Raw genomic sequence first — 72,089 nt, forward strand, 5'->3', positions numbered from 1 at the left:
ACCAGCTACTGCATCTCACCCATTGTCCTTTCCTCCAGCTTCTGTGGTGTAGTGCTCCTCAAACTTTATGTACACTTCAGTTATCAAAATTCAGAATTCTAATTCTGACTCAAATTCTATTCAAAATTCAGATTCTGATTCTGTAGAGACACCCAAGTGAAGTCTCCATTTCATATAACTTCCCGAGAAGCCATGGACCACCATGAAGAGTAAAGCACTAGAGGAGATTTTTCTGCCATTACCTAATCTACTATAATCCTAATTCTCCTGTTCTGCTTTGGAACTCATTCTTCCCTGCCCTTACTATTTTTAATATCTATTGTTCCTTCACTGCTCCTTTTCTTTCACAATCTCAATCTCCTCTCTGTCTCAACTGCTTAAGTAGCACCCATTAAAGCGTGCACGCTCACACACACACACACACACACACCTACCTCAATTTAACCCTTTACTCCCCACTAGCTACCATCGCAGGTCCCTCCCTTTCACAGCCAAACTTTTTTAAAAAAGAAATTGTTAGAAAGAAAGAACTGTGTTTGCTTATGCCATTTCTTCACCCCCAATACAGAAGTGGATTGGATTCTGTATGCATCAATCTTACTTGCAGGTCATTAGTCCATCAACATACTGTTCACTAAAGTCACCAATGGTTGCATGTTGAGAAGCCAACAAAGACATTTTCAGTTCTCATCTTATTTGAACCTATCAACAGCATTCATTTCTGTGAACCACACCTGATATTTTTCCACATTGTTCTCTATGACATGATGGTCTTATTTTCCTGTTATCCTGTTATTTTCCTGTTTCTAGTGACTTTTTCCTTGGTTTTATAGGACCACAATCTTCTATCCAGCTATTAGATATTATATATTGAAGTTCTTTGGGACATAGTCCTTCTTTTCCAGTATATATTTTCCAGTATATATTTGTACCGTATAAACTCCATGCTCTGTCAACCAAACACTTTTTTTTTTTTTGAGAGAGAGAGAGAGAGAGAGAGAATGTGTACATGCATGAGCAGGGGAGAGGGGCAGAGGGAGAGAGAGAAGAGAATTGCTCTTCTCCATGCTGAGCATGGAGCCTGATGCTGGGCTGGATCCTGGGATCCTAGGACCCTGGCATCATGACCTGAGCTAAAATCAAGAGTCAGACACTCAACTAAATGAGCCACCTAGGTGCCCTTAAATGCAAATGACTTCTAAATTTATGTCTCCAGCTTACACATCTTCTTTGAATTACAAAGTTGTATGTCTTATCACCTACTTGACATCTTCTCTTAGATGTATCAAAGGCACTTCAAACATAAGAGATCCGAGCTATATTAGTGATTTCCCAAAAGTACATGCTAGTATCACACAGCCAGGTACACAGTCCAGAAAATTATTAAGTTTTTGATACATCCTCTTCTCTGTCATATATCCACTCTATCTTCTGAGGCCTCCCAAATGTCTATAGAATGTAGTCTACTTACTTCATCTCCATCATCATCTCCATCCTAGTATCAATGATTGTCATCTCTGGGCTGGGCTACTACAAATGATTTCCTAAGGAGTATTACTTCCATCCATTCTATTCTGCTCCTCCTTCTTTAATCTATTCTACACCCTGCAGATACGGTATTATTTTTGAAACACAAATTTCACCATTTATGCCCTGAACTTGTTTTGATCCCTTGTATCAGTCAAGCTTTTTCCCACTAAAGCGATGTTGCTTGTACTATTTCAATGGCTTGGAATGTTCTTCCCTCCTTTCTCCTAGGTAACCCTGCTTATCCTTCAGACCTCAACTCAATTACCATTTTTTTTTTGTTTTTGTTTTTATTTTTTTATTTTTTATTTTTTTTGGAAAGCCTATCTTTGCCTGCATGACTTGGTCAAATTCATTTACTAGATCACCATATTCCCATATTCCTTGACAGGCTGTTATATTTCTGGTTTTGTTCACCATTATCTTCCCAGTACTAGAACAATTCCTGACACATAGGTGTTACTCTCAAAATATCTCTTGATGAATTAATGTATGGAGAGGATAATATCAGTTGAAGAATACCAAATGGTATGGGATTTGAGCTGGGCACTCTGTAATTATTGAAGAATAAGGTAGAGGGAGATGAATAGGGATATTGCAAAGAACAAAATGTAATAGCACTTTCTTTAATAATTAGGAAGGAAGTCGAAGAGGAGTTGAAGATATTTCATAGGTTGATCTAGAGAATGGTAAAGCCAATGATAAAGCAGTTTCAGCTAAATAAAATGATAAGCTCAATTTATCCATCAATGGCACTTGAGGTAAGAAACTTACCAGTTTGGAAAGGGCTTGAAGACATGTTAAAATGTAGGATAGAATATGGTGTGAGATGTCATCTAGGCATCCTGGTCTAGATGCACTTTGTTGCTGACAAGCAAATAAACTTCTCTGTGTTCACTATCTTGGTTACCAGCACAGGGTAAGAAATCATGGGCCATTTGAGTGCGCTCTCTTCTATTTTCTTATCCTTTTTTATCATCATCTATTTGTTCTTTTCTGTCCCACTGCTACTTCCTTGGACTTTCACCTGAACTATTTCAACAACTCTCTTACTACTCCCCTTGCATCCAGCCTTGCTCTCCTGTAATACAGTTTGCACTTTCCTCCCAGAGTGACTTTTCTAGGACACCACAATGTCACTTTCATGCTGCGTATCTTTAAAAGGTTTCCACTGACTACAAAATAAAATCTAGACTCTTCATCAAGGCTTTCTGATTTGATCCTAGAAGTCCTGAAGTTCTCTTCCAGTGCCTCTCTCCAATCATACCAGACCACTTCTTATCTCTAAGTGCCTCCTTTCCTTCTTCGTTGTTTCCTTTCCGTCCTATCGAAATCTGGCTGGAGAGTAACAAAGTTATTCTGACTGGTAAGGAAACAACAACAACAAAAGACCAAGGAAACTCTTAGCCTTCTAGTTCAACTCAGATGTGGCCTCCTGAATGAAGCTTTCCCCTCTAGGAAAATATTTAGAGTCCCATTGGTTATCTGCCAGCTCACTGTAACTCTTAGCCAAAAGTTAGCTGAGTCACTGTCTCTCACATAGGTGAAGTTAAGCTCACTATTTGGCATGTCTCCTTGAGCTAGTCTAGCTACAGAGTTTGGCTCTACGTAATCTGTTGTCACACCTCCCTTCTAGAGGTGTGGAAATGTTTTCACAGAATCCTCCCCTTGACCTAAAGAAGACGGCTACGCGGAGGGGGGAGGGCGTCGTTACGTTTTACGTCATCACGCGCAGGGAGGGTGGGGCCCTCAAGGGAATGTAATGAGGGGCGTGGCCAAGTGGCATAGGGCGGGGCTACAACGAGCTGGGCGGGGCCGCAGTGGAGTCGGGGCGCTTCTGCTCTTCAGCCGCTGTGCACTGAGTCCAGAGGCAACGCTGGGAGAGTCCCCTCGACGCTCGGTCCCGAAAACGTGATCAGGACCACCGGCTCAAAGCAGAGGCAGCTGCGTAGTCTAGCGGAAGCTGGTGGTAGGGGAGTGCGGCCGAAGTCTGAGCTCTGCAGGCGGGAAGCACCCGGGATAGGGGAAGCCCCAGGAGCAGCGGAGCTGCGCCTCCCTTACCCGAGGGGCCGCGGCGACGGTCACGGGGCGCGGCGCCACAGCGCGCGACCCAGGCCGGTATTGCAAACAGGCTGCCCAGGCTCCTCCTCCACCCGGGCCGCCTACCTGCGGACAGCGCTACGCCGCCTCTGCCGGTGTTGAAGGCACCTGCGCCGCCTTGCTCTTCGGTCTCCGCCCCTCGCCCCTCAGCGCCAGGCCCGGGCGGCGCACCTGGACGCGCGGGGCTGCGGGAGCCAGGGTTCGGGGCGCGCGGCGTCCTCGCGAGGACGCAGGTGGAGCGGGCGCGACTTCGTGGAATCCGGCGCCGGCCGCTGCAGTCGTCCGGGTCGCTCCGGGTCCCGGGAACCTGGCCGTCTGCGCCCGCTCCTGGGGAGGAGCCGCCGCCGGCTGGGCACCATGAACAGCAGCAGCTCTCACATCACCTACGCCAGTCGCAAGCGGCGGAAGCCGGTGCAGAAAACGTGAGTGTGCAGAGCTAGTCTTCCGCGCGGAGTGTGCGCCACTGCACCCCGGTGCGGGAGGCGGCCCCACCCCACCTCCAAATCCCCGCCGTGCAGAGATTAGGTTCATTCGCGATACAGTCCGTGAAATCGAGATTTAGAGGCCGGTCGACAGACCCAGGCCTTGGGTTTTTAGTTTTTAATGATCGCATTTAAAAAAAATGCACCCCCTCCCACTTCGCGGTGCACACGCACCCTCCCGCACCCCCACTCATCTGCACCTCTCTTTTCTGTGGTCTTAATTTGTTGACTGGTCTAGCCTGCCCAGTGGGACTGGTGGATTAATTAACACAAAACCGCCTTGAAATCCTCTTCGATTTTTAATATTTTCATTGGTTGGGTTAGAGGACGGTTATTATTTTCATCCTGGTAGGGCCAGATGTTTTAAAGAGCTAAACACGTGCCGTCTGCAAAAAAGGGTCTGAGTTCCTCTGAAGGTATTTTTTGGTCTCTGCAACCGGCTCTTATTTACTTATTTGGCAGTAATTTTGTAGCGCTCAACGTGATCATATCGGTTAAATGTATATACAGGGGAGCAGGGATGAATTGAGTGTAGTGGACAGGATACAGCGGGGGATTTGTATTTTCAGCCACCCTTTTGGGGACTTTTCTTACCACTTTTGAAGTGATTTTAGGGTCTGTAAAGTGAAAGATTTAAAGCTGGAATTACTGAAACACGTTTGCATTCTTAGCATTTTTCTCTTTTTCCCTTCCTTCAAAGTTTTATCGATTCTAATAGATTAATTAGAAACTTAGATATTTGTTTTGGTGATATATATTTGTGTGAGATGGTAAATACATTAAAATAATGTTCAGGAAAAAAATTAATGCTTGACACAGATTGCTGAGATCGTTATATTCACGTGTTTATTACTAATTTGATCTTTGAGCTACTTAACATTTTTTTCAAGTCTTCATAAACCATTTTAAGAACAGAAACGTTTACTCAGAACAAGTCAGAAGTGTACACTTTGCTTAAAACTCAGTTTAGATCACTAATCCAGATCAGAAAAATCACAATTCAGAATATGTGTTTGGAACCAGTAACAGGTTTAAAAGTTTCATTATTCTGAAGTTTTAATTTCCTTTTAGAATTTCAATTATAGTTCTTCAGGTCTAGACTTGGCCTTAAGAGGAGATACTAACCTATAAGTAGACTGATTAAAATTTGGAAGTCTTATCCTGCAGTGTGGCTGGCATTAGGAATACTGCCTAGTCAGCAATTTTCTGTGGCATTGGCTTAAAATACTTATATTTTATAAAGGAGTTCCTTATATAAAAATGTATTTGTCTAACTCGGCCTTGTGTTTGGTGGTTATTTAAAATAACCAGAGGCATCCCAAATGCCTCTTCTATGTATTTGTTAATACAGTAGTATACTTAGCCTAATATAAAGGCAGTATCATGGGTTTTCTGTGTATGGTCAGAAAACTTGAAGATCTCTGTGCTGAATTTTTAGGTTTTAATCATTGTCGTAACAAAGCATCTAGATGACTTTTTTTTTTTTTTAATCAAAAGCCTTAATGTTGTATTCATTATAAAGTTTAACATCTTTGGCTTTTAGTTAGCATTTTATTTATGTAAGATCTATCTTTCGTTGTTTTATTTTAGCGTTTTAATATACTTCAGAAAACTTGTAAATACATTTGTATTTAACAATCTCTTGTAACACAGTATAACTAAAACATTATCCACGTTCACGTTCATTTTATTTTAGTATAGATTTTATCTGATCTTTATTGAGTACTTTGTGTTGCTTGTAGTCATATAAATGCCTTAACATGTCACCATATTGCTCCCTTAAGGAAAGCCTAGTGCTGGCATTTGCAGAATCACGTGAAATTGATTATAAGTTGTTTTTACCTGAATGAAAAACGGATTACTTTATAATGCAGTTAGTCAAGGTTTATTTTAGGAATGTGGCCATTAAACCTAATGCTACGTTTAACATGCATTTAAATTACTAGTTTTTAGCTAATGAGGTCTAAAATATGCCAGCATTATCAGAAAAACACGACTAGTCTGAGCTGAAAATGGTATTTAACTTTGATCCCTTAAGTGAGAGTCATTTTATTTTACTTAAAGAAAAAAAAGATATGTTGTATCATAATTATAGGACTGTTAACAATACAGTCAATTTAATATCCAGTTTCATAAAATTTTATAATCAAGTATGTGACAACTTTAATCTGAAGCTCTTCCAGTCCCTCTTCAATTGACTGTATTAAACAAGATAATCTCCCCCTAGTGGCAAGTCTAACATTGAAAATTATCTAATTGGCACCAAATACAACTTAAATGTGTTAAATTTAATCCCACTAAAGTATCTTGTACATAGTAGATGCTCAGTAAATGTTTCCCTTCTTTTTGCAATAATTAAGTTAGGAAATTAAAGGATCCTAACCAACCTTGCACCAGACCCATGTTCCTAAAGGAAATTTCCAAAGATACCCTTAGGAATGGATTCTACCGTTGCTTTCCTTAAGGTGTTGCTCTATATGTAATCACTCTGCTTAGAACACAAACAAATGAAATTCTTCTTTTTAATTTAAATTATGTTCCTGTTTTGTTTTCTTTGGAGATGAAAGTATTGTTCATTTGTTTAGTTACTTTGTCTCATGAAGGTAGGTGAAAAGGATACCATTGAATTAAATAGAATCTTTTTTTCCTGTTGATAATAACTTTGTATATATTTTTACATTTTTTAAAGTTTTGTTACTACTGGAAAAGTCGAGCAGTACTTCAATTTAGTGTTTTTCTACAAAGTTATTACTGATTGTTGGTAAATAATAGGTGTTGAGTAAATGACATCTACACTTAAAAATGATAGTCACAGCAGTGGTGATCAAGACAGCCATCATGAAATGCCTGTATGGGTAATAACTTCTCAGTATTAGATGATCCTGGTTACCTTAATATACTAGTTATATAATATAAAAGTATGGTCTTTGTTGCTATATTTGCTAAGTTACTGTTTATTTAAGCTTCATAAGCCTCATTTATATATAGTAGTGGAATAAAATTATATATTGTTTTACTGAAAGTATTTCATATAAATATACTATGGTATCATTTCCCAAATAGCTTTTAAAATAAAGGGATAGGTCTTTTCACTTCCATAATTATTGTTTTATCATATTTTTCAGATAGCTTTCCTTAGTTTATGCATAATGACTACAGAGATCCTTACATATTGGAACTATGAAATGAATAAGTGAAAGTGTTTAGTTATCAGCATTTATGAAAAATAACTGGCAAAAAGAGGGAAAAATGAGAAATAAATGGAAAGAGCATTAGGTCTAAACTAAAGGATGAAGTCTAGTTTCCTTGCTCTTGTAGATCCAAGCAAGTGATTGACCAGCAAAGGAGCACAGTCAATACCTACACAGTCAGTCTCACAACTAAAATGAGAAGAACAAAACTTTTATAAACTGTAAAGACTGTAAGTCATTGTTTAATGATATAAATGAAATGGAAAATTCTATTCTATAAATAATTGTAGCTTACATTATCACAGAACAATCAGTTCTCCTGTAAGAGGCAGTATATGATTATGTTCTCAATTATGATTATGGCTGAAATGTGGTACTTCACTGACATCTAAACTTATATAGTGCGTGCTTAGCATTGTATATAATTAGGACAGTTACTTAGAAATAAATACCATGCAAATCTCTAACAACAGTACCTTTCTACTTCCGCAGTTTTTTTTTAAATGGATTTTTTTTTGCCCAAAAGTTTATCAAAAAGTTACTGTTCATTAGTACTTATTGTGATATATATGTGCACAGTGTTTTACATTTTATTTTATTTTTATGATGGTAGTGTGAAAAGGTATTACTATTTATTTTATAGATAGGGATCTGGGATTCAGATTCAGAATTGTTAGGTAGCAAATGAGAAAGCTGAGTTTGAATATCTGATTTCAGGTCTTATGGCTACAAAGCTTATGTTATTACCAACTTCACAATAGTGCTCAGGTAAGTAAGTTTAGTGATTTTTATGGCACACCCATATACTAGGGATTTCCTTAATGCCCCCTGTTTCTCCTTAAATAATTAGTGTTATTTGCAATAATAACATTAATTAGTGTTATATGAAATAAATGATTTACTGTTTGCCAGACTTGTGCTTACCTCCGTACTTGCATTCATGGTCTTTCCTCTTGGTCTTTCTTATGATTTACTACCTGCCTCCCTTTCTTTATAATTCCTATATGGTTTTCAGTGGCTGCATAGTACTCCATTCTATAAATGTTCCATGATTTATTTAACTATTTTTGTTTTGGGGGGAAATTCTGTTACTTCCAACTTCTTAATATTTTATCTGGTATTTCAGAGAATATCCTTGAGATACATGAGTTTCTATGCAGATTCTTAGTTGTTTCCTTAGGAAAAATTCCTTTACGTGGAATTTGGAGGTACAAAGGTGTGTATGCATACTTTCAAGGTTGAGCCAAATGTCCTTTGAAATAGTATCAAATTACTCTACAAAAAAAAATTATTCCTGTGCATAGTATGGGAGAGTGCCTGTGTCCTTGCATTTTTGCTTTAAAATGTGAATTGTCAATTTCATAGGCAAAAAAGAGAGGAGAGGTAGGTAATTCAACTTAAATGTTGGGTTTGTGAGCGTGTGTGTGTGTGTGTGTGTGTGTGCGCGCGTGTGTGCGCGCGCGCATGCGTGTATGAAGTTGTAATACTAGTAGTAATAGTTTATTTGCAGATTTTTCTACTTGAAGTGTATTGTTTGCTTTGTCTTATATTTTTCATTTTGCTCTTTTCCCTTTGATTGAAATACTTTTTTGGGACAGTATGCCTATTAAATAACACATGCATGGTTAAATAAGTCAAGGGTATGTGTATCATGCTATCTTTTCAGCATATTAGGTATTTTCTGTTGATGTTTTATTGTCATAGTTAAAGTGATTGTTACTTCATATCTCCTCCCCCCCTCACCTTCTTCACTCTCCCAATATAACTTTTTCACTGTTACGGATTAAATTAACTTTGGGTGTTTCCGTATTTTTTAACTGTAAATATTGTTTACTGCTGAGCTAAGTAATATACTGTGAGTACATTTTCCTTCCTGTTCTTTGTTATCATTGATTTTGTTTGTACCCGTTTTTCATCTCCGTATTATTTATATCTGGGTTTAGCTATCTTTTAGGTTTATTGGATACAGATTGTTTCTGTCTCTTGTTTTCCTTTCTAGCATGAATTATCTGAAGAGAAGGATCTTTTTAGAGAGCTATGTACTTGGCTGTCACAAAACCAGAAGTGACTTACCTGTCTTTTTAGACCTGGTTTAGATGCCAGATCTTCATGAACCTTCCCCTATTGCTCTACCTGCTCTTACTTTCCTGAACTCCTGAGCATCACTTTTATGGCAACTGTATGACACATTTGTTTGATATTGCCTTCTTATAATGCATCTCCTCCTAGTAAGAAAGATAAGTTCTTCAAGGTTAGCTCAGGCTTTTATTTGCGTTTGTAGCCACCAGAGCTTCTTAATACCATGCACACGGTCAGTATTTACAATTATTTACTAAACAATTGACCACCACTTAAAATTGTCATGCTTTAGTGATTTTAGTATAGTAGATACTTTTTATATGGGTTCCAAAGGACATACCGAAAAAAACATATACATTCATATAAGAAAGGAAAAAGGAAACACTTTCAATGACTTTTTTCAGGATTTTGGAAGTAACCGTGATTTCTAGGGCATCTTTCATGTTCCAGGTTTTCACTGTTAAAGTCTTGTGCTAGAGATTATGTGCTGTTTGAACCTTATTGCCTATCCTTAGGTATAGCAAAAAGGGGGAAAGGGAAGGACTCATCACAACTATACAGTGGCAGCAGCAGGTGATTGAAGAATTCTGGCTCATTAAAAGTGACTTTCAGCTAGAATTCTCAGAAGTTTCTGTAGATTTTTTCCCCCTTCATCTGGGAAAGTAAAATATCCAGCTGTATTCACCCTGCCAATGAAATATGACTTTATTTGTGTCACAGATCACCTGTCCAATGTTACATTAATCATATAATTTATGACTTGAAACATTTAACATTTACTTTCAGAGATAAATAAGTACACACTGAAGCCATTGAGGTGGAAATGGTGAATGAATGGCTTGAGTAAAGTCAGTATGGGGCAGAGATTTATTGAGGATTATTTCAGTTTCATAGCCATTGGCTAAAGTGAAGAGTAGTACCGTATCACATGCTAAGAAGGGGGTGCCTAAATTCTGGAAAATGTAAATGAGAAGACACCCAGGTACAGGAGCTGGAAATAAAGATTAGCAATTTATTGGTAAATTGACAGAAGCAGTGGGAATAGATTAAATCACTGAGAGGAAAAAGCTGACAGAGCAGACTCAGTACTGCGATAGGTAATCTGTTAGAAACCGTTGCTTTAATCTCATAGGATTACTGAAACTGTATTTTTGCGTGAGATTTGAGGTTTTATGATAAATGTCATATGAAAACATAAACATTTACAGTTGTGGTAACTTATAGTAACCCAGATTAAACTGGGTTAGACATTTAACTTGTTTTCAACACTGGGCGCAAGTGAGGAGTCTAATAGACACTCTACACTGGGATATTGAAAAGGCCTTAAAGATGGCACTCATATTAGCATTGGATGTGGCGTTGGGCTTCTCAATAGCAGTACTTACAGCATGCAGGGCTTTGAAAACAGAAGCATGGCACACAGTCAGCTAGAGTCTTGATTTCACAACAGTTTTGATTTGCAGGTTGGGACAAGGTTTTGAGGTAAGGCTTTAAGAAAATAATAAATTGCTTCTTCTCTTTATCAACATCAGTGGTCTCTCTATGTCAAGAGATATCTTAACTTCAGATCTCCCAAGTCTAAGGTTACAGGGATGTTTGTTTATATTTCAAATATAGCCTCTCATTTAAATAGGTAGTTGGCAGTATATATTTTGGCATAGATTTAAAGGCGATACGAAAGTAAAAGTACTAGCATAACCCAAGTCAGGTGTAACCGATGTAAGTTTACTTTTTCTATCGAATTATTATGCGCATCTTTAAGATGTGTAGATAAGAATGAAATACTTTCACAAAATAGTTGTAAACATTTCTCACAAAATCAGTGACAGAGTATGCCACGTCGGTTGCTTTACTTTTAGCAGTAGTGCATTTGAAATGCCACATCCGGTGGGTACTTCTTATTTAATTTTTCTGTGTATTTGATTTTGTTTTGTAATATCCAGAATATTCCAACCTGGTTCTTTTCCTGTCTTCTTGTAATTCCTCCTCTGTTGTCTTTGCCTGTGCCTCTTCCCCAATGTTATGCCTAAATGTCTGTATCATCAAGCTCTGTCCTCTCGTCTCGTTCTCTTTGTTTGGTGTACCTTCCATTAGGAAGTATAGTCCTTACCCCAACCTGCTTCTTCCTCACTCCATGTTTTCCTCTTCCGTATTTCCTGTGCCCCATCAGCAAACATTGGAGTCTTGCTATATAGCAAGCTTTATGATGGGCATAAAGTGCTGTGTTGAAGTATCTCATACCAGGCCTTACTTTCTTTCCTATCACTGCCTTTGGTCAGGTCCTGATAACTCTTTTTCCAGATACTTTTGATCAGCAAACATTAATTGAAGGTCCACTCTGTGGATAGTACTATGTTGAGCACTGGGGATACAAAAACGATCAAGTTTACAGGCATAAGAGCAATAAACAAGTCTAAGTATTACCAGTTACATAACACTTAAGAAATTTGATCTCATGCTAAATATTCCATAATGTGTATGATAGATAACACATTAGAGCTGTGGAAAGTTTTATGTTGTGCAAAGAAGTAGGTTCATCTAGCTCATGGTTGAGCACTGCAGAGAGACAGCACAAGATGGACAGCAGGACTTCATGGAGCAATATCTTGAATGATTTTTTTTTTCTTTTTTTGTATCGTGATTGTTATTTCTCTGTGTCCTCTTAGTTTGTCTTGGTTCATTGTGTTACTGTCTTGTCCCCGATGTTTTATAATCATTACTGGAAAGCTACCAAGAGTGCGAGACGAAATGCGTTTTCAGTTTATTGGAAATACTATCTGCACAGGGTATTCCTTAATGGAATGGTTGTATAAGACATTTGCTTAAGATGCATAAGGTACAGAAGTAGTACAAGAGGGATCCATTGTGAGTAGGTCAGGGAGGACTTTACAGAAGTCATCTAATTGAGCACGGCTTTGTAGCGGATGAGACAGAACAAGAGGATTCCGGAGAGTAACATGTATGAAAGCACCAAAGTATATATTGATAACTAAGTACTTTCTTCTGTCTGGAGTATAATGGACAAGAAAGGCTTTGGCTGCAGGAAATGAGGCCAGAGGAATAGTTAGGGGGCTATAAAAGATCAAGAGGTGTTTTGCTTCTAGGCTAAGGAACATGGACTGTCCAGAGCGACTGAAATTTTTAAATCCGAGGAGTGTTGTAGATTTGTATTTTAGAAACAAGTGCTAGCTTCACTGAGAGTTGCCCTACATTTCATGCTCGTCATCGCCAGAGTCAGCTTAGTAAAACACAAGACTGGTCATGTAAATCCCAGCTCAGAGCTTAAGATGACTCCCAGATACCAGAGTCTAATTTTACACCATTTCGGTGAGGAAATTGTCTGTTTGCTCTATCTTGAACATTTTTTTTTCATCAGATACCCACATAGCTCACTCCTTCGTTGTATTTATGTCTGTGCTGAAATGTAACATCAGAGACCCTTCCTGGCTATCAAAACCAGCATGCTTGTCACTCTTTAGTTCCTTATCTTGCTTTATTTTTCTTTTTAACACTTAGCAGCTCTGAAAGTTATATGTTTATTTATTCACTCAACTAGTTATTTATGTTTCCTGCCACTGGAATGTAAGCTTCATGAGAACAGGAACATTAGTACATGTAGTATAGTTCACTGCTGAGTCTTCTGTGCCTTGCCCATGGTAGGTGGTTACTATTTGTTGCATGAATGTGGCCACAACCACTTTCCCCTTTCTCCTCTCTCTTGTACTCTATGCTTCACACTACGGACAGGGGACTTTTCACAGGCCACCATTTCTCAGCCCTGCCTCCTCCTGAAATCCCGTTCATCTTTAAAGGTCTATCTCAGATACTACCTTGTCTATAAAGATCTTAATTCAAGTAGTTAGTTGCTCACATACTTTGCTCCCATAACACTTTTTGAATATGTAGGAGAGGAATGTTTTCCTAGATTACCCAGGACATGATAACTGCAAGTAAATATTTGTGTCAACAAGAGATTAATCAGAGAATTATTCAGGGAGGTAGACATGCATTATAGGTAACTTTTGAAAATCATTTGATTAATTGAAGAAATCTAGAGATGACTTGAATTTGATTACAAATGCAGTATGATTAAGGAAAAATAGAGAAAGAATCATCTGTTTCTGCTAAGTATGCAATTACACAGTCTGGAGAAAGTACCTGATTTATTTTGTATGTATGCCATATACTTTATCAATTTATTAATTCTTACTTTTGTAGAAATAACATGAACTGGGGGCGCCTGGGTGGCTCAGTTGGTTAAGCGTCCGACTTCGGCTCAGGTCATGATCTCAGTTCGTGAGTTCAAGCCCCGCATCAGGCTCTGTGCTAACAGCTCAGAGCTTGGAGCCTGCTTCGGATTCTGTGTCTCCCTCTGTCTCTGCCGTATCCCCACTTATGCTCTGTCTCTCTCTGTCTTAAAAAGTAAAACATTAAAAAAAAAAAAAGAAAGAAAGAAAGAACATGAACTGTAATAAAAACAGAAATAGATAAGTTCTGAAGAAATTACTTGTTGGGGACAATATATAACAAACATTAAAATTTTTATTGACTTTAAAAAAGATTTTTTTTTTAATATTTATTAATTTCTGAGAGAGAGAGAGAGAGAGAGAGAGAGAGAGAAAGAGAGAGAAAGAGGGGTGGGGAGAGGCAGAGGGAGAGGGAGACACAGAATCCGAAGCAGGCTCCAGGCTCCCAGCTGTCAGCACAGAGCCCAACACGGGGCTTGAACATGTGAACCGTGAGATTGTGACCTGAGCCGAAGTCAGATGCTTAACTGACTGAGCCACCCAGGTGCCCCTTTATTGACTTTTTATTAATTTTTAAATAAAGTATTACTTCTCCACATACAACATTGAAAACATAAAGTATCTAGAAATATTTTGATTAAATCAGCACTATATTCAGGCCAATTTCTACTTTTGAAGATTCCATCATTTGAATTGCTTTTGTCTTCTCAATAAAACTGGAGGGAAATGTCTTTGTTGTAAGAATGCCCTGCATAAGATTTTATTTTTCTGGTAAATGGAAAGGTGAAGAGGCATGATCTTTGTTGTTTTTTTTTTTTTTTTTTTTTTTAATATCTTGTCTATATTTCATTGTGTGTGTGATGATCTGTCAGTTCATTTTAAATAATGAATTTCTGCTGTGAAATCCTGGCTAAGACCTTTCTGTGAAGTTATGCAGTTTCTCATATCTGAACTCAGGTTCTACTCCTAACTATAAATATCTTTTCTCTCAGATGAAAATCATGCTACATGTTGGGGATTCATTGAATTTTCTAAGACATAAGCTATGAAAGCTAATAATTAAGTAGAATTATTGACCAGCCCTAAAAGCAAAATTTGCAAGGAATCACAGTTAACCTCTAATATCTGTCACTCAACAAATATAAATAACCAAAGCCAATTTTTTTTTTAAATATTGGAGGACCCCATTAAATGCCTAGATGACCATATAGAGGTGCCAGAATGACTTTGAATAGTTGTCACTGACAGGATGAAAGTGTTAAATATAGGAAGCTGGGGTGATTAGGGTAGCTCCTATTTATCTACATCATAAATGATGCCAAGATGCTTCTTGAGGAAGATAGCAAAGGAAGCGTAATCTTCACATAATTAATTGCAGATTTCTTTTTCATTTCTTTCTGGAACAGTGTCTGGGTTTGAAAAAATAATCCTACTGGATTTGTTACTGGGAATCACTGTACCACAAATGTATGAAGTGAAGGAAGTATGAAGTATATAAGATGCACTCAGCATTTTCTTAAGATGAGTTCATAAGCTTTTAATAAAACATTATGAGGAATTTTACCAATTTTTTTTGTTTGTTTTTCTTAATTACGATACAAAGGAGCCTTTTGAAGGGATTTACGTAAACTTGAGTAGACTTTTTGGTGTTTGTTTAATTAGAGAAATACCTGAAGAGCTATAATGCAATAGAAATTTTTACTTCATCTATCTTATTTCGTGGTATTTTGTTTGTTTTTCAGTGTCAAGCCAATCCCACCTGAAGGAATCAAGTCAAATCCTTCCAAGCGACATAGAGACCGACTTAATACAGAGTTGGACCGTTTGGCTAGCCTGCTGCCTTTTCCACAAGATGTTATTAATAAGCTGGACAAACTTTCAGTTCTCAGGCTCAGTGTCAGTTACCTAAGAGCCAAGAGCTTCTTTGATGGTAAGAAGAAGTTTTGTTTATTGCTATATATTAAAATTTAAGTAGCAGAGCCAAACTTGTAGTATTTCTAAAAATACGTGTTCCAGGTTCATTCATCAGAAAGATGCTTCCACTTGCCTGATTTGTAGTGTCATTCTGTGAAAATCATAGGTTTGAAAGTTATGTCCATATAGTTTCCAGTTCCACTACTCCTTCCAATGCAATTTTTTAAAGTCTCTGTCCCTCCCTCTCTCTCTCTCTCTCTCTCTCTCTCTCTCTCTCTCTCAATCTCTCGATGAAGGGAATAAAACACATATACTATGACATATTTTTGCTCATTTCCTTCAATATGTTTGGGTAGATATTTATTCTTTAAAAAAATTATGTACACTTCTACTACTATATATTAACCGTGTGTTTACTCCAGGAAAATGTAAATAATTTTTTTTCCACCAGAAGGAGTATTATATTACAGGAGTCAGAATTGGATTTCAATCTCATTGTGCCATGATAAACTATTTGATTTTAACCAAACCATTTAGCATCCCTGTACCTCAGTTTACTCAGCCATGAAGTTACTTTCTAATCATATATGATTTCATAGCAATTAAGTATTTTATTGGAAATTTTTGTTAGAAAATAAAGTTTCATTGCATATTCTTATGTAAAATAATTCCTCAGTTTCTCTTTTTATCTGTTTATATGTCAGAAATAGATTTTTTTTTTTTTGGAAATGTTGATTCTTTTAAATATATCATGCAATTTTACAAATAGAGTAAAGAATTAGTGATAAAATCTGAGTGCCCTAGTCAGTGCTTCTCAAACTTTGAGTATCTACAAATCACATAGGGATCTTACTAAGATGGGAGTTCTTATTTAGTAGGTTTAGGTGGTAGTCAGAGATTTTGCATTTTTTTTTAACAGTTATTTCATTTTGAGAGACAGAAGTGAGACAGAACACGAGTGGGGGAGGGCAGAGAGAGATAAGGCACACAGCATCTGAAGCAGGCTCCAGGCTCTGAGCTGTGAGCATAGAGCCCGATGTGGGGCTCGAACTCATAAGCTGTGAGATCATGACCTGAGCCGAAGTCAGACCCTTAACCGACTGAGCCACCCAAGTGGGCCAACATTTTGCATTTCTAACAGGGTCTCAGATGCTGCTGCTGCTGCTGCCCTAGACCCATCTACAGATACTTGAATTTATAATATGTGTTTAGAATATTGGAAAACAGCTATTTCCCTGCAGGTTTATATTTAAATGGTTTGCTGTGTTTAGGCTGGGCATTTTTTTATTTGCTTGCTGTGTATGATCTTTATTTTGGATAAAAACTATGTAGTTTAACAGTTGTGATTTGGGCAATACACACTGATTATGAGGATAATCATTTCAGGTCAGATTATATGTTTAAAGGTTCATAGTAGACACTTAAAATTGTTTCTTATCTATAAAGTCTTTGAATTTTCCTTTACACCAGATTCTTCATCTCTAGGATGGGTTATGTGGGATTCAGTGGTGTGTGTGTGTGTGTGTGTGTGTGTGTGTGTGTGTGTGTGTTTGTGTGTGTGTGTGAGAGTGAGAGAGTGTGAGTGTGTGTTTATCAACTAAACAGTAATTCTTTGATAGAGTTGGAACTAGAACCCTGGTTTCTGGATGCCCTGTGTTGTTTTTCCTAACCATCTTCCAATTACTTCTCTTTTCTGGGAACCATTTATATAGCACAGTCCTGAGGACTTTCCCCTGATCTGTGGTTCTCAAAGTGTAGTCCCCAGATAAGCAGCAGTAGTGTCACCTGGGAACTTGTTACAAATGCCAGATCTTGGGCCCACCCTAGACCTGCAGAATAAAACTCTGGTAGAATGGTGGGGCTGGATGTATGTGGAAGTTTGGGAGCCCCTATCATAGACTGTAACCACTCCCAGCTTTGTGGAATGCTGTCCTAATCCTCGGCATTAGTTCACATGCAGTGCTTACTGCTTGACCTTGTGGCAAGGGGTTCTATGACAAACAGGATCTGGTTTCTGCCCTTAGAAAGTTGACTGACTAGAAGCCAGAGAGATGTTATTCCTTGACTTTGGTAAAGATGCATTGATGTTAGTCATTTTTGCCTTTTCGTTTCTTGCTCCTATATGATAGGAAATCAAACTATAAATGTTAAAAAGAGAAAAGGGGCACCTGGGTGACTCAGTTAAGCATCTGCCTCTAGATTACGGCTAAGGTTATGATCTCACCGTTCCTGGGATTAAGCCCCATGTAGGACTCTGCCCTTTAAGCATAGAGCCTGCTTGGGATTCTCTCTCTCTCTCTCTCTGTCTCTGTCTCTCTCTCTTTCTCTCTCTCTGTGTCTCTCTGTCTCTCTCTCTCTCTCTCTCTCTCTCTCTCTCTCTCTCTCTCTCTCTGTGTGTGTCTCTCTCTCTCCCTTTCTCCCTCTCCCCCACTCATTTGTGCATGTGTGAGCACAAGTGCCTCTCTCTCTCTCTCTCTCAAAATAAATAAATACACTTAAAAAAAAATGTATAGATTGTGCCCTGTTTAGAAGTAGTGGGTAAGGGGCTCTTGGGTGGCTCAGTCAGTTAAGCATTGGACCAATCTCAGCTCAGGTCATGATCTCACGGTTCGTCAGTTTGAGCTCTGAATCGGGGTCTGCACTGAAGGTGCAGAGCCTGCTTGGGATTCTCTCTCTTTCTCTCTCTCTCCCTCTCTCTCCCTCTCTCCCTTTCTCTGCCCCTTCAACACACTAATTCTCCCTTTCTCTGTCAAAAAAAAAAAATTAAAAGAAAAGAAATAGTCGGTTAGCACTGAAGCTACTTAGCAAGTAGCCAGGTACCATTTAAGCGCTAACATAATTACCATTTTCTAGGCAGTGTGTGTGTTTATATCTATGCACACACACATATGCTAATTAAAGTAATATATGTATGTTTAATGTATAAGTTTATATAGATAGATAGATAGATTTTTTTCATGAGACACATGTGTCCTGTTGAATACCCCAAGTAAGGTAGATTTCAAACCTACTTACAAAGAATGTTATTATAGCATAGCTGGGCTCCTTTTGGAGGTCTTACGTATTAACAGTTATTTTCTTAGCTCTTCATTAATGAGTTAATTTTTCATTCTGGTTCAATGTATTTAACAATAGGATCTTATTATCCTTCATCATTCCTTCATCAGTTACATTACGTTTAATTTTAGGTCATTTGCATTACAGTTTTTAAACTTCAGTGTGTATCAGAATAACCTGGAAAGGTTATTAAAAGGCACATTCTAGGGCATGCCCCTCTTATTGCTGATTCTGAGTGGCTTCAGTGTAGAACCAAGGAGTCTGTATTTTTATTACGGATCCTAGATGAGTCTGAGGCATTGGTTTAACTTGGTTTTGATTACACCTGAATTACTTAAAAAATTGTCTCTTTGCCTTCAGAAAAACAAATCCAAATGTACAAAATTTTAAGAAGAATATAAATGTGTTTGCTTAGGTTTTAGTGGAATGTATACCCTAAGTAGTTTCTTAAGTTGTTCACAGAATTAGATGGAAACTGAGAGATACAATCAGTAGAAAAGATTCCAGTCTTTTCCAGGCCTCCAGTGATGTAGGATGGCAATTCAATATTTTGAAAGGACGCAGACAATTCATTTTTCAAGGTAATGTTTAAGATCTGAACAGATGCTAAATGCTACAAACCAGGAGACTTGGAGCATGCGGACAGTTTAGGATTCTAATGTGCAGTAAAACCACTCTCCTACTAGGGAAAACAGTATAGCGAAGTGAAGGGAAGCTCTAAGTGAATAACAGGATGCAAACAGGGGGTGTGTGATTCCTGCGGAAAGAACAATATAAACGAGTAATCATACAATCTTGTTAAAAAGGAAACTCAAGTTTTACAGTAACAATAGATATTTTTCCAAGAAAATACATCTATTTATTGCAAGTTTAAATAATCCAGCTTGGGTGGATCTTCTTAAACTTTTGAGCCATGTCTCTAATACTGCTCTGACTGTCTGAAAAGCAGCACTTAGGATTTAAGTACACTACTATTTATCCATTTCTAATTGATCAAAACATTCTGAAATACAACTTTGAACAAAATATTTATTTTTCAGGTATGATCAAGTTAGCACTTTCTTTGACACTATTAGATTAAAATTATTATATAATAAATTTGTAATTCAGGATTGCACTTTATTCTAAACCCTGTGCAGGTGCTGAATTCACAAAAAAGAAAAAGAGGTAGAAAAAGATTTCCGCTCTCTAATAGCTCAAGGTCTAGTGTTTCAGCAACTGTGATAAATATAGTATGTGAAATCCTTTAAAAATGTACCTATTCAGTATTTATAATGCACTACTTAGGGAATATTTCAAAGGAAGTAAGAAGATTAGAAGTTCTGTTAGTTATTTTGGTTTGAACTGAAGAAATAATTGAGGGAATCTTTGAATACTGAATCCTTGAAAACTTGTAAACTATATTCTAGAAAATAAAGCTCAGACAATTATTTTTCAGTTTGTATTCTGTTTATGTCACAAATGAAGTAATCATTACAAACATTTTCATTTCTATGTTATAGTGCTTTGGTTTTTCTGGTGCACTTAAAATTCCTATATATCGCCTGTTTCACTAACTAGAATGGAAACTCCTTGAGGGTATTATGTGTACTATTGTACCTTAACACACTTAGAACAATGTCCGTCCCATAGTAGGCATTCAGTAAATATTTATTAACTCAGTTTCACTAACTTATATCTGAAAAACAATGTAAAATTCATGTTGAAATTTTAGATTATGGATTTAAATGTACAGTTGTGGGACTTAGTTTCAGATGTTAATATTTTGCTTTTGCCAGATACTCTCTCTGCTAGTAGCCAATTACAGTTTTTGGTTCTATCGGTTATTTTATTTTCTATATATAAATATGCAAATATGAGAAATATTTTATGGAATTGTAGCAGTAAATTTTTTTACATGGTCTCTGATTGGCTGGGTCATACAGTGAAGTGTGTACAAGAATTTAAAGATGCAAATGTGAAAGCTACATCTTTTTAGGATGAACTAGTATCACCTGTATCCTTCTCCAATCAGTACTTCCCTTTGCATTCCTTGCTTGTCTCTCTGTTCCTTTGCCTTCTCTTTATGAGTATTGTTCCTGATTCGCTGGTTCTTTGCTTCTTTGTTGGATGCTCCTTTTGTACCTGCCAGCAGTCTGGCAGTCTTGGGACTTAAAAAAATTTTTATTAGTGTAGATGGAATGTGCAAATAGAGCTATGTATTTAAAAAAAAATCATTCTCTTTTGTAAATTTGATAAGAATAAGGTGATACTTTATTTTTAATTTATGCACAATGGACACACGTAGACATATTTTAAGGATTAATAACAATATATTAATAATGATAGATTAAAATAGTAAAAGCTGTTGAAGTTCTATTCAATTTCCTCAGTAACATTGCTCTTCTGGGTTCTCTTTTATTTTTCCATGCCCATTTCTTTTTATAAAGACTCCTCTAAATTATGTATCTTTGAAGTTTCTTTGTAGAGTCTTTTCTGTCTTTAGAAAATTAATACCCAGGGGCACCTGGGTGGCTCAGTTGGTTAAGCATCTGACTTTTGATTTTGGCTCAAGTCATGATCTTGTAGTTCCTGGGATCGAAACCTGCATTGGGCATCTGCTAACAGCAGATTCTCTCTCTCCCTCTCTCTCTCCTCCTCCTCCCCACTAACTGTGCACATATACTCTCTCTCAAATAAATAAACATAAACAAATATTGAAAAAAAGAAAAAAATACCCACAATCCAAAATTGATGTTTTCTGATGTTGGTGATTAAACACAGTAAAGTGCCATTTTTGCCTGTGAAGGCAAATTAAATCAGACCAGAGGGGAGCCTGAGGACAGTTATAGGATCACATAGAGCTGTGACCTGACAAGTCAGTGTGGACTTAGGTCCTGGAAATACAGAATGGAAGACTAAAGTCTTTAACATTATATTTAAACTTTTTCACCAAATTCTAGAATGTTAAGATTAAAACATACTTTTTTAATTAAAAAGAAAAGAGGAGCATAAAAGGAAGACCCGAGTTACAAAATGAGTATTAAACTCAAATATCATGTTACCTCTGAGAGGGAAAATATCTAAGAAGTTTAAATAATTTACTGACTATGACCAGTAATAGTTTATTCAGGGAGACTAGGATTTGGGTAGTTATAACCCAGCCTTTAAAATTGGGTGGTATTAAGGGAAAGGCTTGTTTCTTCCTGTATTGTGTCTATTAGTTCCAAGTCAAACAGTGGACATTGGGTTTGTTGACTGATTGGAATCAGTATGGTAATGTCATATTCTTGGTAAGAGTAATTGTAGCATCTAAAAAATTTGAGTTAGATTTCATTGTCTCTTTTTAAAATATTCATTATTATGTCAGTGTTGCATTTAAATTACTTTACTTTTGGACAGCATTCCCAAAATTACAATTCATATGTCTGCTGAGGCACAAGTATCTAATGAGGTAGAAAAGGCAGAAAAGTTTTCTTTCAGTGAGGCAGTAGTATGGATCAGTGGCATGTAGTATTATGTCAATAAAATATTCATAGTATATATTACACCATTAAAATATAATTATTAACTGTGAAGTCTTTTACATACTCCATTATATATGTCATGGGTTATATTTTGTGACATCTTTATAATTGAAATACATAAATTTAACCTGTGGAAAGGAAAACTTAAACACAAGAAAGAGATGATTTTGTCTAGGTTTCAGTAAGCCTGGCAAGTTTGAGGACCTGAGATCTAATTCCCAACTCCTGCATAGGCAGCTGTTATAGGGAGTAGTTTCTGGTTATTTTAAAAACTAAGTAACATAGGGGAAAATCATTCTGAACCATTACATGTACTTAAAATAATCACCATTTTATAAAGTGTAGTATTATTTACATAGTGGAATGTTCTAAATTCATGACGTCTAAAAAATGCTCTAAGAGGGGAGGATAACAATAGTTAACTTACATGATGTGGTGATCTAACATTTAGTCAACCTCATTGTCGAATATGGATCTTTGTTGACTTTATTTTAAATTAAAAAATTGCCCGTGCTCTTTTCTTGGTCTTCCTTTTGTCTATAGTTAACAGTTCATTTCCAGTTCATTAGGTTTTCAAAAGAGAGCTATTGTGTTTATTCATCTTGAGCTTGTGTGTTTCTCTGGATTTCAATCCTGTTTTGGTGTCTGAGTAACCCAGAACACTGTCTTGAGAAACATGTGCAGAGAATGAGCTTGAACAGGCAGAGAAATGAATTAAATAAAAAGCCCTTTCAGGGGTTGAAATTTTATAAAGTTTAAGGGTTTTATTATATGTGTGCTTTTCATTCATGGGATTTGTATGCTATATTCATCTACATTATATAATTTTGAAGTTACTGTATAGCAAGTAGTTTGCAAAAGTTTCAGCAATGTGGTACCACAGCAAATGTGATTTCTTAATTCCAGAAAGTTCTATGGTAGGTTTGTTTGTGTAAATGATGAGCATGTTTGAAATCATCATATAGGATTCAGTTTCACTTATGTGTGGTGTTATCTACCTTACTATAATTGAATTATATATTTTTTTCCAGAATTCATATTCTAAACATGAAACTAATTATAACATTCATGATAGCTACATAATTAAAGCTATAAAATGTAAAGATTTAAAAATGTAAAGGTTCTTTTAAATTTTAATGTATGGACTTTCTATAATCGATGTAAACTGAAACAGGGACAAATAAAAGGAATAGTAGAATATTTTTATTGAGCCCGGTTGAAGTTGTATTAAATCCTGGCTCTTACATTTAATAATATGATCTCTTTGGATAAGGAATATACTTTCTCTTTTCTTCAGATATTGTAACTTACAAGATTCATTAGATTCTGTGAATAAATTTAACATTTTATGATATTTTATATAGGATACTTTCATCACTGAGTATTCATTTGCTTTGATAGGTATTTTCAAAAAAGACAACAAGTGCATATTAAAGATTCAGACTGAACCTGAACTTGCTATATCTTTTATTATGTTTTGCTTTTTTTCCTCTTGTAAATTTACTGCTTTTTAAATGGGTTTTCTCTTTGATCATACTTAGCGTTATATGTCTGTAGGATCCTTAATTGCTTGACCATGAGCAGGTCCAGGTGGTCATAAATTGATACATTTAGCTTTTTTTTTTTTTTTTTTTAGGAAGATTACCATTGGGGTAATATTAAAAACAATTTTTTTAATGTTTATTTTATTTTTGAGAGAGAGAGAGACAGAACATGAGCAAGGGAAGGGCAGAGAGAGAGAGAGACACAGAATCTGAAGCAGGCTCCAGGCTCCGAGCTGCCAGCACAGAGCCGGATGTGGGGCTCAAACCCACGAATCATGAGATCATGACCTGAGCTGAAGTCAGACGCATAACCTACTGAGGCACCCGGGCACACCCATTGGGGTAATATTAAAGCCCTCCAACTTGCAATTTTTCCTTTTTTCCCCCAAATAAAGATTTTAAATGTCTGTAGTTAATTTGATATTTTGTGTGTGTGTGTGTGTTAATTTGATTTGTGTGTGTGTGTGTGATCTGGTTAATGCAAATCTACAGCATCATCTTGTTGTAGTGTTTTAGAAATTGTATTTACGTATAGTAGAAAATTAATTGCTTTAAGGCCTGATATAGTTACATTAATTAATCGCTTTAAGGCCTGAAATATAGTTACATTACCATTAATCATTTTTAGTTAGTAATCATATTTATGTCGTATTTTGAAATCATGCTTTTACAGCTTTTCTACTTTTTGATCAACCATTTTTAAAAAAATTTTTTAACGTTTATTCATTTTTGAGAGACAAACACAGAACATGAGTGGAGGAGGGGCAGAGAGAGAGAGGGAGACACAGAATCCGAAGCAGGCTCCAGGCTCCCTGCTCCCAGCTGTCAGCACAGAGCCTGATGCAGGGCTCGAACCCACAAACCGTGAAGTTATGACCTGAGCCAAAGTCAGACACTTAACTGACTGAGCCACCCAGGCACCCCATAGCTCAAATTCTTGTTTGTTAAATAGCTGGAGATTTAGATTTTGGAATCATTATAATACAGTTGAAATAATATTTTAAACCATGAAAGTGAATAAAATATTCCAGAGGAGAGCATATAGAATAAGACGAAAAATACCAGAGATGAGATCTTTTAAGGAGCAGTGAAGGAGAGCAAATCTGTGTGTACATGGAGTATGAAACTGTGCTGAGGTGAGACTTTGCTTAAAGATGCCTTCATTTGGATGTCTTAATTGGCAGTCAAAAAGAATGAAATCTTGCCTTTTGCAACAAGGTGGATGGAACTACAGTGTATTATGCTAAGCGAGATTAGAGAAGTGTCAGAGAAAGACAAATATCATATGACTTCACTCATATGCAGAATTTAAGATATAAAACAGATGAACATAAGGGAAGGGAAGCAAAACTAATATAAAAACAGAGGGGGACAAAACATAAGAAACTTAAATATAGAGAACATACTGAGGGTTGGTGGAGAGGTTGTGGGTGGTGGGATGGGCTAAATGGGAGCAGCATTAAGGAGGATACTGGATGTTATATGTAGGGGACGAATCCCCGGATTCTACTCCTGAAATCATTACAGCATTATATACTAACTAACTTGGATGTAAATTTGAAGATGTATATCCATGGAAAAAAAAAAGATACCTTCTTTTGCTATTTCAAGTTCTTAGAGGCTCAAAAGAAAATTGCACATGAAAGTGTAAACTAAAATGACATCACAGTCCAGAGAGAAAAATTATATTCCTGCAGGAGATCATTTCTGGTCCCTGACTGTCCATAGAAGCCAGAAAGCCATTCAGGTGCTTGCCGTAGAGGTTGGGAAGGGAAACAAGCAGTCACTTCGAATCAATCTAACCTAAAATTGTATTGAATTATTCTGCTTTCTTCTAGCCTTAAATTTTCTCATATGATGTGGCGTGCCTCTTATGGTCACTTTTACAGATACTGTTGTCAACTGGAGTGTTAATAGTGTCTAGTGTCATTACGTCTGGTCTCTCTGTTATGGAGTCAGCCTCCTGTCTCTTTATCTTAGGATGGCAGAGGCGGATTGTCACAGAACAAAAGCACTGGCAGGCAGGAGACATAGAGGCTAAGCCTTTGGCCTTAGATAAGACCTTTAACCTCACTGTTGCCCAGAGCCTTCATCGTCTCAGCATGGACAATAAGAATGTTTGCCTCCCTCATGTGCTAAGTTTATGGTGGATTTATCCTAAAAGTATGAGCTGTATGAAGTAAATTTTACAACTAAAATTTTATATAAATTATAATTATTAATTATGGAACACTGATAATTTACTTCTTTTAATGGGCAATTTTGTTGTCATTGTTGGATATGCATAGAGGCCTTTCAGACCTGGCGTTAATATTCTCTGACAATCTCTTGAGTTAATTTTATATTTTGATTTAGAGATAGAAATTTGCTAGTAAACTTTTTAACGTTTAAGCATAATATGTAATTATTTATTTCCCCATATTGTTTCCTCTTCAGAAGTGGCACACACTGAAATCTAGACACTTTGTTCAGGGAAAAGTGACATGGCTTGCTTTGGTGAGGAATACACTGTGGGCTATGTGCTACTTGCTGTATTTATATATATACAGAATTTTTTGTTACATTTATTTATATTTGTACATATATTTATACATTTGTACATTTATATTTATACATATATTTATATTTGTTACATTTTTGTTATATATATACAGAATTTTTTGCTTTATATTTTAGTCTTAAATTATGTGCTTCTGTTTTGATCTTTATAAAAGTGGCATTGAGTCATTTACTGAATACATTCATATTAATGAAAGCACTCTTTAAGCAGAGGAATAATAATTTAAAAAATAATAATAAGAGAATAAGATTCAGAACATTTAAAAGTTTGTGAATTTCCAGAGTCACTGGTTCTCAAAATGTGGCACCTGGTCCCAGCATCACTTGGGAACTTGTTAGCAACGCAAACTATAAGGCCCCATCCTAGATCTCCTAAATCAGAAATTTTAGAGGGTGAGGTCCCGCAGTGTCTTTTAATAGCGGTAGCCTTATAGGTAATTGTACTGTCTATGAACGTTTGAGAATCACTGCTTTAATTGGTTAAATTCTGCTACTTAGAATGCAGTTTGAATTCCAGTCTTGAATATGTAGAAAGCTCAGTGCAACTCGTTCCCCACTACAAAGGTAAACTAACTGCTCTTGTTGGTTCCATTACCTCAGGGCCCTAACACAGTTACAGTAGAATTGATGATCGCTAAATGGAAAACTGGAGAAATGTTAAAATAACATCTAGTCAATTTCCACTTAATTGAGAGCAGGAATAGGTCTAACTTTTAAGGACTTACTTGGCTTTAAAATAATGTGTTTTAGATTGGCTAAAAAGATAGACTACCAGTCATGCAACCTACATTCATTCTTAAAGATAGAAGCATGCATTTGCATTTTCAAAAACTGAATTTACTTTATTTCTGCCTTTGGTGATTAGAAATTTCTAGGTAGAAAAAAAAATCTGTCAATATCATAGGGGAAAGTATTGTGTAAACTATATAGACCTAGTCTTTGTGTCCTAGGAACTCAGCATGTAGCATAGTTTTCTTGAATTTCAGTTTCTTCCTTCTTTCCCTCGAAAGAAGAACACTTCATTTACAAACAAAAACTTAGAGTTGAAATATTTCTTTTACCCCAAAGTATGTAGAAGAAGCTCTCCTTAGGTACAGTTAATATATTATTTGGAAATTATTTATAAATACTGATCCATATTGGACTAAACTAGGAATGTTTTGTTTATATTTAAGAATTACTGCATTACTTAACTCTTCCTAATTTATAGAAGTTTATGTGGTTGAATTTTATAGTGATAGCTTTGCTCTCTCTTATGCTTATATCAGTGTGCAAATGGAATTTAACTTTTTCTGCCAGAAGTAATAAAGGGGATAATAATTATTATAAAATAAATTGAATTTAAATCAATAAGTAGAGATTTAAAAATCTTATGCTTTTTCCTGGCAAGATACTTACCATGTCATCTTTCTGTTTAATTACAAATACAGTAGCCTACAAAATATAATTTATCATATGCAATATTTCTTCCTCATGAATTTCTCTGTTGAACACTTCAGAGCATGCTTTCAAAGAGGAGATACTTAGTTTATAGGAGAAATGGAAATCCTAGCTTAGATGTATAAGGAAGGAAGGTGTCATATAGGAAATGGATATGGTTAAATACATGTGGGAGTTAAGACTTGAATCACTTGTTTAAATGACCATTTGATAATGCTCCGATGATATTTACCCTCTAGATTCATTCATCCATTAGATTAAATTCTTGTATAATGGCTTCAATGACTTCTCAATGAAGAATTAGGTGAAATATTTTGATGCTATAAAATCTTAATATTCCTCAGACTGTTCAAAGTCACATCTTTATATTTTAGAAAGTGTATTCTTGCAGATGGGGAGGATTTTAACAAGTGTCTATTTATTATAGCAAATGCTTCTCATGTAACAGAATTGGCTGTGACTTACTTTCAGATGCTACGTTTTGTTTCTGTGAAATATTGTATATTTCATTCCTGTGATGTAATGTGTAAGTGTCCTATGCATCTGATTATTCATATAAGTTTTATAACAATTCATCATTGTGAAGTGCTTTCAAATCTGTAATGTATAGGCATCATAGCAGTCCTAATAGATGATATTCATTAATACTCCCTGTTTAGAAATGAAAATACGCTCACTTATCTCTGGTGTGCATTAAAAAAATTTTTTTTTAAGTTTATTTATTTTGAGAGACAGTATGAGTGGTGGAGGGGCAGAAAGAAGGAGAGAGAGAATCCCAAGCAGATTCCATACTGCCAGTGCAGAGCCTGACGTGGGGCTTGAACTCATGAAATCTCGAGATTATGACCTGAGCTGAAACCAAGAGTCAGATGCTTAACCGACTGAACCATCTAGGTGCCCCCCTGATGTGCATTTTCAGTGTTGATTTTCATAATGATTTGAGGGTATATCAACTCAACATATAGCCCATTATCTCAATTATATCAATCCTGGGCTGTAAATTGTGATTCTAGGTATTACTTAGGTACTCCACATCTTACTTTAGCCCTAACAAGAATTTGTCTCCAGAAGTATCCTTGTCCTCACTTAAAGATGAAGACACTAAAGGTCAGAGGTGGTTGCCGTAGGTGAGGAGTCCAGCATGTGGTTAATAATAGCTTGCACGAGTAGGCTACCTGGGTTTGATCTAGACTTCACTGCTTTAAGCCCTCTGACCTGGAGACGGTTTCCTAACCTAAGTCTCAGTTTCATTGAAAGGACCAAATAATACCAATCTCCCAGGATACTGTTTGGAAGACTGATAAGATCTAGTGTATGGAAACTGCTTGGCATACAGTGTGTGCTCAGTTACGTATCACATCTTATTACTAAGGAAATTATTTTAGGCCACTTCGATGGTAGGAAGTACACTGGTGCCAGTACCCCAAGTCATCTCACTCTTCTGTGGCTTTCTAATCAAGGGGAGAAATGCATACACGAAAATGACTAGTATTAAAGTAGTTCAAGCAGTTTTAAGAAGGGAGAGGTGGTAGGTATGAGGTCAGGAAACAGAGGACAAACTTCATGGAGGGGCATAGTTTGGGACTGGAGGCCCAGATGTAAAGTAAGATCTCTAAAAAGTCACATTAGTATATTTGTAAAACGAGAATGCGAAGGGAATGCATCATTCCTGGACTCATCTTTGCACAGTATTTATTTAAATCCTTATTAACCTTATTAACTAGTTATTAACTAGTTATTAGTCTTAAACCTAAGAGCAACAGAAATATCTTTGGAAGAACTCTCCAGTGATCCTTCCCTAAAATGTAGTTGTCACTTTTCCTACTTAAGCAGTTACACATATTAAACATAAACCTTCCAACATTTAGAATTGTAAGCCCAGTTGTTTAAAAAGGGTTTGTTTTCTTTTTTCTTCCAAGATCCTGTAAAACTTTAATTAAATCCCATTTTGCTACTTAATCATTTCTGACATTCTTGGTTCTTTATTTCTATAACTTATATTCCCAGCTAAGGGCAGAGTCTGATTTCTAATTACATCGGCTAATATCCCTAATACAAAGCCAGAAACAAATTGTAACTTGTTCTGAGTTGAATAGTGTCAGTGGTCCAGTAGCTCTGGTTGGAACTGGCACCAGTTGTTTTAATTGAAAATTAATTTTAAGAGATTCCTGATAATTTAGACATTTTAAAATTTGATACTAGTAATATCTATCCATTTTTATAATTACATACTTTGCTTTTTGCAATGTGTAGGTTTTGGTTTTGTTGTTTTCTTTTTAACAGTAAACCTTTTTTTCTTTAATATGAAATGTGTCAAATTGCTTTCCATACAACACCCATTGCTCATCCCAACAGGTGCCTTCCTCAATGCCCATCACCCATTTTCCCCTCTCCCCCACCCCCCATCAACCCTCAGTTTATTCTCAGTTTTTAACGGTCTCTTATAGTTTGGCTCCCTCCCTCTCTAACTTTTTTTTTTCCCTTCCCCTCCCCCTGGTCTTCTGTTAAGTTTCTCAGGATCCACATACGAGTGAAAACCTATGGTATGTGTCTTTCTTTGTATGACTTATTTCACTTAGCATAACACTCTCCAGTTCAATCTACGTTGCTACAAAAGGCCATATTTCATTCTTTTTCATTGCCATGTAGTATTCCATTGTGTATATAACCCACAATTTCTTTATCCATTCATCAGTTGATGGACATTCAGGCTCTTTCCATCATTTGGCTATTGTTGAGAGTGCTGCTATAAACATTGGAGTACAACTGCCCCTATGCATCAGCACTCCTGTATCTCTTGGGTAAATTCCTAGCAGTGTTATTGCTGGGAACCCTCTTGCGCTGTTGGTGAGAATGCAAACTGGTGGAGCCACTCTGGAAAACAGTGTGGAGGTTCCTCAAAAAATTAATAATAGATCTACCCTATGACCCAGCACTAGCACTGCTCGGAAGTTAACAGTAAATCTTACTGATATTTGGTGTTAACTCTTTTTTTTTTTTTTTTTAATGTTTATTTACCTTTGAGAGAGAGAGAGACAGAGGACAAGTGGGGGAGGGGCAGAGAGAGAGGGAGACACAGAATCCGAAGCAAGCTCCAGGCTCCAAGCTGTCAGCACAGAGCCTGATGTGAGGCTTGAACTCACAAATGGTGAGATCATGACCTGAGCCGAAGTCAGACGCTCAACCCACTGAGCCACCCAGGCACCCCTGGTGTAACTCTTAAATGGTGCCTTGCACTGGAGCTTTTGGAAAAGTGAGAGTATAGTTAACCCTGACATTGTGAGGTTCTAATGCACTCAGTCAAATTTGACCATTAGAAAGCAAGCAGCAACAGAACAGGAAAGGAGAAAAAGCCTTTTTCTCTTCTACTTACATTGAGAAAGATTAACCATTTCCTTTGGTCTTGATTAACTGTTAGATCAATTTATGTACCTCAAACTATTTTTTTGGCCCAAGGAAATATGTTCTTTGGCCTCTTGAAATTGTTACATTCAGAGGCCAAACTTTTGGCCTCTTCTTTCAAAGTGGTATGTTTCAAGTTCTGCAAAAGCAAGAACTTGGCATAAGATTCCAGTGTGACACATGCACTGACTTACCAGAAAATATACTTCAGCGTGAAAATGTTTTATATGTGAGGCTTTGCTCAACTGGAGAGAAAATCTGGTTATTAGTAAATCTTGTTTTTTGCCAAGCCAGATTATCTTTGGTGCAATAAAAATCTAATGAAATGAGTCTTAAAAGGAATGTCAAAGTCAGTTTCACTTAATGATTTCTCTTATTTGATATTGAAGGTTAAAAATAGATCAGAAAAATGGAAATACTGTATTGTAATTGTATCTAAAAGGTTGCGTATTATAACAAGATAATCTATAGGATCTGGGAAACACTGCTAATAATTTACCTTTTATTGAACTACTATTGAGCTGCTGAATGCCAGGAACTTCACATATATTCTCATTATTCTTAACAATAACCCTGCAAAATTGTTTTTTTGTTTGTTAGTTTTTGATTACCAGTTCACATATTAGGACGGAGGCTCAAAGACCCTACACATTTTAATAAATGGCAAAGCTAAGATTTGAACTTAATTCTGCCAGATACTACTATTAAATGAGATAATATTTGAGAGTGCTTGGAAAAATTCTAAGAACATAGCAGCAATTATTAGTACCCTCAGCTGTGGTGCCTCCCAAGCTACACACACACACACACACACTATGAAGAAGAGAGATGGGAGGGGAAGAGAGAGAGCATTATAACATGCTACCTCCAGAAGTAAGCAAGCATCCCACCATGGCAACAGACTTCCCCTTCAATCCATAATCCACAAGCAGTTAGGAAGGGGAAGGCACTTTACAGGATGGAATACATAGGAATAAACATAAAAATGTACAAATCTTTTTTTGTGGAAACTTTAAAATATTCTAGTGAGACAAAAAAATACAGATATGAACAAAAGGAAGAAAATGCATGTTATTGGATAGAATGATTCAAAATCACAACGATGTTAATTCTCCATGAGTTGATTTATAAATTTAGCAAGACTCTGCTAACAATACTAATCCCTTTTTTACCCAAAAGTTAGACAAGAAGATTCTGAACTTGATGGAAATATATTTCTTAATAAAGCATATGGTTGATTCTTTCTCCTCACCACTAGTAGTTCACTGTTTAGATAAGTGTATATTAGTATGAAAATCATTTATTTTCATGAGTAAAGAGAAATGGGAGGCGTAGTTATAGAGGTACCATGCAGGTCTTTAAAACTCTTAAGTTATGTGCCAGAAATCATAATGAGCTCATCAGAAGTTGTTTTTATTAATTTAAATAAATTATTTATTTGTAATTAATAATTTTTAGCAATCTGTCCATTGACTCGGAAACCGCTCATTGACAAAGGAATATTTGCTTAGTCGTTATAGTAGCAGTAGATACCAGTATTTCAAATTGTGTCTTTGTTAGGTATATAGAGATTTTTCCATTATAGCCCTTTGAAATCGCTCACTCTATCGTTGCTTTTTCCTTTTCTCCACAGTTGCATTACAGGCCTCCCCAGCTGACAGAAATGGAGTTCAGGAAAACTGTAGAACAAAATTCAGAGAAGGCCTGAGTCTGCAAGAAGGAGAATTCTTATTACAGGTGAATTTTAGTAAATATAGCTTCTCCTAATAAAAAACATTGTGAATGGAAGACTAATTGATCAGTCTTTCAGTTACTCCCGTTTACTTAGAACTCACCCAGGGTGCTTCATGCCACATTTACTGGGACTGCAACAGTGGTATAATGCTACTATATGAAAAAGTGTAATGGTATCGAGTAGATTAGAAGTCTACCTATCAGTTTCCCTATTGTATTTCTTTAAATAGCACAACTCCTACATTATTTTAAAGGTTCTCATTTAAGACACCAAATTTATATGTACCTTTTCAGGACTATAGCTTCATTAAAGCAGTTAATTGTATTTACTTAACAGTTCAAAAATGTTCTTACCTGAATTTTATTTTTCACTATGCTCTTAACTCTTAGCTATGGGGTATGTCTTATCAACACGCTACAGATTTTCTTAACAGCTGTAAGTCCTAATTTTTGTTTTAGAACCTAGTTTCTAGATTTGTCTGTGAAAACATTTTAATTTTCTTTTTTTTTACTCTTATTTCTTGGAATTGATAGGATGCTTGATTGTCAGCTAAAATTCTCAGGTATTTGTTTTGTTAAAAAAAGATAGGATGAGGATGTGTGCTTTGATATGTTATTACTATTAAGTGATCATCTTCAATTCTACCCGGTGAACCTAGTGAAGAACTTCGTTTGCCATTGTAACAGAAAGTAGCCGCAACTTTGGTAGCTCCATTAATTCTTTCTGAAAATGCTTATGTGTAACCCAACAATTTATAACATTTTTTATTATAATTTTGTAATTACGAAAATTAAGTTTTGCACCCATTAGGTTAAGCAAATTAAATATATTCAAGCATGAGTACTCAACCTGTCCCTGGCTGAGGATGTTTATGTATATAATAGCTTGAAACGTGAAGACTCCTTCTTCAGGTTATAGGAAAACATTCTAATAATTGTTGCTTCATGTGATTAAACACACACCATGGGTTATGTAGTAAAGTAATAAGGAAGTCCTTTATTTCAAATGAAAATAATCACATATGGAATGCTTAACATTTGGTAAAACTGTTTAAATTATGGGCCAATGATTTTTCTTTTTCCCTCATAGAATATTTAGGCAAATTGTAAACATATTCTATGTCAACGACAAAGAATAAAAATAATACTAATGAAAATCTAGTCTCATTTTTTTAATTATCTGAAAATTGAAAACATTTAGGTCTTTAAAATAAATGCATCTGTTATGAATTATATTGCATATCAGTAGTAGATTTTCCATTTGGAATGGAAGCATCACATGTTATCTGATTTGCTAGTATCATGCTTGGCTGTTATCTCTTCTGAAATAGCTGACCAAAAACCTTGTAGACACGTGAACATGGCATACTTCATTATATACAGTTGCCATAATGGCATCTAACTTTATACTTTCAACATGTGATTATCAACCAATTATCCCTCAGACATAGAGAATGTTTCCAGAGGTAGAGTATACCCTCTGGCATGAAACTTTTTAATGAGAAATCTTTTCCTTTGGTTTTAAAAACTAAGGAGATACATAAAGAAAATGTTACATAATAGTTTATTAGCAAAAATTTTAAATAATTACTTTTAAACTTAGCTTAAATTTATTACTGTTTTACCAGGAATAAAAATGAAAAAAAAATGACTTTTTGTATCTTCTCATTAGCCATTATTTATTTCAGACATTTATTTTCATTTATTCCATCACGTTCTGTCTGGTGCTATTTACTGTGGTGCTGATTATAATCAACAGCTTTGTTGTTGAGTTAACAGCCATTGAAACAATAAGTAACACTACTGATTGCAGTTTATTTGTCTTACGTTAAATAGTAAGTGAACCTCAACATGACTTTCAGATAGGTAGGGCAAATTTTTGTAAGTCTAAAGAATGATAATTTCTTTCATTAATATGTAATTACCATATTGTTATTGACTCTTTCAGTATAATAACTCTCTTCCATATAGTATTTAAGATCATTTGAGATATACATAAAATCAGGATGCATATATTCTTTTTAAAGGCTTTTTATTTCTGACAATTCTCCGTCTAAGAGAGTGTGACATTATAACTTAAATTATCTTTGTGTCTTCTGGTATAATGAGCTCATTGGAAAGTACTAAATTCATTTCACTGTTTGAGAAAGCAGGACACTCTACAAAATAAAATGCATACTCCTATCTAAAAAGAAGATATTTTTGGAAGGAAAAAATACAAAAACGGTGTATCTATTATTACTGCCAACTGAAATTTAAGAATAATTTGTAGGGTGTTAATGAGTAAATATTTAAGTTCCTGGTGGGTGCCAGCCCCATTCCTTCTGGGGAAATCACCAGGCATTGTAGCCATAATCTCTGAAATCAAGAACTTTAGAGCCCAGTTGGGATTAAAAGTGTAACAGTCCTGCCACAGCTGGCGAGCAATACTCCTAGAGGAGGCAGACCATGATAGGTACGTGGACAGGCTTCATTGAGCAAGGCTAGTTGTTTCCTGGCTCAGCTTCGCTCTGTGACCTTCGGCAAGTTGTTTTGCAGTTCACCTCGTTTACCTGATTGCAATACTGGAATATGGCACCTACCTCAATGGAATGTTGACGAATAAACGAAAACGTTTAGAAAAGTGGCTGTCAAATAGTAGATGCTGTTTATTGTCTTTGCAGTCAGTTTTGCAGGCGTATATTAGAGACCAAGAATCTTGAAGATGAAAAGAATTAGAGTGAAAAGGAAGACAGTTGCTGTTCATCTACTGTATCTAATAACTAAGGTAGATACCTACCTGACTTTGCTAGCATTCTAAGCACAGTGGCAATGTCTTGGTAATTCTCTAGTTCCAGTACTTGATAGATATCCTCTTCAGTTTGTCATCATTGATTAAGTGTTGAATTAGCTAATTGTTGTCATTATATACCTCAACAGTTCACAAAGCATGGTCATGTAAATATTTGCTCATTTCCACAACCTTATATAATGGTGCCTTATGTTAATTGAGTGCCGACTCTGTGCCAGGCGCTAAGATGAAATAGGCTCTTAACCAAATTGCCTGTTTTTCAAATGATGACACTAAAATTTGAAGGCATAAATAACCAAAGCCACAGAGATAATAAGAGACTGGGAAAGCAATCCAGTTCAAATCTGACTCCAAACTGTATGGTTCTCACTAACCCACACCATGTCTCCTTTTACATGAAGAAGAGGAGAGTCTCAGAAGGGTTTAGCATGATAACAGCAAAGAACACATTGAACTCTGCTGAGCTGAACTGAAGCAGGAAACAGTGAAGGCTCATAGAGATAAAATATGTGATAACCATAAATGTTTAAAGTGATCCAAATAAATACTCTTTCTTTTATCCAAGAGTATAGAAATATTAACAGTGGACTTGAGTAATGATTGAAAGAACAGAAAAGAATATAAATTTCCAAGCTGAAAGTAGGGGAGCAAAGGGAATAATAAAAATAAAAATTGGCCAAAAGCAGGTAAAATTGAAAGAAAAAGAAGTATAATATAGATGGAAATAATAGAAATAGCACATATAAAATGATAGCTTTAAACTTGACTATATTAGTAATTAGATGGACATTTGTCTTATATAAAATGACAGCTTTAAACTTGAATATATTAGTAATTAAAGTGTATATTTTGTATTACATGTATGTGTATTTTATGTGCAGTCCATATATGTGATTATGTTGCCAATAAAAGCTTTTAAATTGTTTTAATGCTTTGGGAGTATTCAGATTTCAAATTGCTTCAATGTGTGAATGGTCTGTGCAAAGATGTTCTATCAAATTTCTCTTCAGAAAATAATAAGCATCTTTACAGACTATCTTTCTCTAAAAAGCAATGTGATAGATTATAATACATGTTTATACAATTTAAAAAACATGTACAGTAAAAATATACAGTATATTTAAAGCAGTATCTGAAGCACGAGGAAGACGAAACCGATTTTACTGAAGTTACTGTGACTGAGCATTAAATTTAGCTGTAAGCTTTTCCTTACCTAAATCAAAAGGTATGAATAGATTCCACTCATCCCACAGTATACAGTGTATCTGTGTTTATGAGGTGTGATTTTAGCCATTTTAAAGAGAAAAATTTTCAGCAATAAAGTAACAGCCTTAAGCAACCTCATTATTTATGAGTGACCATATTGTTATTTAGTCACATTACTAATTTTAGAATCTTTTTCTAATTACTAATCTTTTTCTTTGTAGGCTCTGAATGGCTTCGTGCTGGTTGTCACTACAGATGCTTTGGTCTTTTATGCTTCTTCTACTATACAAGATTACTTAGGGTTCCAGCAGGTAAATATATTTTTCTTGGGTCATTTAAAATCTTTTTAGAAATTATGTATCATACATTTTAGGGATGTAATTGATACTTTATATATAGAAAATGTCATTTTCTATATATATACATATAATATATATTACATATATATATGTTATATATGTAATATATATTATATGTATATATATATATATATATATATATATATATATATATATATATTCATTCCACAACTGGACTTTCAGACAAGCGTTTGTGAAAGAAATAGGATTTAAAAGATCAACAAGTGGCTAAAAAGGCACAGAACTTAATGTGTTGCCATGAAGGAGTGAAGAGTTGACTTATATATAGAAAATGTCAATTAAAATATGCTTATAAAATAAAAATCATCTTTTTGCAGCTAATAGTTTCTATACTGTTAATAATTTACTGCATTATAATTTTCTTAAATGTTATATGAGATTCATGGATATTGTGTTTCATCTTTCACTTATTAAGGAGTCTCTTATATATAGAAACATTGGATGGGGGGCAGACAGGAGATTATTTGCCATCAGATTAGTTATGGATACTATGGAGGGCATGCGGCAGCTCTGAAATGAATGAGGTGATATGTAAAGGTACAGGCAAAATACCATGGTTTATATCTTTAATTCTGACTTAATGCTGATAATGGAAGCTTTCCTGATGCAAATGGTATTTAAGCATAAGATTCAGAGGGTGGACTTTAGTGTAGGAGGAGCACAGGAAAGAAGAGATAGGAGCACTACTATAAGCAGTAGACTGGAAGTGCTTAAAGAGATGAATGTATTTGGTTTGTTTAATGCTCTTGAATAAATGGTGCATAAATGGAGTGGTGTTTGTCGTATTTGAGGGACAAGAGCATCTGATATGATGTGAGAACAGTTTGTAAGTACACTTGACTGCTAGCTATTCTTATGTATCCCTAGTTCTTAAATTCTAATGTGTTAAGACTCACTGGAAGAACTTGATGCAAAACTAAAATCTTTGGTCCCCACTCCGACATACTCTGATTTAGTACGTCAGAGTGGGGCCTATGAATTCGTATGTCAAACAATCTCACAGGTGATGCTGAGACTGCTGGCTTGAGTAACAGTGTCTACACTGTTAAACCGACTGAAGTTTAAACTCTGTTAAGTACACAGTGGAAGCCTCTAAGCTTTTTTTGTTAAGGGAACCTGTGCTACAGTCTGTGTTTCAGAGAAGAACTCTGGTAATCGGGTAATGGACTGCATAGAGATGGTTTAATGCTAGTTACGTTCACAAGGAGGTTTAAGTCTAGATAGCTAAACCAGCGGAACCTGGCTCTGAGACAAAGCCTATCTTGTGGAGAGTCAAGTGGTAGAAGAAGGATTCTGTCCTGGTAAAGGTGTAATCCCTTATTCTTCCAGAGTGGACCGGAAATAAAAATTTAACGTTAAAGAAAGTCATTAGAGGACAGTGAAAGAAATAATTTAATACTCTTAAGCTTAGAGAAGTCTAAGACAACTGGATTTTCAGACAAGCGTTTGTGAAAGAAATAGGATTTAAAAGATCAACAAGTGGCTAAAAAGACACAGAACTTAATGTGTTGCCATGAAGGAGTGAAGAGTTGACTTCTATAATTGAAGAGCATTCAGCTAGGGAAGTGATGGCAAGGAACTCTTGCTCACCAGTGACAGTGCTCCCCTCTCTCTAGCTTTTCCTATCTTGGATGACTGGACAGCTCTGTGATCATCTGTCTGATTCATGTGCATTCATCACCATTAACGACCACCCTGTAATGTAGCTACATTTCGAAATTAACTTAGTAAGACACATTTTTTTAATCACGGCTTTAAAAAAATTTCCCTGTATGTTTTTTCTTTAGTCTGATGTCATACACCAGAGTGTGTATGAACTTATTCACACTGAAGATCGGCCTGAATTTCAGCGTCAGCTGCACTGGACATTAAACCCTACGCAGTGTGCAGACTCTGGACAAAGAATTGATGGTAAGAATGTTTACCGAAAGATAGTGTTGGGGAGTTTTTAATGTAAGTCTGTGAAAGGAGGCAGAGAACCTTTGGAGGCATAGAAGTCCTTGGTTAAGGTTGGGAAGAAGTGGAAAGACAGGAGTCTGCAGTTGTATGTCATAGTCAAGTCACAGACTGAAGACCTAAGGAATATTTTGACAAATGACCCCCACGGATGAATTTCAAGCGAGGAAGTGTTACCGTGCTTGGTAATATATGTTATACAAATAACTTTTGAAAGATTGGAAGGAATGCATAAGGTTGATCCTGGAGTGTGTAGAAGTTGTTCTGTCTGTAAAATGCACCCAATAAAAATCCAAGGGTAAAATCTTTTCTCAGTCAATGCTTTTAGAAATGTGTGAAGGTGTCAAGAAGATAAAAAGTGTTAGACAATATGAAGATTATTGACAATAGAAATAAAAACAAAACTGAGTAGGTGAAGTTCTGTGTAGTCAAAGTGATATTCTGTACGTGTATTTCTTTTCATTAGCTCCTCTTCTGAAAATGATTCTTCATTTGTGTATTCAGAATAGAATCCGGTTAAGAAATTAACACAAATTTTATCTATCCCAGAACACCTGATTGTACAGCAAAATGGGATGTAAATTTGTGTTGCTATTATTTCTCTAGAAGCTAGTGGCCTCCCGCAGCCAGCAGTCTGTTATAACCCAGACCAGCTTCCTCCAGAAAACTCTTCCTTTATGGAGAGGAGCTTCGTGTGCCGACTAAGGTGTCTCCTGGATAATTCATCCGGTTTCCTGGTAAGGTGCAAAATCTTATGATACTGGCAATTGCAGTTCAGAAAGTAAGAAATAAATGTCGAAACCATTTTCTTCGGTTAGATTTGAGTTTGATTTTAAAAACCTCCTTTATAAAATAATTGCATGAAGGAAAGTAACTTTTTTTTTTTTTCAGATTTCTAGTATTTTCCATAACTCCAAATCTCGATCTTTTAGGATATAGTAACAAAGGCTGAGTGAAATAACATGGACTTTGTATCTTGGCAAAATATTTCTGGGACTTTTTTATGTAAAAGAGAACTTAGTAGCCGTTTAGCAGCAGACTTTTGCTTTAAACCCTCTTTGCATTTAATTCCTGCTGAACAGAAAATTATCATGTCCTTTGCTACACAGCTACAGTAACTGCCATATAGAAAAATGGTTGTAGGGCCACCTGGGTAAATCAGTCAGTTAAGCGTCCGGCTTAGGCTCAGGTTATGATCTCATGGTTTGTGGGTTTGAACCTCGTGTTGGGCTCCGTGCTGACAGCTTGGAGCCTGGAGCCTGCTCCAGATTGTGTCTTACTCTCTCTCTGCCCCTCCCCTGCTTGCAGTCTCTCTCTAAAAAAATAAATAAAAACATTTAAAAAGAAAGAAAAATGGTTGTATATTCATGATTGCAAAGTAGTCATCTGGTATGAGATGCTGTTGTTCTGAACACCTGAACAGGATAATCAAGGAGCAGCTTTCGCAGGATGCTCAGATTCATACTGTGTTTGTCCTTAAGGAAGTGCACTCCACTAGGCACAGAAGACAGTACAAAGCATAGTGCATATTACTCTTGTGAATTAGCAGGAATTTGAAGTAACCAGATCTTAAACATTATTAGCAAACAGTGATTTTTGTTAATGTGTTTATTTCTGAAGATAATTTTGCTGACCCAGAGTTAGAATTGTGCTTTGAGATAGCTTTCCTAGTACTGATGATCAGCTAATATGTATTTCTCAGGTGGAATTTGCGTAATTGGGTCTTTGGTTCCTTGTGCTGCTACCATATCATACTGAGGTCAGAATCATCCCTCAGCCTGATTAATACTGTTTTAAGCAACTAAGTTGATCATGTTCACGTTTAAATCATCTTTGTTTCCTCGATCTTCTAAAAGTACCCTTTATTGTTACTTTGAGTTCTGCATTCTTTATGTGATTTTATGATTAATTTTAGCACTTTAATGAAATTGCATTTTATCTGTATATGAAAGATTGCCATGAGTTATGAAATAGAGCATGAGCTGTGGAATATAGCTCATCTCTATTTGAAAATTAATGTGTACTTGATGACTTTAGCATTATTCGTTCATTCAGGAAACATGTATTGAATGCCACGGGGGGGAAGGAGCTACGTCCTCTAGGTGTGAATGACAGGGCATTTGTGAGCTCAGAAGATGATACGGGTATTTTTGTTGTGACAGTTAAAAAGGAGTACCTTATTGGGCTGCCCCTTTAGCATCTAATTCGTATTGCCTTTTGGGATAATTATAATGGGCTTCTTGTGGAGAAAAGAATGGAAGTAACATCAGTCAGCCTCAGGAACTTTTATGGAATTATCAACAACACTGGAAATGGCCATGATTGAGCCTTTGGAAATTAACAGTTTTAAAGGGTTAATTTTAATAAGCCGGTTTTGGTTTTTTAAAGGCAATGAATTTCCAGGGGAGGTTAAAGTATCTTCACGGACAGAACAAGAAAGGCAAAGATGGGTCAATCCTTCCACCTCAGTTGGCTTTGTTTGCAATAGCTACTCCACTGCAGCCACCCTCCATACTTGAAATTCGAACCAAAAACTTCATCTTTAGAACCAAACACAAATTGGACTTTACACCTACTGGTTGTGATGCCAAGTAAGTAAAACTTGTTCAGTTTTCTTTCATTAAACGTATATTTTGTTGTAGCAAATCTCTTTTAGTATGTAAAACATGTAGTGTAAATTATAATGTTTATTATTAAATTAGCTGTTATTTCATACTCTTTCAGTGTAGCCTTTTAAAATAATTTCATCAGGCTCACAAATCCTCTTGTAATTTTTTTTACGATACTTGTCACAGTTTCTGTGTCATAAAGATGATTTGCTTGTATTAGTAAGATTCACTATCCTGATGACATTTGTTGGTTTGTTTTACATTTTTTAATGCACAGACTCTATTTGATTTTTAGCCCTAGAAGTTGAGTAACTTCCAGAAAATTATGAGGTAGACTGTGATATTAGCATTCATACTGTGTCAAAACCTATAATTGGTTTTCCCCTAATACAGGAATGCAGACAGATGTGAAAAGCTTTGCCCCTTGAAATGGAGTATATGCTTTCTAGGTTTTTATTAAAGATTCTGTTTTACCTACATAATCTACTCTGTTAGATTCATCTTTAGCCATGCTAATTTTCAACAGTTTTTTTTTTTTTTTCAGAAGAAGAAAATAAAACTGGTATTAACAGTCATAAACAAAAGAGAGCACTTGCATGAATATGGTTTTTTCTACTGCTCATATGAAATTCTGAATCAAGGAAAACAGTGCAGAAAATAGCATATAGCTGATCAATTAGGTTGTTTATTTCATTTATGTTAAATTTTAATTTCTTATTTACCTTTTTTTTTTTTTTTTTTAAACAGAGGAAAACTTGTTTTAGGCTACACTGAAGCAGAGTTGTGCATGAGAGGATCAGGATATCAATTTATTCATGCTGCTGATATGCTTTATTGTGCAGAGTACCATATCCGGAGTAAGTTGTATTTTGTTATGAATGTGTCCCAAAAAACTGCATATATTCTAGTACATGTTTCCAATTTCACAAAAGGTAATGAGTTTAAAGCAACTGGATAAACTTACAGTTGATGTCAAACCATTATGATTAACCTGAATTACACTCAATTTATTAACTGCCTTACACTTACCATGCAAGAGTCTAGTACTTTAATTACTATGAAAATGAACATTTTGCCCAATGTTTTGCTCAATTTTTAACGGCATTTTAAATGGTATCATTAATTTATAAATCTATGCTAATATAGATTATGCTTTAAAATGGTTAAATAAAATCCTAAGTGGTAGAAACATTCCCTTTTTAAAATGAAATTAATTTTAATAGTTTTGTTTTCCCCAAATTGTGTACCCTCTCTGTAGTTAGATGTATTACCAGAATTTTCTGATTTAATCTTCCCTTTAATCTACTAAATAATAAATTTAGTCTTGGGGCGCCTGGGTGGCTCAGTCGGTTAAGCGACTGACTTCGGCTCAAGTCATGATCTCATGGTTTGGGAGTTCGAGCCCCATGTTGGGCTCTTTGCTGACAGCTCAGAGCCTGGAGCCTCCTTCGGATTCTGTGTCCCCACTGTCTCTCTGCCTCTTCCTACCTCGTGCTCTGTCTCTCTCTCTGAAAAATAAACATTAAGAAAAATTTTTTTTTAAATAATGTTTAGTCTGTAGTAGAAAATAAACAACTCTGAAGAACTGTTTCCATACATTTTAATATATTGTGTTTAAAGTTATCAAGACATATATCATCTTTGGTGATAAAAGAAATATGTCCAAAAAAATATGTCATAAGGGCTTTGTTTCAGAGGTTTTCTTTAAAATGTTGATTTCAGGGGCACTTGGGTGGCTCAGTCAGTTAAGCGACTGACTTCGTGTCAAATCATGATCTTATGGTTCTTGAGTTCGATCCCCACGTGGGGCTCTGTGCTGACAGCTCAGAGCCTGGAGCTTGCTTCAGATTCTGTGTCTTCCTGTCTCTCAGCCCTTTCCTCACTCATGCTGTGTCTCTGTCTCTGTCTCTCAGAAATAAACAAACATTAAAAAGAATTAAAATGTTGTTTTCAGGTTTGATAATTTTTGGATTTTGTTTTAGTGATTAAGACTGGAGAAAGTGGCATGATAGTATTCAGGCTTCTCACCAAAGACAATCGATGGACCTGGGTTCAGTCTAATGCACGCTTAGTGTATAAAAATGGAAGACCAGATTATATCATTGCAACTCAGAGACCACTGACGTAAGTACAAAGACAAAATGTTTCATGTCTTCATTTCTTTTTTTTTTTTTTTTAATAACACTTTGGTTTTTAAATCCTCTTACATGAAAACCTCAAAATAAATTCTATGAGAATTTTCTCTGGAAGTAAAAACTGAAAATATGTAAAGAAACAAGGCATAAATGAAGGACATTGAGAAGACAGAATTGACAAACTTTATTGAACAACTAAATAGGTGGAATTACAGAAAGAGAATAACCAAAGAAAACTCCAGGTTTTTTTCTGATGTATGAAGGAAAGATGAAAAGCTAGTGCCATATATAAAATAAAATAAATGCATAACAGTCCTGTGTTTAGTACATGTTTTCTAAACAAGCAGAGGTTTTTGTGTTTCATATAGATTCTGTAAATAAGCATTTTGTCAGATATTTGTATTAGAAATGTTTTCTACGCTCTAGAGAGCTGATGTTTTGTTTGTATGTGACTTGAGGTAAGATCAATATTAATATTTTCCTTTATATGTATATCCAGTTGATCAGAATCACTTATTGACAAGGCTGCTTTTTTTCCCTGCTCCACTGCATTTTGATCAGGGGATTGTGTCTGTGGTTCTGTTTTTGGATTCCATTAGTCTACTTGTCTGTTTTCACCTCAATAGCACATTATCTTTATTACTACATCTTTATAATAAATCTTGATATTTGTGTGTCAGCTTTCCATATTAGTTGAGGAATTTTTGTTCTCCTCTAGCATTGTCTCCTCTCTTCTTTATCCTTTATATTTTAGAAATAAGTTGTCAGATTTCACCGGAGTATCTGTTGTGATTTTGAACGGAATAGCATTGAAACTAGAGCTTATTTTGGGATAATCAGCGTCTTTACAATACTGACTCTTCCAACCCTTGAACATGGTTAATATATGTATGTGCATATGGGTACATGAGTCTGTACCTATGTCTTTATCTTAATAATGGGTTGTATTTTTCTTACCTGACTCTTACGTATCTTTTTCTTAATTTTATTTCTAGTTGTTTGATGTTTTGTGATGCTGTTTTTAAATGGTGTGCATGGTGTGGTGCCTGGGTGGCTCAGTCAGTTAAGTATCCAGCTCTTGATTTCAGCTCAGGTCATGATCTCATGGTTCGTGAGATCGAGCCCCAAGTCAGGCTCTTGTACTGACATCATGGAGCCTGCTTGAGATTCTCTGTCTGTTCTCCCCCTTCCACTCTTTTGGTCAAAAAAATAAATAAATAAAACATTAAAAAGAATAGTATGCATGTGTACACCAGTTTCTAATCGTTGAATTTTTTAATGCTGGCTTGTATTCAGTGAACTTATTGAAATCCACTTATTCTCATAAGTGTCCGGATCCTTCACAATTTACTACATAACATTTGCAATAATTTTTTTAATTTTTAGACATTTATTATTTTTTAAAATTCCTTTATTGCACTGGTTAGGCCCTCAGTAAAATGTGAAAGAAATAATGATATCAGGTTTTGTTTTTGTCTTATTACCAGTCTCAGGGGGAATCTTTTAATATTTTATCATCAAGTATGATGTTGTGGTAGTGCTTTTGCTATTAAATTATACACACACACACACACACACGTGTGTGTATGTATACACACATATACAATATCTAGATACTACATGCATACATATATACATATATTCTGTATTTATATACATTATATTCATATATCCATATAGATTATATACATTTTGCTACTAAATATATATTTTTGTTTAAGTATATGTACACTCATGTATATATACGTATAATATATATATTCGTGTGTGTGTGTGTGTATATATGTGTGTGTGTGTATATATATATATATGTTTTTAATTTAAGAGCTTCCCTTCTCTTTAGTTTACTAAATGTTATCATGATGGGTGCTGAATTTTGTTAAGTATTTCTGGATTCATTAACATGATGATGATTTTTCTCTTTTATGCTGTATTTCCTTTTCATTTTGTAGTATCTGTACTGACTTTTAAAGAAACATTGTTATTAGCAAACTGCCTTCTCAAATAATATTGCTACAAAGCCATTAGTTTCTAATCCTCTCAAGGATCCAACTTTTGTTTTGTTGATTTTTCCTATTGTTTGCTTGTTTTCTGCTGCATTTATATCTGCTTATTACTTCTTTCCTTCTACCCTCTTTGGGTATATTTGCTATTTTTCCAGCCTTTATCAATTCCCCCTTAAGCACAACTTTAACTACAGTCCTCGTGTTTTGATGTGTCTTGTTTTTTCTATTCATGATTTTTAAATATAGTAGTATGTACTTTTTACATTGGGGATTTTCTGGGTTTTTTGTTTAAAAAAAAATTTTCTTAATGTCTTCTAGAGCAAGTGCACGTGAGTGGGGGAGGGGCAGAGAGATAGGGAGACACAGAATCCAAAGCAGGCTCCAGGCTCTGTGCTGTCAGCACAGAGCCCAATGTGGGGCTTGAACCCATGAACCTTGAGATTGTGATCTAAGCCGAAGTTGGACACTCAACCGACTGAGCCACCCAGGTGCCCCTGGTGTTTTTGTTATTGAATTTTACATCAATTCCACTGAAGTTAGAAAACATTCTGTGTGTGATGTCAGTGTTTTGAAATTTGTATTTTTTGTATCATTTATGATCAAATGTTTTATGGTTAAATATATAGTCAGTGTTAGTAACATATCCCATGTGCTCTGGTAAAGAATCTATGTTCTATTGCAGGTATAGTGCTCTTCATTTATCAGTGGTTTCATTTGGGCTGTTCATATTTTTACTATTTGAGTTTGCTTGTTAGTTATTCAAAGGTTATTGGTTGCATTTTCTCATTACCAATGAGGCAGGACATCTTTTGTATCTTTCTAGGGCATTTTCCTTCTATGAATTGTCCGTTCATATTGTTTGTCTATTTTCTCCTATGTTGTTTGCTTCTCTCTGGGTCCTCATTGGAGCTCTTTACTTCCTATGGGTGTTAAGTTGGATATATTTATACACACACATACTATATGTAGTATACATGTGAAATTACAAACATGACACGTTTTATCCATGTATAAACTTGATTTATGAATGCTTGTGCCATGTAAGATTTTTAATTTTTATGTCAATTATGCTAGTATTTTCCTATAGAGATTCTACATTTTATTTACACATGACTCTTCCCACTCAGATTTCTAAGATTTTTTAAGTATAATTAACATACAATATTTTATTAGTTTCGAATGTACAACATAGTGATTCAACAATGATACACATTATGTAGTGCTTACCGTAAGTGTAGCTGCCATCTGTCAGCATATAAAGTTATTACAGTATTATTGACCGTATTCCCTGTGTCGTACTTTTCATCCCCATAATTTATTATAACTGGGAGTTTATACCTCTTAATCCCATTCGTCTATTTAACCCATCCTCCCAGCACCTTCAGTCTGGCAACCACCAATTTGTTCTCTATTTATGAAACTGTATCTGTTTTTGTGTGTGTGTGTTTTGTTAGTTTTCTAGATTCCATGTAAGTGAAATCATATGCTATTCATCTTTCTCTAACTTTCACTTAGTGTAACACCTTTTAGGTCCATCCATGTTTTTATAGATAGTAGGATTTCATTCTTTTTTATGGCTGAGCAATATACCATATCTTCTTTATCCTCTCTTCTGTTCAATAGGTTGCTTCCATATTTTGGCTATCGTAAGCAGTGTTGTAATAAACATAAGGGTGTCTCTCTCCTTTTGAGTTAGTGTTTTCATTTTCTTTGGGTAAACACCCAGCAGTGAAATTACTGAATTGCGTGGTGGTTATTTTTTTAATTTTTTGAGGAGCTTCTATACTGTTTTCCACAGTGGCTGTGCCAGTTTACATTCCCACCAACAGTGCATGAGGGCTCCCTTTCCTCCACACCCTCACTACCACTTGTTATTTCTTGTTTTTGATGGTAGCCATTCAGACTGGTGTGAGGTGGTATCTCATTGTAGTTTTGATGTGCATTTCCCTGATAATTAGTGATGTTGAACATCTTTTCATCTGTCTGTTAGTCGTCTGTTATCTTCCCTGGAAAAATGTCTATCAGGTTCTCTTTTTAATCAGATTCTTTTTGGTAAGTTGTATGAATTATTTATATATTTTGGATATTAACCCCTTATTAGATACATCATTTGCAAATATCTTCTATTCAGTAGGTTGTCTTTTCATTTTGTTGATTGTTTTTTTCACTTTGCAGAAGCTTTTTATTTTGGTGCAGTCCTAATCATTTGGTTTTGTTTTTGTTTTCCAATTTGTCGGCATACAATTTTTCATATAGTCTCTCATATTTCTGTAGGGTTGGTTGTTACTTCTTTTATTTCTGATTTTATTTATTTGCATTTTCTCTCTTTTTTTCTTGATCCTCGCTAAAGTTTTATTGATTATCTTTACAAAGGCTGTTGGTTTCATTAATCATTTCTTTGTAGTCTCTATTTCATGTATTTCTGCTCTGATCTTTAGTATTTCCTTCCTTCTAACTTTGTGTTTATTCTTTTTCTAGTTGCTTTGGGTGAAGGGTTAGATTTGTTTCAGATTTTCCTGGTTTCTTGAGATAGGCCTGTATTGGTTTCAACTACTTAGAACTACTTTGGCTGTGTCCCAAAGATTTGGACCACTGTATTTCCATTTTCATTTGTGTCCAGGTATTTTCTGATTTCCTTTTTCATTTCTTTGTCATTCCTTTGGTTTTTTAATACCCTGTTGTTCAGCCTCCATGTATTTGTGTTTTTTCTAGGTTTTTTTTTTTTTTCCTTACAGTTGATTTCTAGTTTCATTTATCTGTGGTCAGAAAAAATCCTTGTTTGGATTTCAGTCTCAAATTTACTGACACTAGTTTTGTGACTTAACATGATCTGTCTTAGAGAATGTTCTGTGTGCATTTGAATGTGCATTCTACTTCTTTTAGATGGAATTCCCTGTTATAGATTAACTCCATCTGGTCTAATGTATCATTCAAAGCCACTGTTTCCTCATTAATGTTTTGCCCAGATGATCTATCCACTGATGTAAGTGAGGTGCTCAAGTCCCCTACTACTGTTGTATTATTGTCATTTTGTGTCCCTTTATGTCTTTCATTTAGGCTTCATATATTTACTGATCCTCTACTAGGTGCATAGATATTTGCATTTGTTATATCCTTTTGTTGGATTGACCCCTTTATCATTATGCAATGCCTTCCTTGTCTCTTGTTATAGTCTTTGTTTTAAAATGTATTTTGTCTTTTAAGTATTGTTACCCCAGCTTATTTTATTTTGCTTTCATTTGCATGGAAAATATTTTCATATCCCTTCACTTTTAGTCTGAATTTGTCTTTAGTCTGAAGTTAGTCTCTTATAGGTAGCATATAGATGGGTCTTGGTTTTTTTCCAGTCACCTTGTATCTTTTGATTGAAGCATTTAGACCATTTATATTTAATTAATACATTAATTGCCATTGTGTTCACTGTTCTGATTTTTTTTTGTAGTTCTTCTCTTTTCCCTTCTTATTTTCTTGCTTCTCTTTTGATGGGTATCTTTCTTCAGTGTCATACTTGGATTTCTTTCTCTTTATTTGATATTATTTTTTAAATCTTTTACATATTTTTGGTCTGCAGTAACCTTAAGGTTCATATATAACATCCCAAGTATATAGCAGTTTATATTAAGTTGATGGTTGATGGTTGCTTAAGTTTTAACACATTTCTAAAAGTACTATGTTTTTGCTGCCCTCTCCATTTTTTATATATTTGATGGTATGTTTTATCTTTGATTACCTAAACTAATATTTAGATCTAATTCATTTTTACTACTTTTGTCTTTTCATCATCATAAGGTTAAATCATGCATTTATAAATGATTGATCTCCTGCCTGTACTCTAGGTTTGCCAGTGACAATTTTCCTTTCTTAATTTTCTCACTTCTTGTTGTGACCTATTTTTTCCTGAAAGAAGTCCCTTTACATTTCTTTTAAGTGGTTTAGTGGTGATGAATTCCCTTTAACTTTTGTGTGGGAAAGTTTTCATCTCTTCTTCAATTCTGAGTGATAGCCTTGCTGTAGGTTTGTTTCCTTTCAGTACTTGGAATATCTCATGACAGCCCCTTCTGGCCTGCAGAGTTTGGCTGCTTCCTGGACCAGAAAACCTGTTTCCTTCCCCAGTTTAGGGAATTTTTCAGTCCCTTTCCTTCTGTCTTCTTCTAGGAGCCCTATAATGTGAATGTTTGTGTGTTTGATGTTGTCTCAGAGACCCCTTAACTTATCCTTTTTCTTTTTGCTGTTCTCCTTGCCTACTTTCCATTACCTGTGCTCCAGATCACTGATCCATTCTTCTGCATCGTCTGACCTGTTGTTGATTCCTTCTGTATTTTTCATTTTAGTTATTGTATTAAACTCTGATTTTTTTTTTTTATATTTTATGTCTCTTGGCTGAAGCAGTCACTGAGTTTGTCTACTCTTCTCCCAAGTCCAGTGAGCATTTCTTTGAACTCTTTATCAGGTAGATTGTTTATCTCCATTTTGTTTAGTTTTTCTCAAGTTTTGTCTTACTCTTTTGTTCGAAGTGTTATCCTATTTTCTCATTTTGACTTTCTCATTAGGTTTAACAGGTACTCCCAATCTTGAAGGAGCAGACTTGTGTAGGAAGATCTCCTATGTAGGTTGCATGTCTCTGGCACATTTGGCTGAATGACTAGTGCTGTAGAGGGCAAGGAGTCCCTAGTTGCTCTGCACAGGGGTTGCCTTGGCTGGGATGGTTAATTCCTAAGTGTTATAGTTTGTTTTTATACTTGGATCTTTATTCCACTTTGAATTTATTTTTTTCAGGAGGATTTCAGGGGTGGAAACTGAGAATGGATATAATGACTAAATTCTGGGATAAATTCTAAATCACTTAAATTTTTCTAACAAGTTTTCTAACACTTGTTATCTGGAACATTTATGTCAAAGTAAAGTTCATGTTCCAGATCAAACTCAATTACAATGTATTTTGCTTTTATATTGTTTTTCTATTACATTTTTCTAAGTGTTTGATATAACTTTTTTTTTTTCTCATACCCAATTTTAGAGATGAAGAAGGAACAGAGCATTTACGAAAACGAACTATGAAGTTGCCTTTTATGTTTACTTCTGGAGAAGCTGTGTTATACCAGGTAAATAACCCTTTTCCTCCCATGATGGATCCCTTACCAGTGAGGACTAAAACTACTGCTTGTGGAAGAGAGTCTGCTACCACATCAACTCTAAATAAGGAATCTTTCAATCCCAATTCCCTCCTGGGTGCCATGATGCAACAAGATGAGTCTATTTATCTCTATCCTGCTTCCAGTAACACAGCTTTTGAAAGAAATCTTTTTAACGAACCTATGAATGAATGCAGTAATTGGCAAGACAGTATGGCACCAGTGGGAAATAACAGTATCCTGAAACATGAGCAAATAGGTCAGTCTCAGGATATGAACCCAGCAATCTCTGGAGGTCAATCAGGGCCCTTTGCAGACAACAGAAATAGTGACTTGTACAGCATTATGAAACACCTAGGCATTGATTTTGAAGATATCAAAGACATGGAACAGAATGAGGAATTTTTCAGAACTGACTTTTCTGGTGAGGATGACTTCAGAGATATTGACCTCACAGATGAAATCCTGACCTATGTCCAAGATTCTTTAAGCAAGCCTGCCTTCCAGTGTCCCGGTTACCAGCAGCAACAGGCCGTGGCTGTGAACTCAAGTTGTATGGTACAGGAGCACCTGCAGCTAGAACAGCAGCAGCAGCAGCAGCGGCTGCAGCACCAGCAAAACCTCGTAGCATCGGAGCAGCAGCAACAACTGTGTCAGAAAATGCAGCATATGCAAGTTAATGGCATGTTTGCCAATTGGAGCGCTAACCAGTCTGTGCCTTTTGGTTGTCCGCAGCAAGAGCTACAGCAGTATAATGTCCTTTCAGACTTACCTGGGACCAGTCAAGAGTGTCCCTACAAATCTGAGACGGATGCTATGCCTTATACACACAACTTTATCCCCTGTGATCAGTTTGTGCTGCCACAACATTCCCAGGGGCCACAGTTAGACTTTCCCTTAGGGAACTTCGAACCATCCCCGTACCCTACTACTTCTAATTTAGAAGATTTTTTCACGTGTTTACAAGCTCCTGAGAACCAAACACACGGACTTACTCCAGAGCCGCCCATAGTAACTCCTCAGACGTGTTATGCCGGGGCTGTGTCCATGTACCAGTGCCAGCCGGAACCTCCGCACGGCCACGAGGCCCAGATGCGGTACAATCCAACAATGCCGGACCCACAGGCATTTTTAAACAAGGTAAGGGTTTTCTCAGGCTGAGTAAACCTTTTTAGTGATTCTTCTTACATTTATAGACCTCAATTGTAAATTTTTTATTTGACTATTTTTTAATAAGCCAGTACTTTTCCAGTAGTAGTGTGTTACTAATACTAATAGATCTTTTTTAACTGAACAGCCAAGGAGAAAAAAATCAAGGGCTACAGCAACATGAGTATGTCATATATTGTTTAGAATAGATCCTTTGGTTTATCTCTGTTCTTAATAATTACAGGACCCTTTAAAAATTCAGAGTTCAGAGGCGCCTGGGTGTCTCAGTTGGTTAAGCGTCCAACTTTGGTCTTGATCCCGTGGTTTGTGAGTTCCAGCCCCACTTTGGGCTCTGTTGTTGACCACTCAGAGCCTGGAGCCTACTTCCAATTCTGTGTCTCCATCCCCCACTCACTCTCTGTCTCTCTCTCTCAAAAGTAAATAAACATAAAAAAAAAAACTTTTTTTTTAAATATCAGACTTCAAATATATATTTGCATTTTTAAAAGTAATTTCTTAAAGCTCAATCTTTTTTGTATGTGTTAAAATCAGGTTAAAGTCAATACAGTTGTGCTTTTTTCAGACACCTTTGTCCTTGGTGATCCCTGAATTCAGTCTGAGGCTCCTCAGTGTTCTATGGTAATCCCTCCATGTTATCTGCCCAATCCTCATTTTATCCTTCAAGATGGAATGTTTTTTTCTAGCATCTTGTAAAAAAGTGTAACTTACTGGCTTTCTCTCATGTGGTCAAGCTGGGTACTGTGCTAAATTTTCTACTTGTCTAGAAGTTTTGTTTGTTTATTTGAGAGAGAGAAAGATCGAGCAGGGGAAGCAGAGGGAGAGAGAGAGAATCCCAAGCAGGCTCTGCACTGTCAGCACAGAACCCCATGGCGGGGCTTGTACTCATGAATTGTGAGATCCTGACCTGAGCCGAAATCTAGAGTTGGACACTTAACAGGCTGAGCCACCCAGGACCCCCCAAAATTTGTACTTATTTTTTAAGGGGCTTGAACTCACAACCCTGAGATCAAAACTCACATGCTCTACCAACTGAGCCAGCCAGGAGCCCCTATATCTTTAAACTATGTCATCAGAATACTTCTAGCAGCAAGCACACTTTAAATCTAATATATATATATATATATATATATATATATATATATATGTATATATATTTTAGATTATGTATATATATTTTTTACATTTAAACATATATATGTGTGTGTGTGTGTGTATATATGTGTGTGTGTGTGTGTGTGTGTATATATATATATATATATATATATATATATTTAAACAGTAATGGTAGCTGCTCTCTGTGGCCACTGGGGAATACATCATTTTTTCATTCATGCTTTTCTGTTAGAAAATATTGAGTTCATTTTATAGTATAATTAAGTAGGCTTTTGAAGAAAATCTTGATTTAAACTAAGTTCAGTGGTTTCTGTTTTCTGTGTATTATAGATTAGCAACAAAGATTCAAGTTAACATTTGTAATTGTCTTACATTTGGCTTGTATATGAGTTTTTTGATAGAAAATGGTAATGAAAGTTTTTCTTATCCTCATTTCTGACATCTTCAATTATATCAGAATTATTCAGTACACTCTCACAACATTGCTATGAAGTACCATGGATAGGTAACTTGAGTAAGTTGTTGACAACTTAATAATTTACATAACCTAAAATTTCATTACCAGGTTCTTTCAAGTTTTTTGTTTTTCTCCCCTCCCTGCCACTTTGTGTTACTTCTTTATGAACAGTGAGTTAATAGCAAGTCTGTAGACCTATGTATTTCCCCAGGGAGTTACTTTTAAAAATTGCCTACGTGGCTCACAGTATTATTTTATTGCATAGCATTGTTTTTGATAACATACTTCAAGACAATTGCTGACTTGCATTGTGTTAATGACTGGTAAGAGTAACTTAAAGGCTACCATTCTCTGCATAATAACTTCCATTTGAAGGCGCCACAGCTGCCATTCACTGAAGACCTGGATTATATGACTTTCACTATATATTTAATGTGTGTTTTAGAGGATCTTTTAAATCTGTATTTCAAGGAATTAAGGGTATGATTTTGATCTATATGAAAATTTCCATAACTTTCACTAACTATATCCAATACAAAGGCCCTATAATCTATAAAAGCGTACAGACTATGTATCTGGTTTTTTTTGTTTTTTTTTTTTTTAGTAGCAATTGTAGACGCATTAGACTATTTGCATTATAAGAAGACAAGAGCAAGCATTTTATTTGATAAAAATCTATAATTAGGATACTTTTTAATAGCACTTACTAAAAGCCTGTAACAAATAAAAATGGTTTAGGAAATCATACCCATGCTGTAATATTTTAGGAATATTAAGATGCTTCTATCAGAAATGACCTCTTATAGAAAAGTTCTACGTCTGCAGTCCAGTCTAGTCATTTTGAATGCAGTCAAGACTTTGGTACCCAGAACTTGCCTGAGATGAAATCTGGTCAAAGCCAACCTATGTATGATGGATATATCTAACTGTGATTCATAACTGGTACTCTCTGATCCATCATTTCCTATCCAGACCAAAGGCAATTTGTTAATCAAATACTCTCCTAATACCACTTCTGAGCTGAGACCCATGTATCACACATCTGTACCATCTAATGGAGAAACCAAATTGTTGTAAATGCAGCTAATACATAATATTTGCTGTGTTGGTCTTCATTGAATGATGTAAAGAATCTGAAGTTTAACATGCAAGACAAAGATTTTAAAAACACTTTTTAATATATCATTTAGTGGGTTAAGATGCTTGAAAAATCTAATAAGTTGCATTGCTATTTTTGTTTGCAGTTTCAGAATGGAGGAGTTTTAAATGAAACCTATCCAGCTGAATTAAATAATATAAATAGCACTCAGACTCCCACACACCTTCAGCCCCTTCATCACATGTCAGAAGCCAGACCTTTCCCCGATTTGACATCCAGTGGATTCCTGTAATGCCAAGCCCATTTTTCACCATGGATTAAAGAAGATTACAGAATAATAGAACTATCAGTGTTGGACATCAGCAACTTTACATGGAGGCATTGATGTATGTTGTTCGCACTATTATTCCAAACCAAATTTTAATGTTTTTAAGAGTTAAAAAAAAATTACCAAAACTACATATACTATAGTCATTAAAAAAGAAAGTGTACTGCCAGAGAGAGGGAGATGCTATCTTTATTGAATTCACTTTATAGTCTGAGTACTAGAGAATATACAAAATTTATTCAGGGGAACTTTATGACACTTTTAAATAAAAAATTTCTGTCAGAAAAAAATGGAATACTTTTGAGTTTTCAACTTATCTATTCTTATTAGTACACCAAATAACAAACTATTTACTTTCATCTTCTTTTATCTCAGATGTTAAAATAAGTGGTTTGGTGCTTTTATAAAAAGATAATCTCAGTGCTTTCCTCCTTTGTTGTGTAAGTGCCTCACAATTTTTTATACCTATAACACTGTAGGATGTATATTTGATAGAAAGTAAACTTTTTAATAACTTTCTGCACACAAATATTATTTGTATTTCTTAAATTCAGTCATTTGTATTAGTCCAGGCATGTTTTAACTGCACTACTCACCCACTTTCTTCAGGAAAAGGGCAAGTTATGATTGAAAAAATATTTATTACCTAGTTGCTTCTACATATTAAATGTTGCTATGTGCCTTACGTTGAAAAATTTTGAAAGTAAAATGTCTTTCCAAATTATTTTTTGATCAAATAAAGACTGAAGCACTAAAATGTCAACAGTGTTTTCGGGAGAAAGAGATACACTGCAACTTACCTTTACTGAAATCTCCACCATGGTGGTTCAGTGTTGCAGGTGTGCAAAGATCTGCTTGAATGGGACCGTGTTTATCAACTTGCAACGAGGAGGAAGTAGCTTTATTTCTAGCTCTTTAATCACCATTTCACTGTGTATAAATTCTTTAAAAACTACTTTAGACCTAGAATGAACTTTAAGGTAGAATGTGTTGACTTTATAACTTTCACTTACTAGTACAGTGGAAACTATTTGTTTTTTCTCATATTTGAGGAGCGTGAAGTTTGAACGTGGCAATGTTTGATGCAAAGTATTGTTATGAGTGACACGATTGGTGCATTTATATAGTTTATAATGAACAAAATTATATTTAAAGTATTTTCAAGCTTTCATTTGAAAATAGTCTATACCTTATATATGCACGTAATTTGAGTCTTACATATAGTCTTGCGTCTTTTCAAAATATCAAATAATGAATCCAACTGCTTTTACTTTGGTCTTAAGACACCCATGCCATTCTCTTAACTTCAAACAGTACATTGTTTCTAGGATACAATGGCCTTTATTACTGGTAAGGCAAATGATCCCCCCGATAACTCTACTGTCCTCAGGTAATTTTTAAAAAAGACTCATTTATTTAAATGTGACATCTGAAGGGCAGGCACATTTTTCATGTATTCTATAAAAAACATGATGGAATCTTAAACCAAGGTATAGTATTAAAATGCACTATTTTCACTTATTTTTTTTTTAGTAAATTAATGAATATCAAAGTGGCTTCAGAAAAAATATGTCAGTTCTATGAATTTTCAGTTCATTCTTTGAATCCATAGAATCAATTTAAGGAAAAAAACCAATTTGTCTAAAACATTTCATAATTTGTTTCCAGTATGAGGTATCACTAAAGGTTTAGACCAGTGGTCTGGCTTAATATTCCATTTTTACATTTAAGCTTTTCATTAAAAGCCTTCACAATAACCATTTTTGTTAGTGTCTTCCACATGCCGTTGGGTGAATTATTTAGTGGAAAAATAGGCTTTTTAAAGTGTGAATAGGATGACAGTTCTACACTTACAAAATTAAAAACTTTTAAAGCAATATTGTATATTTTTATCTATATAAAATAAAATGTATCTAAGAATAATAAAATCACATTAAACCAAATACACATTTGTCTGTATTGCTAAGTGCCAAACAGAGAATGCTCCGTGTGCTGGTCTAATGAGGGACTCATTTCTTAGATAATGTGCACTTCTGAGTATGTGGGTATGTCTAATTTGAACTTTTCCTAAACCAAGTTGTTCTTCCGGTACCAGGAGATTTGCCTGTGTTCCAGTGTATGAGGAAGCTTTCATTCATTACTCTGCACCAACTAGTGTTTTTCAGTATTACTAAATTTTTGGTAGATGTTTTCATGACTTTTTTCTTCAAAATATTACTGCATACCTATGTCATACATATTTTGTTCAAAATATGATTTATAATATCCTTATCAAACAAAATTGTATACAATAATATATGGTAATAAAATCAAGTATAAATTACATGTTTTAATGTAAATTCTTTCTGGTTCATATAGAGGAAAAGAGCATGTTTAGTACAGTGTTTTAACGATATTAAAGGCAATCATCTATAATATTGAAGGAGACACGAAGAAATAATTTATGAAATTCTGCCCATGGATATTTTAGCCTTTACATGGATATAAAAAAGGCTCTTCAAGTAACGTCGCAGATTAAAATGCTTCTGAAATGGAGTACTCTTTTAAACTTTGTATTGGTGTTACAGATGTAGTGGTGTTAGTGTCTCAGATTAAATTTTAAAACTCCGCTTTTAATAATATTTGATGAGTTTTTAAAACAACTCATGTTGTATTTTGTTCTCAGATTAGAAAAATTATTGCTTAAGCCTATCCTCTAACAAATATAAATGATACGTTACACCTTTGGCATTAAACTCAGGAAAACATTCACTAAGAATGTTGCAATTAGAATTATTTGAAGAAAAAAATCCTAAAACAACAGTTTTCATTCTATTAACTTTTTTTACATTAGTCTTATGTTTAGCCATTACAATCATTACAATCATTAGATATTTCTTCTCAACGCTCGACATATAAGCATGGCAAGTGACCAACACCATACTTAATTTGGACATTTTAGAAATACTGTGTCTTTTGTCTAAGAGTTCCATATTCAGTTTTAACCATTTGATCTGAAAACATCAAGTAAAAAAATCGAGATCATGATAATTGTCTTTGCTTTCACTCCAGTGGCTTCGATCAGCAGGAATGACTTCCAGTTGTGCCCCTTCACCGAGCCTGTCAAATACTGACCAGTGGTGGTAGTTACTCACAGGACTGGATAGTACTCTCATGTTTGCCTCCCAGTGTCTGCGGGTGACCTTGCTTCTAGTGTTACTAATACAATTGAAATCATCAGAAACCTGTAACGCATCCTTAGTGTGTCTGTACCTTGACCTCAACAGTGCCACTACCCTTGATCTCTTAGGCTCACCTACTGTATGTGAGGAGAGCTTCCCCTAACTTCCAGATGAATACCCTGCCTTTCCAAGTCTTGTGCACATAGTGTCTACATTGCCCCTGTCCAGTCTTTGTTCTATAAACTTCTCTCTGTGCTGCTTCTCCCTCCAGCCTGGAAAATACTTACTTGACCCTGCATCCTTTTCTTACTAAATTCTTTACCTCCTTTCTCTAAAATAATTTTTTACCTCCTAAAATCTTGTTTTATTTTTCATCTTTCTATTAAAATGCTTTATGGACGTTCACTTAACTTCCTTCCCACCAGAGGCTAATTCTCTATCCCTGCAGGCCAAATTGTACCATTTGTACCATCGGTGAACTTTTTTCTTCCCTTAGCTTCCGTGACATCCATTGTCCTGAAACCTTCTATCAGTCCTTGTCTTTCCTGTGTTAGCTACTCTCCCTTCTTCCACCTGGTAACAGACTTGGTTCTGACATTTTGTCTTTTTTTTTTTTTTTTTTCTATATACTGTACCTTTGGAAGCTCATCCATTCTGCAACTCCTGCCTTTATGATGAACTGCTGCAAAACCTGTTGTCTCTTATCTTACCTCTGCTAATCACTGACTGACATTGTGGAACATCTTCTCCCTCTGAGAGCATAGCAAAGCTTAGCACACAGGCTCTGGAGTGTGATTCCTGGCTTTGTACATATATGATATGAATCATTGGGAAGATCTCTTACTCTGAGTCATAGTTTCTACAAAATAAGGATAACCATAATACCTGCCTCACTGGATTGTTGGAGGATTCAATAAATGATTTATGATAAACTACTTAGTTCCCAATGGCCAAAACTGGAACAATTTGAATAACATAACAACAGCATTGGATTAAAACCCAAAGAATAAAATAAATATTCTGAGTCCATCCTGATCTATATAAATGATTAAACACATAAATGAGCAAGAAGGGGTAAATTTTCTTTATAGAAGAATCCTAAGTGTTTGTAGATACTACATTCTCCCAATAGATGGAGCTTAGTACCCCTTCCTTTTGAATGTGGGCCGAACTTAGTAACTTGCTTCCCAAGAACAGAGTCCAGAAAAGGGAAAAAAAAAAAAAACAAAAACAAAAACCATAATGACTTTACACTGTAGCAATCTGGCAAGCACTGCTTTAACCCAGTGATTGGGGTTGACATCACCAAGGGTAAGTCATGGCAGCGTGTTCTCCCTAAGTGATGCTCTGACAAGCACACTTCAGCTCTACTGAATCCCAGTCTAATTGTGTGAAAGTATCAGACAAACCTGAAGTGAGAAACAATGCACAAAATTCCTGAGTATTCTGTAAAATGTCAAGCTCAAGAAAAACAGACCAAGACACTGTCACAGACCAAAGGAGACTAAGGAGGTAAATGGGCACTAAATATATTACGGCATTTTGGATTGCATCCTGCCATTGAAAAAGGACACAGCTGCAAACAAGGGTCCAATTTGACAAAAAACAGCAACAGTTACAGAAATCCCAATAAAGTTTGCTTGACATTAATTTATTTCCTTGTTTCACCAATGTCCCATGGCTATGAAAGACACTGTGTGGTGTTAGAGGAACCTGAATGAAGGGGATGAAAACTTGCTCTATTTTTTCGGGGTGCTTGGGTGGCTCAGTCTGTTAAGCAGCCAACTTCAGCTCAGGTCATGATCTCGCAGTAAGTTTGAGCCCCACCTCAGGCTCTGTGCTGACAGCTCAGAGCCTATAGTCTGCTTCCCATTCTGTGTTTCCCTCTCTCCCTTTCCCTCCCCTGCTTGCTCTCCCTCAAAAATAATAAACATTTAAAAAAATGCTCTATTTTTGCATCTCTAATTTAAATCTAAAATTATTCCAAAATAGTTTACTTAAAAATCATTTTCTAGGGGACCTGGGTGACTCAGTTGGTTAAGCGTCCGACTTTGGCTCAGTCACAGCTCATGATCTCACAGCTCATGAGTTTGAGCCCCATGTCCAGCTCTGTGCTGACAACTCAGAGCCTAGAGTCTGCTGCAGATTCTGCGTCTCTTTCTCTCTACTCCGCTCGCACTCTGTCTCAAAAATAGACATTAACAAAGAAATCATTTTCATATTAAATAAACAGTTTGATGATAGCCACATAGCAACTACTCAATAACTATCTGCTTTTACTATTTCCCTGTGATAGCCATGTAACCTCTTCTCAGTTGGAGGTAAATCTGTGCCTGACACTAATCCTTTTTTTACATTGTTTTATTTTATATTTGAGAGAGAAAGAGAGAGAGAGACAGAGCATGAGCAGGGGAGGGACAGAGATGGAGACAGAATCTGAAGTAGGCTCTAGGCTCCACGCTGTCAGCACAGAGCCCGATGCAAGGCTTGAACCCACCAACTGCGAGATCATGACTCGAGCTGAAGTCAGACGCTTAACCAACTGAGCCACCCAGTCACTCCAGGACACTAATCCTTCTCAATCTGTTCACTGTTGATTTGATGAACATCTTGGTTTTTAGTCTCCAGGTCAATGTCCCTTTCCACTTTTATCTCCTGACATCATCATCCTCAAGGATCCTTCTGTAATTCCTACACATCAACTCTAATCATCTACTTTTCCATTCCAGAGGAGTACAGCCACAGCTCAGACTTGGAGCACATGTAAATGCCTTCACTCTGCCAACTTGAAATTTGCTTTTCTAATCACACTATTTTCTCTCCTTTCCCAATCCTATCTTCTTTGTTCAACTAGCTCTTCACCTTATTGTCCTCTCCAGTTCCTAGCATGCAGTCCCTTCTTTTTCAGTCCCTCAGCCTGGACCTCAGTATCAGGATTTCAACAGTATTTTTGCTTGTATACTTAAATTGCTCACCACCTCCTTGGCAACTGCCACTCCCATCCATAGCCCGGGCCACAACACCTTCTTTTCCTGGTCAACTAGACAAAGTGACAGAACTGATGGCCTCACCAAAAACGTTTACCGTGTCTGTGGCAGCGACTGGCAATAGCATCTTCCCTTCTTTCGTTGTAGGAGAACTGTGACTTTCCTCTGGTCACAATGAGGGAAAAAGACTACATTTTCCAGCCTCCTTCATGGATAAGTGTAGCTAATGTGAGTTTTGGCCAAATATATGAAAGGAAAATCTGTGTGGTAACTTCCAGAGGATGCCTCAATACACATGATGCAGCGGCATGGAACCTAGTTTGCGTTTGCCCTTTCCTCTGCTAGCCAGCACGTGTGCACGTGATGAAGACAGAGCTAGAAGTTCCCTGGAGCCTGTAAAACAGAAGCTAGAAACTAGAAAGGTGAAGCCACAATATGATGAGCCAAGGTTCCTCAGAACTTAGAGCCAGAAACCCAACCTTTGTCTGCCTACCTCTGTACCTCTTTTATAGAAAACGTAAGACTTCTGTCTCAGTGAACCCATCTAATATCTACCCCCCACTCATCTAACCCCATCTTTCTAATATCTACCCCCCGGCCCCGTGGCCTCCTCATTTCTGGCTACAATAACATTCTAATTTGACTGGAAACAATCTGACATCAACTTCAGTATTCTACTCTGTGACTTTTACGTTTCTGCCAACCATCCTCTCAGATTTCCCTTACTCCGCTTTCTCACATCTTCAGTGCAATGGTTTCTTCAGCATACAAGCATAGTCCATTCCCTTCTAAGGAAAAGAAATCAAACTATATCATTCTTCTGTTTTGTTTTCATTACTGAATAGAGCAGCTGGCTATGACTTGCTTGCTTTACTTCATCACTGACCTCTTACTTAATCTTCACACTCTGAATTTCACTATTTCCAATTTTATGGGGTGCAAGTGTACTATTAAGGGGAAAGTTTTTCTTCCTTAATATTTTCTTTCCTTGGCTTCCCTATCATTGTCCTCAAATTTCTTGATCTCGGATCACTCTTTGTCCCTCTGTCCAACCTTCTGTAACTCTACAGATAGACATTTTTATAAGGTTTGGTCTGTCCCTTTTCCTCTTGTCTCTGTATGTTTCTGTCTTCATGATCTCACCTAATTATATCACTTATGTATGACTCTGTGTGTAGTCTAGACCTCTCCTTTGAGTTTCTGGCCCGGACTTTCCATGGTTTATTTTGTACAATATTTAGTACCGTTTTTAAATATCCTACAAGAAACTTAAATGGTCTTTGAACAAAACTGAATGGACCATTCTCCCTCATAAATCTAGTGATTCTCCCATCATTTTTGTTCACACCTCCATCTCTGTGCTTCCCTCTCCATTACCATAGGAGTCACTTCCACTGGACAGTGACATCTTTTGCTTCTGTACTTCAATGATCTTACAAACTTTAGATTACAATCACAGCTCGAACTCAGCTAGAATGATGTGCTGACCCACACCTCGGAAAAGGCAAACTAAGGGGCAAAAATCTTCTACATAAGATGGCAAAGGATTGTGTAGGAGACAAACAATTATAGGGATTGAGAGAAGTTTTAAAATTAAAGACATGTTTTCAACAAGCAAGGATTTGGGAGTGGTTAGAGAGAGGGAGTAAGAAATCATTCATTCCATGAACATTTAGCCAACCAAGTGCAATAGGGTGTAGTTTGAGATTGATGTTCAAGAACCCAGTTGAATAGTTTCTATTTTACTCCCTCCCATCAGGAGGGAGTCCCTCACTAATGGTCCAGGTCCTTAGGACATGGGGTCCATGAATAAACCAGAAATAGTGTATTTTCCTGGGTGTTCATGGGCCATCTTGCATTCATATCATATGAAGAATGCTATAAAAGTTAGATTTCTGAAGACACTTCATGCTCAAAAATCTTGAGAATCTTGTTTTTTTTAATTGTTTTTTTTTACATTTATTTATTTTTGAGAGACAGAGAGAGACAGAACACAAGTTGGGGAGGGGCTGAGAGAGAAGGAGACACAGAATCCGAAGCAGGCTCCAGGCTCTGAGCCATCAGCACAGAGCCTGACCCAGGGCTCGAACCCACAAACCACGAGATCATGACCTGAGCCGAAGTCGGATGCTCAACCGAGCCACCCAAGTGCCCCGAAAATCTTATTTTTAACAAGCATTTCTGACAATTCATATGTACATTAAAATGTGGAAAACAACACATTCTTATGATTTAATTATTAGAATGTGGAGGCCCGCCCTAGGCTACCCTGTCCTGGGGACCCTCTGACTCCCACCTGAGAAGCAAAATCACCTTCATTAGGTAAACTTGTCTGCTTTCCTAGTATATGATCTTTAAGATATCAACACTTGCTTGGATAGAATTTATGTCTGTCTAGTTTGCTTTCCTGTGCTGTTTAATTGAAATTTTTAAAACTTCACCCTAGGCACAACACGTTTTGGCTTCCTTCCCCACCTCCAATCCCACCACCAGCTTGGACAGGATCCACAGCTCCTAAGGATCAGCTTCTGAAACTAGGCCCTAGAAAGGCCCTAGGCCCTAGGCTCCAACGAAATTTTTCAGGAGGATGGATAGACAAAATTATATCTGTGGTATCTGATGTATACAGCCTGCATGAAGCAACTCACATTTTAAAACCAATGAGAACCATGAGGGAATACAAATTCATACATAGAAGAACTAATAGGAATCAGGAACTAAGACACTAGAAAACAAAAGAATTGTCTGTGACATGATTGCTTCAGATAACTGACATACTAACGCGGGGGAAAAAACATTCTTGTTTATGGTACAGAAGTTAATTGAGGATCAATGATAAAAGTTACAAGCTATTAGAGTTTACCTTAATGTAAAGAAGACTATCATTAAAAGATACTTGGAGATGAATTAGGCAGATATGAACTATAATGATCTGTCTTTAGAAATGATCATTTACAATTTATGAGAAAATTCAAAATTCTGATGTGTATATATATCACATTATCACTACTCAATTTCCTTCTACTTCTGACAATCTGTGATTACATAATTTCTGTGTTAGATATGATCTTTGGAATGATTTATTTCATGTCCCCCCATTTTATGTTTGAAAAGAAAACAGACTATCCTGTACAAGTCTCTTTAGTTGGTGATACACTGACCTCATGTATCTTGAGTTCTGGTCCAGTATATTTTCCCCAATACAAGAAGGTCACATTATTCTCCACTTAGGAAAATCAAAATACTCAAATACCTTTTTTACCCTTGATACATGAAACTGCTTATTTTCTTTTCTTCAGAATTATAGTTTCAGATAATGCTGGATATTGTAATGCTTGCAGAATATCTATACAGTTATTCTCAACTTCATTTTTCCATGATGCTGTATCTTTAAAATGTTTTCTAAACTACCTATTTATTGACATTTTAGGGTATTGACATCCAATTTGAGGACTCTGGCATAAAGACCTAGAAGAGAGACTGTAATCTGTGTTTTAGAATTAGGTTAACATAGTTAGAATTTAACAAATTCTAAGTGGGTATCTATTTTCTCGGGTATTAATTTCTATTCCCTTTGAAGATACTTCCCTTCCTCTTAATTCTATCAACTGATTAGCATCTGTGTTGGTTCCCCACAAGGCAAGACAAGCATCTTGACATGCACTTAAAAGAAAGGAACCCTAAACTGAGGGAACGCTCATCTTTTTTAATGGTGGTAGGCATGCCTGACCCTTTGCTGTGAAAGGAGACACTACCTGTTCTGAGGCTGTTCACTACACGAACATCTTGAAAAGATTGTTTCCGAACAAAAGAAATTGGTACCTTCTGCAAAATTTGCAGAAAGCCCACAGAAAATTGCCTCCATCACTTATGACTGTTCTGCTTGCTCTTTCAAGCATACCGCTTTCCTTGCTGGACATGCTCCCCATTCTTGACCACAGAGATAACATGACAAACCAGAAATACTCTCTATCCTCAAAATACATTATTCTAAAGCTCCTTGGAAATTGTTCTGAAACTGTGACTTTAACACTCTGCCCCAAGTCCCTGTCCCAACGCAATATGCCAGGGTACATTATGTTTGAACTCTGGCTCCGCTCTCTTGTTAGACGTGTGATAGGAGGATCTTATTTAAATTTTATGTGCCTTTAGTTCCCTTCTATGTAGAAAGAAGATAGGGACACCTGGGTGGCTCAGTCTCGATTAAGCCTCGGACTTCTGTGCAGGTCATGATGTCAGTTTGTGAGTTGGAGCCCCATGTTGGGCTCTATGCTGACAGCTCAGAGCCTGGAGCCTGCTTCAGGTTCTTTGTCCACCTCTCTCTCTCTGCCCCTCCCCCACTCATGCTTGCTCACTCACTCGCTTTCTCTCTCAAAAATAAATGAAAAACATTTAAAAAAAAAAAGAAGATAAAATAATGAGGTTTACCTTATAGGATCTTCTGGAAAACTAATAGGATAATACATGTAAAGTGCTCAGCATAGTCACTAGCACATGATAATAAATGTTAAAATTGCTAGCTCTTAAAATTTTTGTAAACTGTATTAGTTGGGGTAAAGGCCAATCTGGTAATAATGAAGAGACCAAAAGTGCATCGTGTCAAAAATAGACATTGGTCTATTATAAATAGGCTTAACTCCACAAAGCCACCCAGACAGGTCGGGCAACCCTTCCATCCTCAATATGCTCTAGCCACTGTCTTTTCCAACCAGGAGGAAGGAAAGGAAGGAACTCTCCCAGACCATGGATCTTTGAGAAAGTAAGTTAGAAATTACACATACTACACTTCTACCCACATTCTGTACCCACGAAGTTAGTCACGTGGTCACACCTGGTTGCAACCATCGGCCCAGCTAACATTATATTTCTATGGAAGAAGAAGAAATAGATTTTGGTTGATAGCATAAAGCATTTAACAAAAAACAAATAGCACTTCTCTTTTCCGTTTGAATTTTGAAGCTATTGAGAAATAAGGAAGAAATATGAAAATTTGTCATCATTACAAATGGTAACTTAGCCCAAAAGTCAAACAGGGATCACCTGCTCTATTCCCCAGTCTTCCATCTAGACCTTAGAACGGACTATTCTGAGATGCTCTGAGCTGGCAGAGCCAGCCCAGTTTTCCATGTCACTTCCTCTTACACTTTCAACCAAAGGAAAAAATGGGAAAAAATCAAATCCCTTGTGCCCAGGACCACCGATGGATTTGTTTCACATATTTGAAGAATGTGGACAGTGGCTGTCACCCACTTGGCCTTTCTCCTATGGAGGGATGAGTAAGATAAAATGTTGGCCAATAAAACTTAGGAGCATTTGCAGCAGATAGACTGGCTCAGTGCAGAAGTAGTGCCTTAAGATAATGTGATGATGACTCTGAATACTGGTTTTAATCCTGTCTGCCTTTCCAGAGGCTATGGCAGTGTCTTCATTATCATTCTCTTTGACGCTGCTTTTGTAAAATTATTTGCAATGTCCATGAGATTTTTTGTTTGTTGGCCCCTCTCATATTCCCAATCCTAGTTGTCTAACATATTGTACTGTTTCCTATCTTATAGATTCTCAGTTTTCTTGGCTGGACCAGAGAACCAAGAGGGCACCCAGTGCGATGACTTGAGAACTGATGTGTGGACACCAGAGAAACATTGCCCCAATACTCTTATAAATAAGTGGGTGGGACTGTGGGAAGGTTGTAAGTCCTTTCTTTTGTAGGTGGGGTTATATTGAAACTTATGTCAGGGCTACCAATCCTCATAGCCTGATCTGAAAACTCCACTTATGCATACAGATGAGGAAACAGAGCCAAAAGGCAAAGCTGCCTGTTCAGGTCACAGAGGCAGTAGTGGGTACAGAATCCAAGCTTTGTACTTCTGAATGAACAATACTTTCAAAGAGTAAATTTTCCCAAGGCCATCATTCAAGGGCTTTGCCATATTGCATAATCCAGATTATCTCGTTGACTCATGATACATCCCATAAGGTAAATATAATTGTCCCAATTGACACATGATGAAAGTATTCTAAAAAAGCAATCAAAATGACCAAGATGATTGTGGTAGACAGACTAATGCCTCCCCCACTCCAACTGCCAAAGATGTTCATATTTGAATCCCCAGACTAGATAGCAAAAGACTTCGTAGATGTTATTAAGATGGAGATAGGAAGGCTATCCTTGATTATCTTGGTGTATACCAAGTTCCTCTGAGGAAGGCAGGAATGTCAGGGTCAGATAAAGAGATGTGATGACAGAAGCGTAGGTCAATGAGAGAGAGAGAGACAGAGAGATTTAAAGATAGTCTGCTGCTTGCCTTGAAGATGGAGGGCCACAGGCCAAGGAATATGGGCAGCTTCCAGGAGCTGGAAAGGGCAAGGAAACCAAGCCTTCCCTAGTGCTTGAAGGCAGCTCTACCAACACCTTGATTTTAGGATTTCTGACCTGCAGTACTGCAAAATTATACATTTGTATTGTTTGAAGCCACAAAATTTGTGGTTATTTGTTACAGCATCAATAGAAAACCAACACCATGGTTATAAATTTTCAGAAGGCAGGGGAGCCATTATGAGGAAAATATTTACTCTTCCATTATAATACTATATAGAGAAGAATAGACAAGCTGTTCTCCATATCTCTTCTTGGCCTTTCTGCAAGGGAGGATCAGGAAGGTCTGGCAGTGTTCCCCATCCTTCCTCTCCACCCTTAGACACATCTGGGCCTGCAAAAGGACCTCCACTTTATGAGGATGATAGTGGTGCCTGATGGGCTCCAGCCTTGCTTTGGCATTGCAAAGAAATGTGCAAGAACACAGCCAACTCACAGCTTCATTACAGCTTTGGCTTTTCCAGATGTTTAGCTCATGTCAGAAGCCAGGAAATACATTGCTTACAGCCCCACATGTGTTTCTGAAGAAGGTCCTGATAAATGTGTCTGATCTTTCCAAATAACCCAAAAAATTGGCTTAATTCCTAGAAGAAAAATTGCTTTATTTCAGTAAGTTAGACATTACACAAGTAGCGTCAGGTATGCATCTTTAAGTGTTTGTTCTGCATTTAAAATTAACAAAACTATTTTGCACATCACTTTACAGCCATGCATTTAAAGTGCTTGAGTATGAAAAGTTTTTGCTTTTGTTTTTTTACTGGTAGGTACCATGATGTGATCATGTACTCATGTCTAATAAAGATCATTAAAAAAGAATAAGTGGCAAGAAGCATATGCTTAAGAAATAGAATTTATAAAAAAGAGAGGAAGCCACCCAAAACTATCAGAAAAGCTTTTTTTCTTTTTTCTGAAGATAGTACAGCATACATTTTTTCAATGTGTTATTTGCACAGCAATTTCCTATCCATTTTCAGAATTAATTTTGACTACTCTAGTATAAGGGGAGTTTTTACTGAAAACAATCAAAAAAGATTATTCAGCACACATAGCGACTAACAGGTGGCATCAAAGCCTCTGCTCAAGTCATCTGTCTTCCAAGTTCAAATTTTGATTATTTTTTTTCCAAGTTCTAACTTAAAAAAAAAAATATTTCAAGGTGGTCTCTGATCGGGTACAAGAGTTGAATCGTCGATTTAACTACATGCACCAAGCAGCTACAATTTCTCTTGAAGGTCAAGTGCTCAACTGGGTTAACTCACATTTGTGTATTTATCAAAGTTCTTAATTGAAAAATGGACATTTCAAGACTTACATCAGTATCTGTTTAAAACAGAAGTATGACAACACTTAGATAATAGACTCCCATGCTTTCTTTGAAATCACAGCTATAGCATTTAAAAATTCATTTAAAAGTCATCTTACCAGATTTAATAGTACAGAAAGGAACTCTGACTTCTGTTTTTCTTCCATGTTCCAAGTGTTCAATATACAATTTTTCACTAGCCTTTTGGTATTTTGAGGAAGCCACACTTTTTTTGAAATAGATTGACCAGAATTGTATTCTGGCTGTGGTATGCAAGAGCTTTGAGTTAATGTCTATTGTTTCCTTTGCTAGAACTTTCTTCACAATGACATTTTTAAAGCTATTTTAATCTTAACAGCACATCAAGTCAATGTCTTCTGAAACTACAAAATGTTTTTAAATGCATGGTTTTATAGAATATTAGTCACACAAGATGTCAACATGTGGATTTGATGATCAAATAAGTTTGGGAAAACTTAGGCAAAGAAAAGTTAATCAGATATCCTTTATTACAGGTCTCTAATGTGTTACTGCAGATCATGATTATCCAAGAGAGGGAACTGGTGTTTAATATTTTCCAAACTTACTTGACGATGGAACCATCTTCAGAGCTCATCCAATGATGTTAGTTATTCCAAGGAAAATATTTGAGAAAATTCTGAACTATGGTAAAAGATCCCAGGATCTTCTCTTGGACTGTTCCTATGGTTCAGAGTCCTATTATTTTATAGGTAAGATTAGAATAGCTATGGTATGCCCTTTTACATTAAACTTATCTGCCATTTCTCTGCCTAAGCACATAGATTCCCCTATCCAGCTTTTTAATATGTGGAAGAGTTTAATGTTATTTTCACACCCAAAGTACTCACTGTATGGTCTCTTAGTTGTATCACATATAAACATACTCTAAATTTTTCTTTTAGTCAAGATTAACCATCACAAAACTCTTTGTGGTTTAGGCATGTTATTTTCACCATCCTCGCAGAGAGTTTCATTGAGTTTTGTTTTGGTGTTTTTGATCTGAATTTTTATTGCGGGGTACTAGGAAAAGCAGTTTTAAGAAATTACGGCATTTACAGTGGGGGATGTATTTAAGTCCTTTAGAAAGGATCCATATGCTTTCTTAGTGTTAGAACGAGGAAAACAGCATGTTTTCTCCTCATCAAACTGTAATTGACTCTCTTTTTATTTTGAACACCAGGCAACTTAAAACCAAATCAGGGAACAACTAGAACAATGATTTATGCCTTTAGAGCTCGCACATTTGGGTTACATTTTTATCTCTCCCTAACTTGCATTAACCTCCTACTCCAGTTTATATTGTTACTGCTTTATTTTGCATTTATTTTCTTTTCATGCTATCCTATTTTATTTTATGTGTTCTCATTCTAACCAAATTCATTTTTAGTTCTTGGAATAATTTTTAAGAATGTAAAAAAAGAAAAGAAAGAAAAATAATTCTGGTTCCAACCGTGATTATTACACGCTGCGGTATTGGCTATAACTGATGCTGTGAGATCATTTAACATTCATCGCTTAACTTGGAATACAATGTCAATGATGCTCATGGCATGATTGTTTTCCTTGTTTTATAATGGTGCCAGTGTACACGTTAGAAGATTCAAATTCTTTAATCTTCCTTAATTGCTTCAGTTAAAAATCTACAAGTGCCTAAAAGTTTGACACAAACCATCAAGATAGTTATGAATGAGGAGCTCAATCAAGGTGGAAACGTAGGAGGTTCCCAAATTCCCCTTCTCCCCCCCACACATCAAATCTATAGTTACAAAGCAATGAACGAAATCTAGAAACTAATGAACAACTCCTACACATCAGGCAAATGAGAAAATACCAACATCAAAATGGGCAGGAAAGGCTGAGGTACACTTTGCCATAAACCCTACCCCTGGCACAACACCACACATTTGGGAGGGAACTCCCAACTCTCAGCTTCTCCCTGAGGAGCACAGGGTTTGGACCTAACATTTAGTACTTAACTTTTAAGACTTTCAACTGAGGGACAGTCCCCCAAAACATAAAGCTAACAAAGACTGTGTCCACACCAACAGCAAACAAAGGAGCAGTTGTTAGCATTGTGGAAGCACTTGCTGTTAAGGCTCTGCCCCTAGGATTCAGTGCAGAGAGAGCAGGCAAAATTGCCCGTCATTTAGTCTTTGTCTGAAAGCATACATCTGCAAACTTTGAAAGCTGCTGCCTCAGTCAGGCTTCTAACTTAGCACACATATAGGGGCTGGCTGCACTCATCCCTAAAAACCAAGGAAACTGACCAACACCTCTCCCACTGACTGCTTGTAGTCTTCTCCAAGCCACCAGTATCTCCCTGGAAGGAGCATGTACACATGTCCATGCCCCAGCTTTTGCAGCTTCTGCTCAAAGGGTGAATCCCTGGTATGCCTACTGTAGTAGCTAAGGGGCTTCCACTTACAAGTCCAGTAAGACTATAGAAGTCAGTCAGGATCACCTTCCTATGGCTATATACCTGAGCCCAGGATAGGCAAAGAATGACAGAACACCCATCTCCTTGTTTTTCCCTGAAAAGGACTTAACTGCATACATTTTCAGCTGCTGCCTGAGCTTCCAGCTTCCGTTTAATCTACATCTGGCACTGAAGGCACTCCTTTCCTTTTGGACAATGATAGGTCTCGGCATGCCTTCAACTACTGGGATTCACTAAGAACAAAAAGGCAGCTTGGACAATCACAAAGGTTGAAAGAAAACTGAGAGCCCAGGCCAAACTGATAGATAAGGTTTATCTCCTACTTGAGGCCACTCTGTTAAGACCTAGAAGGTGGATGTTTTATCTAATGCACAGAAACCAACAAAAAGGCAAGCAAAATAAAGAAACCAAAGTATGTTTCAAACAAAAGAACAAGATCAATTTCCAGAAATAGATTTTTAATGAAAAAGATGTACATAATCTACTTGATAAATAACAATCATCAAGATATTCACCGAGATCCAGAGAGCAAAGTATGAACAAAGAATTTCAACAAGAACAAAAAAATAGAAAATATTAAAAATTACCAAACAGCAAGCACCTGAGTGACACAGTTCGTTGAAAGTATGACAGCTCAGGT

General features: G+C 36.2%; 1 protein-coding gene across 3 annotated transcripts; it reads left to right on the forward strand.

Annotated features, from left to right (window-relative positions):
* Window positions 1-3,868: 3,868 nt before the first annotated feature.
* AHR (aryl hydrocarbon receptor) lies at window positions 3,869-57,485 on the forward strand. 3 transcript variants are annotated; one of them, XM_019443523.2, is made up of 11 exons: window positions 3,869-4,049; window positions 15,369-15,556; window positions 32,682-32,785; window positions 37,001-37,090; window positions 38,947-39,070; window positions 39,722-39,852; window positions 41,504-41,706; window positions 42,472-42,581; window positions 43,707-43,848; window positions 50,883-52,137; window positions 54,982-57,485. In XM_019443523.2, exons 1-11 carry the CDS (start codon window positions 3,985-3,987, stop codon window positions 55,126-55,128), a joined length of 2,559 nt encoding a protein of 852 aa, XP_019299068.2. In that variant the 5' UTR covers window positions 3,869-3,984; the 3' UTR covers window positions 55,129-57,485. The 3 variants fall into 3 exon arrangements, with proteins under 3 accessions (XP_019299068.2, XP_019299069.2, XP_019299070.2); XM_019443524.2 differs by having other exon boundaries at window positions 39,725-39,852; XM_019443525.2 differs by lacking the exons at window positions 3,869-4,049; window positions 15,369-15,556 and adding an exon at window positions 35,446-35,549 and having other exon boundaries at window positions 32,696-32,785.
* Window positions 57,486-72,089: the final 14,604 nt, after the last annotated feature.

The sequence above is a fragment of the Panthera pardus genome, unplaced genomic scaffold (assembly GCF_024362965.1).
Source record: "Panthera pardus isolate Hobbes unplaced genomic scaffold, ASM2436296v1 HiC_scaffold_8, whole genome shotgun sequence".
Taxonomy (NCBI): domain Eukaryota; kingdom Metazoa; phylum Chordata; class Mammalia; order Carnivora; family Felidae; genus Panthera; species Panthera pardus.

Bases quoted from the DNA above. Each gene is read 5' to 3' on its own strand.
- AHR (XM_019443523.2), top strand. From the start codon at position 3,985: ATGAACAGCAGCAGCTCTCACATCACCTACGCCAGTCGCAAGCGGCGG. The intron at 39,071-39,721 runs GTAAGAATGTTT...TTATTTCTCTAG, and splicing joins CTCTGGACAAAGAATTGATG to AAGCTAGTGGCCTCCCGCAG. The intron at 52,138-54,981 runs GTAAGGGTTTTC...TTTTGTTTGCAG, and splicing joins CACAGGCATTTTTAAACAAG to TTTCAGAATGGAGGAGTTTT.